General features: G+C 43.3%; 1 protein-coding gene, 2 long non-coding RNA genes and 1 pseudogene across 5 annotated transcripts; 2 read left to right on the plus strand and 2 right to left on the minus strand.

Moving 5' to 3' along the window:
- The first annotated feature begins 10,895 nt into the window (after window positions 1-10,895).
- On the plus strand, window positions 10,896-11,298 carry LOC100502139 (uncharacterized). The gene has a single exon (NR_157379.1). It is a non-coding gene; the product is annotated as an uncharacterized lncRNA (long non-coding RNA).
- Window positions 11,299-15,839: 4,541 nt separating this feature from the next.
- Window positions 15,840-16,928, minus strand: LOC103635770 (uncharacterized). The gene is made up of 3 exons (XR_002264203.1): window positions 16,891-16,928; window positions 16,601-16,714; window positions 15,840-16,379 (listed from the first exon to the last, which is right to left on the minus strand). It is a non-coding gene; the product is annotated as an uncharacterized lncRNA (long non-coding RNA).
- A 301-nt stretch (window positions 16,929-17,229) lies between these two features.
- Window positions 17,230-18,818, minus strand: LOC109941553 (gamma-glutamylcyclotransferase pseudogene; annotated as a pseudogene). The gene is made up of 7 exons (NR_160912.1): window positions 18,779-18,818; window positions 18,617-18,695; window positions 18,185-18,217; window positions 18,048-18,104; window positions 17,777-17,980; window positions 17,603-17,682; window positions 17,230-17,421 (listed from the first exon to the last, which is right to left on the minus strand). The product of NR_160912.1 is annotated as a gamma-glutamylcyclotransferase pseudogene (transcript).
- A 3,404-nt stretch (window positions 18,819-22,222) lies between these two features.
- On the plus strand, window positions 22,223-30,178 carry LOC103635772 (uncharacterized). Of its 2 annotated transcripts, none has more exons than XM_008658152.3 (4): window positions 22,223-22,541; window positions 22,664-23,108; window positions 23,211-25,343; window positions 26,805-30,178. In XM_008658152.3, exons 2-4 carry the CDS (start codon window positions 22,703-22,705, stop codon window positions 29,834-29,836), a joined length of 5,571 nt encoding a protein of 1,856 aa, XP_008656374.1. In that variant the 5' UTR covers window positions 22,223-22,541; window positions 22,664-22,702; the 3' UTR covers window positions 29,837-30,178. The 2 variants fall into 2 exon arrangements, with proteins under 2 accessions (XP_008656374.1, XP_008656373.1); XM_008658151.4 differs by having other exon boundaries at window positions 22,233-22,541; window positions 22,655-23,108.
- The last annotated feature ends 41,911 nt before the right edge of the window (window positions 30,179-72,089 follow it).

Consider the following 72,089-nt stretch of genomic DNA (forward strand, 5'->3'; position numbering starts at 1 on the left):
CCACACAAAGCTTTAGTGACTAGAGAGAGTGATTTGTAGTGTTCATTTGAGCTCTTGCGCTTGGATCGCATTCTTTTCTTTCGCATTCTTTCTTGTGATCAAACACTCACTTGTAATTGAGGCAAGAGACACCAATTGTGTGGTGGTCCTTGCGGGAAGTTTGATTCCCAAGTGATTTGAGAAGAGAAGCTCACTCGGTCCGAGGGACCGTTTGAGAGAGGGAAAGGGTTGAAAAAGACCCGGCCTTTGTGGCCTCCTCAACGGGGAGTAGGTTTGCAAGAACCGAACCTCGGTAAAACAAATCTGTGTGTCTCACTTCTTATTTGCTTGAGATTTGTTTTGCACCCTCTCTCGCGGACTCGGTTTTATTTCTAACACTAACCCAGCTTGTAGTTGTGTTTATATTTGTAAATTTCAGTTTCGCCCTATTCACCCCCCCTCTAGGCGACTATCAATTGGTATCAGAGCCCAGTGCTTCATTAGAGCCTAACCGCTCGAAGTGATGTCGGGAGATCATGCCAAGAAGGAGATGGAGACCGGCGAAAAGCCCACTACAAGCCACGGGAGCACTTCATCGGAAGAGTCCCGCACCAAGAGGAAGGAGAAGAAAGACTCCTCCAAAGGGAAGGAGAAGAAGAAGGACTCCTCCAAAGGGAAGGAGAAGAAATCTTCTTCACACAAAGAGAAGAAGGAAAAATCCTCTTCTCACAAGCCTCGTCGGAGTGGGGACAAGAAAAAGAAGATGAGGAAAGTGGTCTACTACGAGACCGACTCTTCATCAACATCCACCTCCGGCTCCGACGCGGCGTCCGTCACTTCTAAGCGCCAAGAGCGCAAGAAGTATAGTAAGATTCCCCTACGCTACCCTCGCATTTCTAAACATACACCTCTACTTTCCGTCCCATTAGGCAAACCACCAACATTTGATGGTGAAGATTATGCTAGGTGGAGTGATTTAATGCGATTTCATCTAACCTCACTCCACAAAAGTATATGGGATGTCGTTGAGTTTGGTGCACAGGTACCATCCGTAGGGGATGAAGACTATGATAAGGATGAGGTGGCCCAAATCGAGCACTTCAACTCTCAAGCAACAACAATACTCCTCGCCTCTCTAAGTAGAGAGGAGTATAACAAAGTACAAGGGTTGAAGAGCGCCAAGGAGGTTTGGGATGTGCTCAAAACCGCACACGAAGGAGATGAGCTCACAAAGATCACCAAGCGGGAGACGATCGAGGGGGAGCTCGGTCGGTTCCGGCTTCACAAAGGGGAGGAGCCACAAAACATGTACAACCGGCTCAAGACCTTGGTGAATCAAGTGCGCAACCTCGGGAGCAAGAAATGGGATGACCACGAAATGGTTAAGATTATTCTAAGATCTCTTATTTTTCTTAACCCTACTCAAGTACAATTAATTCGTGGCAACCCAAGATATACACTAATGACCCCCGAGGAAGTAATCAGGAATTTTGTGAGTTTTGAGTGCATGATCGAAGGCTCGAGGAAGATCAACGAGCTTGATGATCCCTCCACATCCGAAGCTCAACCCGTCGCATTCAAGGCGACGAAGGAAAAGAAGGAGGAGTCTACACCAAGTAGACAACCAATCGACGCCTCCAAGCTCGACAATGAGGAAATGGCGCTCGTCATCAAGAGCTTCCGTCAAATCCTCAAACAAAGGAGGGGGAAAGACTACAAGTCCCGCTCCAAGAAGGTTTGCTACAAGTGTGGTAAGCCCGGTCACTTTATAGCTAAATGTCCATTATCAAGTGATAGTGATAGGGGCGACGACAAGAAGGGGAGAAGAAAGGAGAAGAAGAGGTACTACAAGAAGAAGGGCGGCGATGCCCATGTTTGTCGGGAGTGGGACTCCGACGAAAGCTCTAGCGACTCCTCCGACGACGAGGACGCCGCCAACATCGCCGTCACCAAGGGACTTCTCTTCCCAAACGTCGGCCACAAGTGCCTCATGGCAAAGGACGGCAAGAGAAAGAAGGTTAAATCAAAATCCTCCACTAAATATGAATCTTCTAGTGATGATAATGCTAGTGATGAGGAAGATAATTTGCGTACCCTTTTTGCCAACCTTAACATGAAACAAAAAGAAAAATTAAATGAATTAATTAGTGCTATTCATGAAAAGGATGACCTTTTGGATTCCCAAGCGGACTTTCTAATTAAGGAAAATAAGAAACATGTTAAGGTTAAGAATGCTTATGCTCTAGAGGTAGAAAAATGTGAAAAATTATCTAGTGAGCTAAGCACATGCCATGACACTATTGCCAACCTTAGAAATGAAAATGCCAAATTAATTGCTAAGGTTGATTCTCATGTTTGTAATGTCTCAACTTCCAATTCTAGAGATGATGATGTTGATTTACTTGCTAGAATTGATGAGTTGAATGTTTCTCTTGCTAGCCTTAGAAATGAAAATGAAAAATTGCATGCTAAGGCTAAAGATTTTGATGTTTGCAATGTTACTATTTCTAACCTTAGTAGTGAAAACGATATATTACATGCTAAGGTTGTAGAATTAAAATCTTGCAAACCCTCTACATCTATCATTGAGCATGTATCTATTTGTACTAGATGTAGAGATGTTGATATTAATGCTATTCATGATCACATGTCCTTAATTAAACAACAAAATGATCATATAGCAAAATTAGATGCTAAAATTGCCGAGCATAACCTAGAAAATGAAAATTTTAAATTTGCTCGTAGTATGCTTTATAATGGGAGACGCCCTGGCATCAAGGATGGCATTGGCTTCCGAAGGGGAGACAATGTCAAACTTAATGCCCCTCCTAAAAGGTTGTCCAACTTTGTTAAGGGCAAGGCTCCCATGCCTCGGGATAACGAGGGTTACATTTTATACCCTGCCGGTTATCCCGAGGACAAAATTAGGAGAATTCATTCTAGGAAGTCTCACTCTGGCCCCAACCATGCTTTTATGTATAAGGGTGAGACATCTAGCTCTAGGCAACCAACCCGTGCTAAGTTGCCTAAGAAGAAAACTCCTAGTGCATCAAATGAACATAGTCTTTCATTTAAAACTTTTGATGCATCTTATGTTTTGACTAATAAATCCGGCAAGGTAGTTGCCAAATATGTTGGGGGCAAGCACAAGGGGTCAAAGACTTGTGTTTGGGTACCCAAAGTTCTTGTGTCTAATGCCAAAGGACCCAAAACCATTTGGGTACCTAAAGTCAAGAACTAAACTTGTTTTGTAGGTTTATGCATCCGGGGGCTCAAGTTGGATCATCGACAACGGGTGCACAAACCACATGACAGGGGAGAAGAAAATGTTCTCCTCCTATGAGAAAAATCAAGATCCCCAACGAGCCATCACATTCGGGGATGGAAATCAAGGTTTGGTCAAAGGATTGTGTAAAATTGTTATATCTCCTGACCATTCTATTTCCAATGTTTTTCTTGTAGATTCATTAGATTACAATTTGCTTTATGTATCTCAATTATGCAAAATGGGCTACAACTGTTTATTCACTGATGTAGGTGTCACTGTCTTTAGAAGAAGTGATGATTCAATAGCATTTAAGGGTGTGTTAGAGGGTCAGCTATACTTAGTAGATTTTGATAGAGCTGAACTCGACACATGCTTAATTGCTAAGACTAACATGGGTTGGCTCTGGCACCGCCGACTAGCCCATGTTGGGATGAAGAATCTTCACAAGCTTCTAAAGGGAGAACACATTTTAGGACTAACAAATGTTCATTTTGAGAAAGACAGGATTTGTAGCGCATGCCAAGCAGGAAAGCAAGTTGGTGCACATCATCCACACAAGAACATCATGACGACCGACAGGCCGCTTGAGCTACTCCACATGGATCTATTCGGCCCGATAGCTTACATAAGCATCGGCGGGAGTAAGTATTGTCTTATAATTGTGGATGATTATTCTCGCTTCACTTGGGTATTCTTTTTGCAGGAAAAATCTCAAACCCAAGAGACCTTAAAAGGATTCTTGAGACAGGCTCAAAATGAGTTCGGCTTAAGGATCAAGAAAATTAGAAGCGACAACGGGACGGAGTTCAAGAACTCTCAAATCGAAGGCTTCCTTGAGGAGGAGGGCATCAAGCATGAGTTCTCTTCTCCCTACACGCCACACCAAAATGGTGTAGTGGAGAGGAAGAATCGAACTCTATTGGACATGGCAAGGACCATGCTTGATGAGTACAAGACTTCGGATCGGTTTTGGGCCGAGGCGGTCAACACCGCTTGCTACGCCATCAACCGGTTATATCTTCACTGAATCCTCAAGAAGACATCATATGAACTCCTAACCGGTAAAAAGCCCAATATTTCATATTTTAGAGTCTTTGGTAGCAAATGTTTTATTCTTGTTAAAAGAGGTAGAAAATCTAAATTTGCTCCTAAGACTGTAGAAGGCTTTTTACTAGGATATGATTCAAACACAAGGGCATATAGAGTCTTTAACAAGTCCTCTGGACAAGTTGAAGTTTCTTGTGACGTTGTGTTTGATGAGACTAACGGCTCTCAAGTAGAGCAAGTTGATCTTGATGAGATAGGTATTGAAGAGGCCCCGTGCATCGCGCTAAGGAACATGTCCATTGGGGATGTGTGTCCTAAGGAATCCGAAGAGCCTACAAATGCACAAGATCAACCATCCTCCTCCACGCAAGCATCTCCACCGACTCAAAATGAGGATGAAGCTCAAGTTGATGAAGTAGAAGATCAAGAAAATGAGCCACCTCAAGATGACGGCAATGATCAAGGGGGAGATACAAATGATCAAGACAAGGAGGATGAAGAGCAAAGGCCGCCACACCCAAGAGTCCACCAAGCAATCCAACGAGATCACCCCGTCGACACCATCCTCGGCGACATTCATAAGGGGGTAACTACTAGATCTCGTGTTGCACATTTTTGTGAGCATTACTCTTTTGTTTCCTCTATTGAGCCACACAGGGTAGAGGAAGCACTACAAGATTCGGATTGGGTGGTGGCGATGCAAGAGGAGCTCAACAATTTCACTAGGAATGAGGTATGGCATTTAGTTCCACGTCCTAACCAAAATGTTGTAGGAACCAAATGGGTCTTCCGCAACAAGCAAGATGAGCATGGTGTGGTGACAAGGAACAAAGCTCGACTTGTGGCCAAGGGATACTCCCAAGTCGAAGGTTTGGATTTCGGTGAAACCTATGCACCCGTAGCTAGGCTTGAGTCAATTCGCATATTATTGGCCTATGCTACTTACCATGGCTTTAAGCTTTATCAAATGGACGTGAAAAGTGCCTTCCTCAATGGACCAATCAAGGAAGAGGTCTATGTTGAGCAACCTCCCGGCTTTGAAGATAGTGAGTACCCTAACCATGTTTATAAGCTCTCTAAGGCGCTTTATGGGCTCAAGCAAGCCCCAAGAGCATGGTATGAATGCCTTAGAGATTTCCTTATCGCTAATGGCTTCAAAGTCGGAAAGGCCGATCCTACTCTATTCACTAATACTCTTGAAAATGACTTGTTTGTATGCCAAATTTATGTTGATGATATTATATTTGGGTCTACTAACGAGTCTACATGTGAAGAGTTTAGTAGGATCATGACACAGAAATTCGAGATGTCTATGATGGGGGAGTTGAAGTACTTCTTGGGATTTCAAGTGAAGCAACTCCATGAGGGCACCTTCATTAGCCAAACGAAGTATACTCAAGACATTCTAAATAAGTTTGGGATGAAGGATGCCAAGCCCATCAAGACACCCATGGGAACTAATGGGCATCTCGACCTCGACATGGGAGGTAAGTCCGTGGATCAAAAGGTATACTGGTCGATGATAGGTTCTTTACTCTATTTATGTGCATCTCGACCGGATATTATGCTTTCTGTATGCATGTGTGCAAGATTCCAAGCCGACCCTAAGGAAGCTCACCTTACGGCCGTAAAATGAATCTTGAGATATTTGGCTTATACTCCTAAGTTTGGGCTTTGGTATCCTAGGGGATCCACATTTGATTTGATTGGTTATTCGGATGCCGATTGGGCGGGGTGTAAAATCAATAGGAAGAGCACATCGGGGACTTGCCAGTTCTTGGGAAGATCCTTGGTGTCTTGGGCTTCAAAGAAGCAAAATTCGGTTGCTCTTTCCACCGTCGAAGCCGAGTATATTGCCGCAGGCCATTGTTGCGCGCAATTGCTTTGGATGAGGCAAACCCTGCGGGACTACGATTACAAATTAACCAAAGTCCCTTTGCTATGTGATAATGAGAGTGCAATCAAGATGGTGGATAATCCCGTCGAGCATAGCCGCACTAAGCACATAGCCATTCGGTATCATTTTCTTAGGGATCACCAACAAAAGGGAGATATCGAGATTTCATATATTAACACTAAAGATCAATTAGCCGATATCTTTACCAAGCCTCTTGATGAACAAACTTTTAACAAACTTAGGCATGAGCTAAATATTCTTGATTCTAGGAACTTCTTTTGTTAAAATTGCACACATAGCTCATTTATATACCTTTGATCATGTCTCTTTCATATGCTATGACTAATGTGTCTTCAAGTCTATTTCAAACCAAGTCATAGGTGTATTGAAAGGGAATTGGAGTCTTCGGCGAAGACAAAGGCTTCCACTCCGTAATTCTTCTTTCGCCGTCACTTCAAGCAACTCTCCATTCTAGGGGGAGAAAGCATGAGCACCAAGCAAAAGGACTTCATCTTTGGTATAATCTTCACTCATTTATTTATGACCAAAGGGGAAGAAAGTAATGAAAGGGCTCTAATGATTCCGTTTTTGGCGATTCATGCCAAAGGGGGAGAGAGTATGAGCCCAAAGCAAAAGGACCGCACCACCACCAATTTCAAAAACTTAGTTTTTCAAAGAGTATTTTCAATTGGTATCCTATTGTGTTCAAAAGGGGGAGAAAGTAGTATTTCAAAAATGATATATCAAAACCCTCTTGAACACTAAGAGGAGGATCTCATTTAGGGGGAGTTTTGTTTAGTCAAAGGAAAAGCATTTGAAACAGGGGGAGAAAATTTCAAATCTTGAAAATGCTTCGAAAAATCTTATTCATTTACCTTTGACTATTTGCACAAAGAACTTTGAAAAGGATTTACAAAATAGTTTGCAAAAACAAAACATGTGGTGCAAGCGTGGTCCAAAATGTTAAAAATAAAGAAACAATCCATGCATATCTTGTAAGTATTAATATTGGCTCAATTCCAAGCAACCTTTGCACTTACATTATGCAAACTAGTTCAATTATGCATTTCTATCCTTGCTTTGGTTTGTGTTGGCATCAATCACCAAAAAGGGGGAGATTGAAAGGGAATTAGGCTTACACCTAGTTCCTAAATAATTTTGGTGGTTGAATTGCCCAACACAAATAATTGGACTAACTAGTTTGCTCTAGTGTACAAATTATACAAGTGCCAAAGGTTCACACTTAGCCAATAAAAAGATCAAGTTTTGGATTCAACAAAGGAGCAAAGGGGCAACCGAAGGCACCTCTGGTCTGGGGGCACCGGACTGTCCGATGTACACCGGACAGTGTCCGGTGCACCAGAGGACTCCAACTCGAACTCGTCACCTTCGGGAATCTCCAGAGGCACTCGCGCTATAATTCACCGGACTGTCCGGTGTACACCGGATAGTGTCCGGTGCTCCAAGGAAGAGCCGCCTCAGGAACTCGCCAGCCTCGGGAAATCGCAACGGCTGCTCCGCTATAATTCACCGGACTGTCCGGTGTACACCGGACTGTCCGGTGAACCAGCAGAGCAACGGCTACTTCGCGCCAACGGTCACCTGCAGGCGCATTCAATGCGCGCCAGAAGCGCGCAGAAGTCAGGCACGCCCATACTGGCGCACCGGACATTGAACAATACATGTCTGGTGTGCACCGGACATCCAGGCGGGCCCAGAAGACAGAGCTCCAACGGTCGAATCCCAACGGCATTTGGTGACGTGGCTGGCGCACCGGACTGTCCGGTGTGCACCGGACTGTCCGGTGCACCATACGACAGACAGCCTCCACCAACGGTCATGTTTGGTGGTTGGGGCTATAAATACCCCAACCACCCCACCATTCATTGCATCCAAGTTTTCCAGCTTCCAACCACTATACAAGAGCTAGCATTCATTGCAAAGCACACCAAAAGAGATCAAATCCTCTCCCAACTCCACACAAAGCTTTAGTGACTAGAGAGAGTGATTTGTAGTGTTCATTTGAGCTCTTGCGCTTGGATCGCATTCTTTCTTGTGATCAAACACTCACTTGTAATTGAGGCAAGAGACACCAATTGTGTGGTGGTCCTTGCGGGAAGTTTGATTCCCAAGTGATTTGAGAAGAGAAGCTCACTCGGTCCGAGGGACCGTTTGAGAGAGGGAAAGGGTTGAAAAAGACCCGGCCTTTGTGGCCTCCTCAACGAGGAGTAGGTTTGCAAGAACCGAACCTCGGTAAAACAAATCCGTGTGTCTCACTTCTTATTTGCTTGAGATTTGTTTTGCACCCTCTCTCGCGGACTCGGTTTTATTTCTAACACTAACCCAGCTTGTAGTTGTGTTTATATTTGTAAATTTCAGTTTCGCCCTATTCACCCCCCCTCTAGGCGACTATCAACAAGATAACATCCATTAACTACAAGCCAGCAAAAAGCAAGAAAAAAGAGAATCAGGGACAAACTTGAAAGTAACCAACTATAAAGTCTAGCAATAGTGTAAGTAATTCTGCATTTGTTATCAGCAACTGCTCATGGTCCCATGACTACCGAATGTGAGAACAGAGGGGGCTTCCAGAGCACTAACTAGAATCTTGACATGACAGGTATCTACCATCTTTAAATTATCTGGTATGTATTTTTGTATACCTCTATCAAATGATAGCATGCAATCTAAGGTGCTCAGGTCTTGCAAATTTTGCTGATTTAACAAACTATGACAACTGGATATTTTCAGCATTCTTCATAAGCAAGTAACTATGTGTTAGGGTCAAGAAATACTTTCTGTATGTAGATATGGATCTAATTCTCTAACCTCCTAACAAACCTGCTACTTCTCTTATCCAAAATCTTGTAAATAGAATTAGTGTAAGCAATTCAACATTTTTATAAGCTTCTTCTCATGGTCCCATGACTACCCAATGTGAGAACAAAGGGGGCATCGGCCCTGAAAACCACGCAGACAATTGACTTCTTTTTTTATTCATCATTTTTTGCTCGTAAGGCTTGTTCTACAAGTGTTTATTATACTATACTATACTCATTCAGATCTAAACTTTTGCAGTTGCGAAGGGAATCTCAAATAAAAAATTGTCAATCTTAAGTTTCTTCATCAACCAGGTATTTTCTTAACAATTTCATTTGAAACTCAGTTATGCCTGACTACATTGATCATAGAGTGTTTACTGAAATTGGGTATGGGGGTTTCATTGTAGTAGTTTGTTGCTAAAACTTCATGATAAATGGAGAACCTTCATAAATAAACTCAGATCTAAATTTATACAACTCATATCATTTTGCACCAACCACTCTAGGTACTTACTTTCCTCTCTAATACTATTATCCAGAAACCTCTGCTCCTTTTCCTGAACAAAAAAAAAGGTTCAGAGATATGGAACATCGCAACCTACATGTTATAGTCATAAATCATAAGCTCCCTATTCTTGTAAAATTAAATGGTTGTCAGAGCCCGATATCCACGGAGAACCTTTTATATAATTATAATTGACAGCATTCATCAAACAACCGACATGCTCTAGGAAGGTGGTGCACTGCTCCTACCACCGCTTCATGTCCAGCAGTTTCATGTTCAGCTCCCATGCCAGGGCCTCCACAAAAAAAGCAACACAAAACCAAGCAACGGGCAGAAACATTCATCTGAGGTTTGCAACTTTCTTTCCCTCTAACGGTTGGTCTATATGTCTTTTTGCACTTTGTTTCCTGTAGTTTAGTCACCTTAGGAGGTGTTATCGATAATTCTTAGATCTTGTATGTACATGATCCCTCATTCACTACTAGCTTCCTTAGCAACTCACATTTGTATTATGGTTCAGAAATGCCTCCACAATAACCAATGACTTGTCTCTGGTATGATGTCCACTAGCGTGAATCCACCATAAGGATGTTTAGAAATTCATTGCATTTGCTATAACTGAGATTTTGGATCCACTGGCATCATTGTGGCTTGCATGTCAGTACTTTGTACAGTAGAGATCATGCGAGTATTCTAACCAGTGACACCGTCAGTGATCCTATGCTTGGCAGTGCCTCTAATAAGGATCTTATTAGGTCCATCAGCCCTTTCTGTTCTGAAAAAGGTGAAGTAGGCATCATTTGCGTGCCCAATGTCATCATCAATATTGCGATAAATTTATGTTTTGTTTACCTACTGCAGCCTAAGACTGTGACTCCTTTTCAACGAATCAAGGTGGACAACGTCAGATTTGCAGACGAGAGGCTTCATGATAACTCATATTGGGCTAAGGTGCTTTGCTGCTTTGTTGATCATACATGCACATGTTGATGGATTTTTAGCATTTATCAAGCTAAATCTTTTTCTTTGCTACAACTTATGCGACATTAACGTTGTTACTTGATTCCTTTTGAAATGATTGTCTTGGAGCTGATAATCTAGCTATGCACGAGGCGTGAGCTGGTGTCGTTACTTCTGCACCAAGCATTGGAACTAATGTTGGAAAGCCTGGAAGTGTAGTGATAGCTAGGCCGGCCGGAAGGTGTCGTCGTGTCGTATTCATGAGCGTACGTATTGTGGGTGTCTGATGGTTGTCGTAGTCGTTTCCTAACAGTAACCTGTGTTAGGGTTTGCAGCTGCAAAAAGAAAAAAAGCTTCCGAACAGGCCGTTGGGCTCGGGGGCTGCAATTGCTCCTGCTCCTTAGCGCAAAACAAACTAAAGTAGTGTTTGTCTCTCTATTTTATTGCAAAAAATTGAACTAGAAGCCCCACAAACATGACAAACACGCCATACATGGATTTCCTTCATATGCTCATCGAATATTTTGTATGTCGTTTCAACGCACGGACACCTAACTAGTCCTTTAATTAAGTTAAAATGGTCTTTAACCGAGCGATGAGCCAATGGTTGACTTGGCTGAGTGCTTGGGCCTAGCTGAGCAACTTGCCTGTTGTGCTTGAGGTCGGTGGACGCGTGACTGGTGAGGTAGCCCATGGATCGTGAAAACATTAAGGGCCTATTTGGATCTAGGAGCTAAAGCAAAATGTCTAAAGTTTAGCTCCTCCTAAGAAGCTAAAAGTGTCTAATACATTTTTACTATTTTAGTCACTTTTATTTCTTTTTGTTTGGATCTTTACATATTTTTACTATTTTAGACACTATTAATTCTTTATGTTTGGATTTTAGCCACTTTTATTTTAACTCCTCGGATTCAAACAGGCTCAAAGCCATACTAGTACTCGACTACTCTATAGTGCAGTGTAGACGAGCCTTTTCGTGCATGTTAATAGGCCTTTTCACACTTGCATAAATGATACGGGCTCATGTCCACCCGTGGCCATAGCCTCAACCCAAGCATAGCCGAATGCATAGGCTAGAGCCGGCTCAGCCCAAAATAATTTTGTATTGCATCATGTTTAGACTATGTTTTTTTCAAGCTTCATGCACTCATGCTAACCCGTCGGACCTGACCCTATATGTATTTAGGGTAACATCACATAAGCAAATTATAGAACTAAGGTCTGATTTGGTTTAAGGAACTAAAGATTAGTCTCTCAACTATAGCCTTATTTAGTCCCTAAATTACTAAGCGGTAGAACTAAAACAAGAATTAAATTATTTTAGTCTGTAGTCCCTAAGAGTGACTAAAAAAAGACTAAACCATATAAATTCAATTTTCCCCTTCTTTATTTGAATTACACAAATGACGTGAGAATGCTTAAGGATATTTTAGTTCACTTATAATTCATTTAATGTATTTCGAATACTTTTAGTATCTAGAAACAAACGTAGTAGTCTCATAGCTAAACTTGAGTCCCTGAAAACTAAACTTGAGTCCCTGAACTAAAAGTAACCAAACGGGCCCTAAGCAAATCATGGAACTAATTGGGTTTAATATGTTCATCTTATCGTTTGATAGTTTCTAAACCTAAACCAAACGACGTCAGCTACCTTTTTATATATAAAACCATACTTTGAAAGTTAACAATTTGTGTGTTCAGAAATCCACAATGATGTTCGCCCGTTGAATCATTTGTGGTTGTTCGCCCGTTCAATCATTTATTTTGTTCGAAGGCAGCATTGTTTGTGGTACTGCAAATCAGCAGATGACTGCAAAATCGCCTGCACGATCGGCACGACCCTTGTCACAAAAAAAAAAAAAAAAAATCGACAGCACGATCACTAATTCCGCAGGCAAAGTTCGGCGGCCATGCTCGCCAATCCACTTTGCAGGGCTACAGAGCGAAGCCGCTTCTATCGACAGCTTCAAACGCAACGAAACGGGTGGCGGCGTGCATCGGCACGATGTGCGGTGCCAGACGGGAAGCAATAATCAAACCGACAGGAAGAGCGCCGGAAGATTGCTCGGTGCAAATCTGTGTGCGCCGCAGGGCTGAGGAACCTATCGCCGATGACACGGCAGCCAGATCCTTAAGCTGAGCACCCGCGGCGCGAAGTTCGTTCTACGCCCCCAGAACAAGGCCGCCAAGAGTGGATTGTTCTCTTGAAGCCGAAAGAAGAGGCGACAGAAGGGAAAAAACAAAAACAAATCGAAACAAGCATAACGAAACGAACTTCTACACGAACTGAGAGGTCGACGAAGGGTCCATCTCCATCGTCTACGGCGGTGGATGTGATGAGCGAGAGAGAGAGCTAGGGTTACAGAAGCGATGGACGGCGTGGCCCGTTTTATAAAGAGAACCAGATTGTTCTAGAAGCCCTAATCTCTGATGAGTGTATATGGGCCGGCCCAAATGGACAACTACGGGAAATAAGTGCTCATTGGCTTTTTCTTTTTTAACCGCCAATATCCCACTCAGTTAATTTTATTTAAGGGTCTCACTCAGTTTGTGGACCAATGAAGAAGGGTGTACTCAGCCTAAGAGCAAGTTTAATAATGCAATTGACCGTTGACTGTAATGATCTTTGTAACCTACTATTTAGTATTATTTATATGTATAATAGTTAGCTCTTCACTATTAGTATAGAGCTCCGCTTGCATCCCTTACAAAGCTTATAGTCTGCTTCTCCTTACCTTTACACCTCAGCATTTGTTCAACTTATAGCCTCTTACTAGGTGAGTGCCCGTGCGTTGCGACGGGAGTAAAAAATTATATAAAATCTAAGGACCACTACTTTTACATGTAAATTATGTATAAATGCATATCAAAAGTAACCAGCAGTATGTGAGCGTGCGTGCGGATCAGACAGCAAGTCGCCAAGAAGGAAGGCTAGGCAGCAAATTACCAACAGTAATTCAGACACCAGTATATTTTTGTTTCTTATTGAACAAATATGCTATTGTTTTTATTTATGGATCAAGCAAGGCATGAGAGATTGGACTTTTAGTATCAACAGCGTGCATAAGTGGGACTTCAGTGATCACTTATACATTGCGGGCCCAACGTTATTAGGAATCAAACCGCAGCCTTCAAAACCATCGTTTCAGGGAGCGATTCATTCACCTGGGTAAGAGCACATGACAAAATGATTGATGTATAATTGAAGTGCCACCATGATATGATGCTACTTAATGTATAGTGAACAATGGTGCCTTGCATGATAGGTGGCCTCGCATGGCCCAATGCATCAGAGTAGCATGCAACTTGCAAAAAAAAGAGGTACCAGCATCTGGAATTTCTCTGTATGATTCAGACGACTCAAAGTCCTAGACCAGATCATGAATTAGAAGAGATATATATTCACAGCTCCCTTTTACCAACTATATCAACACAACTATCTGCCCAAGGGAAATTCTTCAACCTCTACAAATAGTAGCTTCCTCACCAGGTGTAACTCGAATTTCACCCCTGCTCACACAGCTCCTGGAACCGGGCCAAGCTACAAGAACAAACTAAAGGCATGATTCATATGAACAGATGATAAAATAACATGTCTGTCTGTCCAAGCGAGAAATTAAGATTCAGTTTCAAGCAAACATGAGTTATAATCTACCACAATTTTGTTAGCTACCATGTCTGCCTGGCAGTTGATATGCCAAAAATTCTAATTCAGTCTTTAGGTTGACAATGCCATTGAGTTGATATGCTAGAATTTCCAGTTCAATCATTTAAGTTGACAATGCCATGGAGTTGAGGCAAATGCAGGAACAAGAAAATGATTTTACTGAAGTACCAGACAACATACAAAACCCATGGTCATACGACTGACCTTCTAAGAAGAGGCTTGGGGTTGTAAGGGAACAAATCCTTCTTTTGCAGATCTTCCAACGTTCTCTTTAATAAATAAAGACATTTTTTAGCATCGAGGAAAAGCTTCCGTGAATCCTCGACTTCTTTATCACAACCAGAACCATTCTTATACTGGTTACTTGAACTGGCTCTATTGCTATCTTTATCCCCAGAAATCCTCTGCCTTTTACAGTTAAGCTTTTCTATTTTTGTTGAGTAAACTGAATCATCAACAAAAGCATGCCAAGACTGGGAAACCAAGCGTAAACACATGTGCAAGTGTGTAAGAGAGGTCAAAGGTCACAATTCAAAAGACACTTTGTTCCATCTGAAGACGTCAGCAAAAATAGTTAAAAAAATGTAAGATAGGTACCAACCTTAATAGATATTGAGCACAAAGCACACCAACATCCCTAGATATGAGATAATCAACGAGTACCATGTGATCATAGTGCAGCTGCAGAATAGTTTCAATGAATGAAAAAATATTATGCTCAAAACAGGCATTATGGAGTGAAAGGGGAAAATTTTGAAAGATTAATAGAAGAAAGTACTATGTGTGAACAAAATTATGAGTCCTAAAGTACTGAATTTTGCATAGCATGTCCAATTACAAATGGTAATCTTGACCAGGTTCTCAATGATGGTTGCAGCACTGAATAATTAACCCATACAATAAAGTCAATCACTTGTACCACAACATAAACAAGAACTAAATGTCAAGATGCTACCTTACAAGAAAATATTGTGCCTCCAGCAGACCTGAAAAATAACGAGAACATTTTGATCGACTCACCAGATATTCAGTGCATGAAAGCAATATTGGGCAAGCAATATAAAGGCAACATGCTATCAGTTAAATATGGGTGTACTCTGCACAAGATAAAAATAAAAGAGAAACAAACTTGATGGAAGCAGGATGAATTACCTGCAAATATATCATGGAATATGGATTCTTCGCCAAAGAAATCATCAGTAAACATGTATCTGCAGTTTATTTATATATGTCACACTGGTACTTTATCTTCATGAATAAAAACCGAACTATATTCAGCGGGAAGCAGTGGCGGGGCCAAAAATTATACATAGGGAGGCAGCCAAAAGATTCAAAACATAGGCAAGAATAGTGTTACCAGGACGCAGGTGTGGGAACCAGAATCCGATACAGATGCAGGTGTTTAGCTAGGCAGGCTCAGAAAAATAGGATTCAGGAATTCTTCTAATACATTTTTAAAAATAGAACAACATTTTAGCTCTTCAAATATTAAGTACAATATTAATTCCTCTTCTTAGTAAAATGACATGAAACTCTCCTATGTCGTTAAAAAAATCTAAGATTAATCCTATTTACTATAATCCATTGTGTGCTTTACCAAAGGAAAAGGCCTGGGATTACAACAAAAGCTCCAAAATAGCTACAGTTTGTGCATAGAACAACAGTCAAAACCAGCATTTAAAGTGATTCCCTCTCTACGTCTACACACCTATCATTGTCTTAACCATCATTTAAAGTGATTCCCTCTCTACGGCTACACACCTATCATTGTCTTCTGCCATTTTTTCCCTCTCATGGATAACACACATGAGCTTCCTCTTGCCCTCTGCAGCAAGATTCTTTCTCAATGTATCAGATATGAGCCAGGCCATGTCAGGTGTCAATGGGCAATTCATTGTGTCAAGTTGTCATGGCAGCAATAAAAAATGGACATAGGTATCCCGCAACACTGCAGAAAATTTGAGTAAAGGCGGTAAAACTGGAAAAAAAAGTAAGGTAAGTGGTAGCATACTCTATTGGTTTATGCAAAAAGAGTTGCAGTTCAGACAGCAATTCAGTATTTGGCTTATGATGAATATCAGAAAAGGTGCTTTGTATTATGCTTCTATTAGTGACAAGTTTATCTCTTAAATCAGATGCTTCCGTCATGCTGATCATTCCAGAAATGACCATTGTATCTATCCGCAGGAGTAACTCACTGAAACTTGATGACTGTGCTGCTTCTAGGGGAATTCCTAAAAGGAGTCCCATGAGAAAATGGAATATGTAGAAGTATAGCGAAAGGTATATGAAAAAAATATTTGATGCATGTAGTTTACCTCTATAGTTAAGAATGAGAAATGGAAAGTAAAACAATCATATTAACAATCAGCATAGGATTGCTGAAGATTGAGAAATTTCACATTACCATCCATATAGTTCCTAAGCCTGAAAATGTTGGCAACCGAGACCGCACCTTGCATTTCTGTTTCTAGTCCTTGTATTTCCTCGAGAAGCAAATTATTTTCATCCTACAGTTTCTTCATCTCCTCCATGGCAATAAGTCGTTGCTTGTTAATGTACAGGATATCTGTAACAGACAAATGTTAAGACCTGTTTATCAGCAAGGAAGGAAGCGATATGAAAGACAGGTTGAAATGGAAAAAGTGCTACATTATGATGAAAAATAATAGTTGTGGTACTAAGTTGTGGTCTGATACAGATACAAAGCATTAACATTATGTGAAGCAAGGGAAGAGTAATTACTCCGTTGAGCCAGGTTGAAGAGCTCTGTAACATCACCCTCACATTGCTCGTCAGCCAAACTTGGTACCTGGAAACAACAATTACCCTCATAAGCCTCTTAAACGTAAACCAGGAAAGTAAATAAAAAACAGAAAATAAGTGGAATTGTCTGTGGTGATGTTATCCATGCCTGATCGCTATCTGCTTCGACGTCCAACCTACAAAATTCCCAGCACCCCGACATATAGAAACACACCTGAGAACACTGTCGTCCTTGACTTTACTCGCCATAGTCCACCTACTCACCCTTGAGGTAGTAGAAGAGTTCACGCGTCTGCATCGCCAGGAACAATAAACTCTCAGCGATCTATATTCAGGGGAACATAATCTTTCTTGTTCACAGACACGGAGAAGATACCAAATCATAATAAAAAACATAATGGGCATGTGATTTCAGGGAAGCATTGGCTCCAGTGATCTTGGTCTTCTTTGTTCTGTTGAGCACCTTCCTCACCTCGTTTGCAAGCTCTATGATCGAATCATCTTCGTGGCCTGAAGAGGGGCAGCATAATCACGATTTGATGTTTGAGTCTAGGATGTAAATACTGACTTTGCAGAAAGGACATACATGAACTACTCCCAGGTAATACCGTATTTTATGTAACACATGGGGTATAAATAACAGATATTCAGATTGTTAACCACTTAAAAATGTAAAAATAGGTTCTCTTACTAATGCTGGCTAATGCCTTCTCCATTGAGAACAGGTAATCCCTATTATAGCCAGTAGGGCCATTGGCTGTAGCAATTTGCCTGCCATTGCAAACAAGATTGTAGAACAAGTCACAATTTGATGCTTGCTCAGGTAAAATGCCCAAAAGATCAATAGAGGGGTGCAATGTCTCACCTTGCCATATCCTGCAAAGGAGCAGGGCCAAGATAGTACTTGTTGCCAATTGGATCTGGAGTGGAAACGAACTTGCATGAACACCAAGTTATGAGTTCCACAGAGCAACATCAGCAAATAGCATGGAATTGGTATTTTTGGTTTTGGAACTTCAGATCCTTAAACTAAGACGCCCGTCATAGCTGGTTTCAAGGGATCTCCTTCCTGAACATGCATCAAGGAAACATGAGAGTTCTGAAAGAAAAAGCAGTTCAAAGCTAACTGTTCATACATTGTAGAAATCAATGGATATCTTCTGGTCGTACTCACACTCTCTTCTCTCCAAGTACTGAAATGAAGGTGAAATTTCAGCGTAATTCTAGTTTTTTTGGAGCTGCAGAACATGGGAGAGAAAAAAAATTAGTGCACCTGCATTGCTTTTAACTCTTTTTCTGGACCACCCTTGACACAATATGCAATTCCCCAGTGAAAAAAAAGTTAACTGTAAATAAGACCAACATAACAAAATTATGGGAATCTTAAATGTGAGTAGCATCTGATGAAAAGATCTTTAAATGAGCATATCATCATTCATCAAAAACAAAATCAGAACTAAAAAAATGCGCATCAAGAATTTTATACAAAAGAGTAATGAATGGAGTAGAAGACAAAAAGGCCAATCATGCTCTCTAAATAGATAAGAGATCTTGAAAAGATGAATGTAAAAACGAAATATTATGAATGGTTACCAGTTACCAGGTTACACTCTGGAAAGTAAAGTTTCATTGTGTGACTTAGTTGTGGTCACTCCAAGTATTCACAAACAAGTGCAGTCAGTAACCTACCTGCAATTTAACAGACATCCTCTCAGGTGGTCTCTGGTTGAGAACCATCCCGCCTTGTGGGTTCTGAACCTGCTGCCCTTGAAGCAGTTTCTTCGCTGAAATGAGGATGTAATAGTGACAGTGGGTAAACGATTGAGCAGCAGCACACTGTCTGTGTGTTTAAATGCTAGTTATTCACCAATCTCATAGAACACGTCGTTCACATTGGTAGCTGTTTTGGCAGAAGTTTCCATGAAGAAGAGACCATTTTCTTGAGCGTACGCCTTTGCTTCCTGCAGCATAGGATAATGTTACCTAATGTATTTTGTTTTGGTTCAGTAGACACCATCACGATCAAACGAGAGGAAGACAAAAAAACATTGCTGCTATCATGCACCAACATTTTCATGCTCCCAGGTCCCAGCTTACACGAGACATCAAACTGGAAGTAATCACTAAAAAGACATTCTGTGTTCCCTACCACTCTGCTTAGCTCAGATGTTGTTGCCAGATTACGACAGTGATGACTGATCGATGACATGATCAATAAATAGCTAAGCTAACCTGTTCTGCAGTGTCCATCCCTTTTGCCATGAGCACGTCGACGACTGCTTCCTCGAGTAGACAGGCCACATGGAGTGAGGTCTCCGGGGAAACAGAAGTTTAGGCTCCATTAGGCGGCAAAACATGTGCGAGCGGACCTGTGCCACTATCGTAGTCGGGGCCGAGGACTGGCAAGGCGCCGCTGCGAAGTACAAATATATAGCATAGTTAGCCCTCTAAAATACTTTAGAACCAAAATCTCACAAAATGAAAACACTGGCCTAACCGAGGCACAGGTTACAACAGACATCTGAAGATATTTCCAGGCCCTAAACGCAGATGGCATGGCATCCTGCTTTGAGAAACACGAATTTTGTTCCGCGGTGCCATTACCGTTGGCGCTCGCTGCCGGCAGCGGCATGCCTAGCCCCAGCCCCGCGGCGGCGAGCTTGGCATGGATGCGGGGGCGAGCTTGACATGGATGCGGCGACGAGCTTGGCATATAAGTAGTTCATCTACAACAGTACAAAAACATCAATACCAAGTGTCAAAAGAATTGTACAACAATGGTTGAGGAAAGAATAAAAGCAACAGAATTGTTGCGGGGCCTCTCATGTATTTGTGTGTGCCCAGCAACCCTAGAAGGATAACGCATAATTAAAGTTCATACACACACATGTATATACAAACCGTCATTGGTTTATCTAGGTTCGCATCAATAGAAATTCAGCACAGTGGTCCTAAGCAAGGCCTATATGTAGCACTCTTAAATCTTAATGGTACATCTGTGCAGATCACCCACACAAAAATGTACTCCCAGCTTCTAGATTCTAATGTATCATGATTACTACTGTGCTTTCTATAGACTGGCAGTCCCAGTGCAAGTAAACTGGGAGTAAATTACATTTTATATAAGAGAAGACATAGTTTGATGATGAAAAGCTTTCTGCTGTCCACCATGCACTATAGGTACAACAAAATCGACTAAAAAGTTGCAGTAGCAACGCAAACAAGTGAATCAAGTATTAAGTATACTACAGGTTCCCAAGTCTCAATCAATACACTAAAGTGCTAATCAGCATGGAGTAACCAATAAATGCATTCGTTGGGACAAAAACAAGAAGACATAAGCACGCTTACCCTCGTGGAAACCCTGAGCAGCAGAGCTAGGACAGGTCTGCACACAAGAGAAAATGTTACCAGTAGGATTAGTCAGCATTCACATTCCTCTGGACGCAAGCAAAATCTAACCTAATGCTGTGGAGTCGCACATCAGTGTCCAGCTACTTGTGAGAGCGCAATCCACCTCAAGGAGCATCGCGGGATTCACATTCCACAGTAGAAGCCTGACAACGGGAGCAAGGGGGCCAGGGGGTGTAACAACTGACCTTCTCGCGGTCGATTGGTTCGGGGCGGAGGCGCGCCATCGGGGGCGGACCACGGTGCTGCATGCGAGACTTACCGAACCCCAAAAAACAGGGTGCTCGATGACGACATCAATCTGGGGTGACCTGAAGGAGCCCGAGAAGCCGTCGCAGGGTATTCCTGTTCCTACCGGCAGCAGGGGAGGAGAAATCCGTGGGCGCGCGGTTGGAGCTCTCGGGCATCGCGCAATCGCCAACTCGTTGTACCCGAAGGCGTCGACGACGCAGTCGAAGTCGGTGGCTGGCGCGAGCGACGTCGCCAGGTGGGTGTTTTCGTTTACCTATCCCACCCAGATCTGGTAGGAGTAGCGAGGTTTGGGAGGAGGACATACCAGGGTCGAGGCGTAGAGGTGGCGCTCCAGCGGTGACCATGGCGAGGGGGAGGGTGCGCCCTGCGGCGGAGGTGGAGGCGATGGGAGGTCATGGCGGCGCGGTCGTCGTTGTCGGGGGCCGTGAGGCATCTATCGCGGCAGGGGCAGGGCCGCAGGGGACGAGCAGCGCGGTAGAGAGAGGAACGTGCGGGGAAGGTTAGGGATTGGGGTGCGGTCGTGCGGTGGAGGGGAATGGAGCGTGAGAGACGCAGATGCACGATAGGATACGGACGGTCCAGATTGATGGACGACAGAACGAGGGGAGGCAAACTACTATTGCTTACTTAATAAGTAGTAGAGATTATACTTGCTCTATAGCAAACTTAGTATATCTCAGTCCCTTTCTTGTTTGAGTGAATCTATACAAACTTGTGTTAGGAAAAACTTTTGTTCGTTGTGGTTTTAAAGTTATATATATATATATATATATATATATATATATATGCTATTTTAGTAGTGAGATATATGGTCTAGACATCTTGGTGAGACGTTCAAGGAAACCCTTTTTTAGTGTTTATATTTATACTATATCTATATGTGAGACAATTCTTTTATTTGTTGTATTTGTAAGTTATATGTGCTACTAACACAATGTTTGTGCGTTGCGATCGCTATATATTACATAGTTAGATTTTATTTAACTTGATCAGAGGATGACCTAACTCGTTGTCCATTGAGCCCGTTGTTCATTCTATTTATCCCATAGTTGTATTTTGTTTAACCTCGTCTGAGCACGATCTGGCCTACCGTTGTCAATTAAGTTCATTGTCCATTGGTTTCTCTTGGAGAGGTTTGGATAGGGTTAGGATAGGGAAAGGGAAATAGGATAGGATAGTTTGCACCAAAAATTGCACCTTCCTTGCATATATACATTTTATATATTAAGAGTTTTGTTGGGTCTTTAATAACTTAAAACCTATCAATCGTCATCCACCGCCAGTCTCACCCATCTCTTCCAGGCATCACCTCTTCGTCCTCTTCAGTCTCATAGTTTTTTTTTGCTTTATTGCTCACGTACATTGGTTGGTAAAAGCAAACTTCACTCCCTTGATGCAGATTCTTCTCTTGTTTAGCTAGCTATCCAGAAGATATAACTTATGCAATCAATTATATTGGTGTAAATGTGTAATTAAGCAATCTCGTGCATTCAATCGTAATATAACAGTGATTGCTATTTTATATTTAACCATTTCCACCTAAAACCTACCAGAATGGTACTAGCTTTTAGATAGATAAAAAGGGTCAATCAGAATCCCATTTTACATTTCTAGATGAACCTACCAGAATGTTTAATGTGATTCTGGCGTGACATGCACAGAGAAGCATTAGGAAAATACGACGGTGACGACTCACGACACGAGCATCAAAACAATCTCTACCCTCCCCGTGATGAGAGAACACAGAACAGTCTGTACCCGCTTGAGCTCGGGCCAAGAGCGCCGATACACGATACGGCAGCCGAGCACACTCTTCCCCTTCCTGACCTCCACTTCCTAGCTCGGCCCCGGCTCCGCATCTATCTATCTCTCGCCCTGCCGTCTCCGGAGACCGGAGCTGCTCTCACATCCCCACGCGCGCGCCCTCGACCCCGACCACGTCCCCCGCCCGCTCGGCGCTCGCACAGGTAAATTCCGTGCTCCCCCGCACTGATCCGCTCATAGGGTTTCGGCGCCCCGCCGGATCGATGAGAAACTCCGAGCTCCCCCTCTCGCTGACTTCCTGCCACCGCTGTTCAAGTCCTTCCAGATTCCCTCGTCCGGGGAGCGGCGCTGAGGTCTCGCACCGATGAGCTCGGGGGCCATCGGGGCCTCGGATCCTGGGGGTGGCGAGACGAAGCCGGTGGCGGGCGGTGACGTCACGACGTCGGAAGCTGCGGGCGAGGTGCCTGCTTTCGCCGCCGATGTGAAAGTGGAGGGGAAAGCTACGTTGGCGACGGATGTGGATCGTGAAGGGGGAGATACGGCGGTGAGCGACCCGCTCTACGCGAACGAGTCAGCTGGTATGGTTGGTGCCGAAGGCCACGGAGATGAGCCCGCGGAGGGCCTGGAGGCGGTGAATGGTGAGGAGGAGATGCTAGAAGCAGGAGCTCGTGATCTGCTCACTGAGACGGAGAAGAATCCGGTTCTTGTGGTACATGTGCCTGCTGCTGCTGCTGGTGGTGGTTCTGCCATTCCTGAACATGCTGAAGCCGGTAAGGAGACTGCTCAGAGCCCTGTGCTTGTAGGCGTGCTGCATATTGATGGCACCGTTTTTACTCATCAACATCTTTAATTATATCCCTATTCCATTTCAGAATCTAACAAAGTTGAAGATCATGTAAACGTGGAGCCTGGGACAAAGAATAATGAAAGTGATAATGGCATAGCTCATTTTGATAAGGAAATACAGAACAATGTGCCTGATGACATAGAGGAAAGCTCCAAGGAACATGAAGGTGATGGAGCACCTGTAGTTGACCAGACAAATAATGCATCTGAAATGCTCCCACAAACCGGAGAGCAGTTTCCTGATGTTGAAAATAGCACGGACAGCAACCTAGAGGCTGCTAGTCTGGGTAGTGTGGATCAGGGTGCTAGATACTGCCTGCCTCCTCATGATAAAGGCGGGTTTCAAGTTGCTGATCTTGTCTGGGGTAAAGTGAAAAGTCATCCTTGGTGGCCTGGTGAAATTTTTGATCCATCAGATGCATCTGAATTGGCTCTGAAACATCAGAAAAAGGGCAGCCACTTGGTAGCTTATTTTGGTGACAACACTTTTGCGTGGTGCGATGAATCCCAGTTGAAGCCTTTTGTGACAAATTATTCACAAATGGAGAAACAGAGCAGTTCAGATGCCTTTGTTGGGTCAGTTAATAATGCACTTGAAGAACTGTCAAGGCGGATACTGTCAGGTATGAGCTGCTCTTGTTTGCCAGAAGAGCTTGCTGATAATGGCATGTCCTATACAGTTGATAATGCTGGGCTCAAGGATGGAGTTACTTGCTCTGCAGTTAATCGGCCTGAAATCTTAAACTGTTTCAGTCCAGAAAACCTTCTTCATTATATTAAGGAGTTAGCTCTATTTCCTGGCCAAGGAGGTGATCTGTTGGAGTTAGTTATAGCATGTTCTCAACTTACTTCTTTCTATCGATCTAAGGGATGTCCTGAACTTGCATCATTTCAAACTGGCGATGCGTGGGTTGAGGATGGTCTGGATTGTACAGACACTTTGTCCACCCAGAATGTAATGGTTGAGGAACCTGTGATTAATGAAGTGCATCCTACTCAAGATAAGCCCAAAAGGGGCAGGGGGAGACCTCGGAAACAAAAACCTGGTGGTGACCAGGTGGTGATGGAGAAAAGGAGCATATCTAATCAGGTCAATGATACTAGCTACAATGAGAAACAAGTGGGTATGGACTTTGATAACTATGGCAACCTACAGAACAAGAACAAAAGAAACTTTGAATCATTTGAAGATTCAGAGAAGTCATCAGCTCCAACTGGTGGTAGTTCTTTCAAGATTGGTGAGTGTATTCGGCGAGCTGCAAGCCAGCTGACAGGATCTCCGTCCATTATGAAGGCTCAGAATGCTGCTGAAGGAGAGAATGGGGAATTTGATATCTTTAGTGATGATGCTGGTGATGAACTTACTGTAGAGAAACGAGCAAAAAGGAGAAGTCTGCACAGGAATCACACTGCAGATCCCAAGGAATTACTATCACAGCTATGCTTGGTTGCAACAGAGCCAATGAATGGATATAATTTCTCAGTAATGATAATCAGTTACTTCAGTGATTACAGAAACTATATTGTTTCTACTACTACTGAAGCAAACATCGTTGATAAAGGTACATCTAGGAGAGGGAGGAAGAGAAAAGAAGTTTTACCTTCTCCTGATGTAGAGACAACAGATCATATGCAGGACTCGTATTGGTCCGGATTGAGCTTGCATAATCACCCAATCCATGACCTCAGAAAAGAGAGTCCCACTACAAGGCCAAGACGTAGGCGGAGATCCTCAAGTCATGCATATGTACCTTTGTCAGAACTTGGGGAGCCAGTACCTAAAAAACAGATACAAGTGATGGAAAGATCTATCATCCATGTTGACGAGAAGATGATTGATGAGTTGAAGCCCACTGCACTTGTTTTGAGCTTTGCCAGGTCAGCTTCTATTCCTTCAGAATTGGATCTTGTTAAGATGTTCAGTCGCTTTGGTCCACTGAAAGAAAGGGAGGCAGAAGTACACAGGGAAACAAATACTGTTAAAGTTGTCTTCAAGAAACGTGCCGATGCTGAAAGGGCTTTTAGCGCTGCTGGCAAGTATGGCACTTTTGGACCTTCGCTTCGAAGTTACCGTCTTGTCAGTATGCCATTTTCTCTAGAGACACAGTCAGCAAACAATCCTGTGAAACATCCTGAAAATCATGGCATGGAGATTCCAGGTAAACATTCTTACAATTTATGTGTCCATGCATAGTACTTCGGTTTAAATTTTTTCGAAATATGGGGCGTGTTAGTTAATTAGGATTTAGAAGTATCTTCATAAATTTTGACCAACATTACTCTAATTATATTCATGATTAGGACATGGTATCAAATTATCAATGGATTCACATTCCACATATAGTTCAACGCAAGTTGGTTAATTGATAGTCAAAAAATATTCTACATACCTTTTTTTTTTTAATTTTGAGTCCTAATACACCTTAGGTTTTTTTTTTGGAAAGCGCAGGAGAGCTGCGTTTCATTGATCAATGAGAGAAAGAAGGCCCCCATACAACCCCAAAGCTCTCATAACGGGGGCCATGTATGAGAGAAGGGAACACACACCTCTAGGACAACAGAAAGAAAAAACACACCTGAACCGACCCTAACCAGGAACTAATTAGTTCCACAAATGCCTAAGGCTTGGAGATTTTTGGCTCCAGCCAGGCACCACAAGCTGTGCTCATCCCTAAAATTAAACAAAATCAGACTAATAGAGGGAGGTTCAGCCTTAAAAAATACAATCATTTATATGCTTCCATAAATCCATATACTCCAGGCTCCTAAGATGATCAGGGAGTTTAGTCCTTTTCTTTTCTCCTTACTGATCAGCGGTAGAGCCTACCGTCTGTAACCGGAAGGTCCCGGGTTCGAGCCCCAGCCTCTGCATATTATGCGGGTAAGGCTTGGCGCTTAAAGATACCCTTCCCCAGACCCTGCACAGTGCGGAAAGCCTACGGCACTGGGTACGCCCCTTTTTACTGTTTTTTCTCGAAACATCTCTCCACCATTCAGCAAAATTATTATCTTGTTGTCTGGGGACCAAGGTTGAGAGGTTCAGAGTAGAGAACAGAGAACCAGACTTGTCTGGCAACCACACAAGAAGTTGACAGATGTTGGATGGTCTCATCCTCTTGATCACAGAGGGCACATCTGTCTGGATGAGGTAGGCCTCTTCTAGCAAGCCGATCAGAAGTCCAACATCTATTTCTGACAGCCAGCCACATAAACATCTTGCATTTGTTTGGCGCCCATGTTTTCCAGATTCTCTTCCGTGGTTCAAAGGTAGTAGAACCCTCAAAGAAGGCCCTGTAAGCTGATTTTGAGGAGTATGCCCCATCTGATTCCAGCTTCCATATGTGTCTATCTTCCTGTTCAGTTAAGGTCACATCCTGAATATGATCCCAGAGTCTGAAAAATTCTGCCAGGAAATCCCACCTTGAATGTCATTGACCCAATCATTATTAACCAGGGACTCAACAACATATTTTCTTCTTCTGGTTCTAACTAGGACATTAGCAAAAAGCTGTAGAGTACCTTAGAAAAATAAACGGAGAGAGTATTTAATAAAGCTACTCTACAGCTTCCACAAAAGTAAATGCTTATTTTATTGCCATTTGATCATGCCTTTTCTCTAGGTTCAAATCAGTCCGAAGCTCCTAAGGATTCCATGGAAGTTGACCTGGTACAGAAAACAGATGAAGTAGAAGTTGCAGGAGAACCGTCGTCTGAAGAAGTTGAGACTGTGAGGCAAATATCTCAAGTGCAAGCTGCAGACAGTACATTTGTCAGTCAAGACAGGTTTGATGAAGCTGGAAATATTGACGCTGAGCTAATTGACCATGTTAATCAAATTGGGAAAGCTGCACAAGCTGCATCTGTATCTGAAGAGTCACGAGATGTTGAGCAAGTTTACACTCAAAAGGAAGTGTCAGCCAATGATCTACCCACAGAGACAGAAATCTTAAATTCTGATGCTATAACAAAAGAGTTGCCTCAGAATGCTCCAGATAATGTGGAAACTGATATAGTCGAAGATCCAAAACAGAGTCACAATTCAAGAGATAATGCCGTATTTGAAGCAGTCATTGAAGCACCGAGTACTGCACAAGATCATACAGAGGAGGATACTGGGAATGCAGTTCCAGAAGAGCCCATGGTATCTCCTGAGTTACAAAGTCAAACCCCTGGTGATCTACCCACAGAGACAGAAACCTTACATTCTGATGCTATATTAAAAAAGTTGCCTCAGAATGCTCCAGATAATATGCAAACTGATATAGCCGAGGATCCAAAACAGAGTCACAATTCAGGAGATAATGCCGTATTTGAAGCAGTCACTGAAGCACCGAGTACTGCACAAGATCATACTGAGGATGATACTGGGAATGAAGTTCCAGAAGAGCACATGGTATCTCTTGAGTTACAAAGTCAAACCCCTGGTGATCTACCCACAGAGACAGAAACCTTACATTCTGATGCTATAGTAAAAGAGTTGCCTCATAATGCTCCAGATAATATGCAAACTGATATAGCCGAAGATCCAAAACAGAGTCACAATCCAGGAGGTAATGCCGTATTTGATGCAGTCACTGAAGCAAGAAGTACTACACAAGATCATACTGAGGATGATACTGGGAATGAAGTTCCAGAAGAGGACATGGTATCTCTTGAGTTACAAAGTCAAACCCCTGGTGATCTACCCACAGAGACAGAAACCTTATATTCTGATGCTATAGTAAAAGAGTTGCCTCATAATGCTCCAGATAATCTGCAAACTGATATAGCCAGAGATCCAAAACAGAGTCACAATCTAGGAGATAATGCTGTATTTGAAGCAGTCACTGAAGCACCAAGTACTGCACAAGATCATACTGAGGATGATACTGGGAATGAAGTTCCAGAAGAGCACATGGTATCTCCTGAGTTACAAAGTCAAACCCCTGGTGATCTACCCACAGAGACAGAAACCTTACATTCTGATGCTATGATAAAAGAGTTGCCTCAGAATGCTCCAAATAGTATGCAAACTGACATAGCTGAAGATCCAAAACAGAGTCACAATCCAGGAGATAATGCCGTATTTGAAGCAGTCACTGAAGCACCAAGTACTGCACAAGATCATACTGAGGATGATACTGGTAATAAAGTTCCAGAAGAGCACATGGTATCTCTTGAGTTACAAAGTCAAACCCCTGGTGATCCACCCACAGAGACAGAAACCTTACATTCTGATGCTATAGTAAAAGAGTTGCCTCATAATGCTCCAGATAATATGCAAACTGATATAGCGGAAGATCCAAAACAGAGTCACAATCCAGGAGATGCTGTATTTGAAGCAGTCACTGAAGCACCAAGTACTGCACAAGATCATACTGAGGATGATACTGGGAATGAAGTTCCAGAAGAGCACATGGTATCTCCTGAGTTACAAAGTCAAACCCCTGGTGATCTACCCACAGAGACAGAAACCTTACATTCTGATGCTATAATGAAAGAGTTGCCTCAGATTGCTCCAGATAATATGCAAGTTGATATAGCTGAACATCCAAATCAGAGTCACAATTCAGGAGATAATGCCGTATTTGAAGCAGTCGCTGAAGCACCAAGTACTGCACACGATCATACTGAGGATGATACTGGGAATGAAGTTCCAGAAGAGGACATGGTATCTTCTGAGTTACAAGGTCAAACCCCTGGTGAGAAACTAGTGGGGCAATCTGCAACTGAACAGATGGTGGGATCTGAAGATCCAAAGCCGCAAGCCGAAAATTTTGTTGCTGAACCTGTTGTGCTGGGTGCAGTCGGGCAAGTAGAAATTGAACTGGAATCCAAAACTACTGTTGAAGTGTCAGGCGAACAAGGCTATAGTATTGAGCAGACTGTTCAAGTGGAAGCTCTAATTGAAGCGTCAGGTGGACAACTTGAGGTGGGAAGGCAAATTCCAGAAGATGAATCTATTGCTTGTGCAACTACTGAGCACTCTATGGTTGTCGATGAAACTGTGGAGGCAAAAGTGGTACTACTCGATGAGAGTATAGAGAATAATGCTGCTGTCATAGGAGTAGTCGAGGAGACTGCTGAAGGTGAAACTAAGGAGGAAGCATCAGACGAGAAGGGAAAAATAGAAAATAATGAAGATGCTGACAAATTAGCACCAGCCGGGAAGGGGAAAATAGAAAATAATGAAATTATAATTGACGCACCAGATGAGAAAACAGAAAATAAAGCAGATGCTGACACACCAGCTGGGGAGACCAAAGAAGGTGAAATTACAGTAGAGGAAACAGATGAGAAAATAGAATCTAAAGTTACTGCTGAACCTGTAATCGGGGAGACAACTGAAGGTCAAACTGCAGCTGGAGAACCAGTTGAAGAAGCTAGAACAGCTGAGGACATGGTAGAAGATGTTAAGGTGCTAGATGATAAATCTACAGCAGCTGAGAAACCTGTAGAGAATGCCACAGTTGTGGCACATGAGAATTCGACTACAGTTGAGAATACTCTGAAGGATGCGATTGTCGCGCCACCAGATGCAAATACCACCAACGCCGAAAAAACTGCTATTGGTGCCACAATTGAAACACAAAATGAGGACGCTCCAGCGGAGAGGACTATAGAGGATACCTCGGTTGAGGCACCAGATGTACAAGCAGGTGCAAGTGAGTAAACCAGCTTAGCGATCCTTTGCATTCCTGTCAGTTTCTGTTGATATCGACGTAGTTTGCTCAACTGATTCTCTTGTCTAGATGATGTGTTCTGTATAGAAAACCTGGAACCACTTTAGCATCATAAGGCTGTTAGGTTTTAAATAACTTGGGCATCTATATTTTGCCCCTTATTTTTCCTATATAAACTTCATCTAGTTGTATTCGATGCGCACGTGTGAGTTTGTCATAAACACAATTTTCTCCTATATGTCAGTTCAGTGCTCAGGCGATCAGTGACTGAGTGGAAGTCTTTGGGCTATCTACTTGGATCAAATGATTCTGGTACCATTTGTCGTCTGTAACCAACTGTGTTCTCGAATCCTTCTACCATATTACCTAGATTATTTTAGGGCTAGTTTGGAAATTTAAATCCCCTTCAGGATTCTCGGGGATTGAGGAGAAAATTAAGCTATTTCCCCCTTAATCTCTGGGATCCCATAGGGGATTTAAGTTTCCAAACTAGTCCTCTATCTCATTGATCTTCGAAGCTTAGTAACCATTTAGCAATTTATTTCGCGGTGTATGCGTGTTTCACTCTTTCATGCTTTGTGGCAGTGAATTTTTTTAATTCTTGTAAACAAGTTTATCTTCAAGAGATAAAGTCTTTGTGAACATAGTAACGTCTTTGTTGAAGGAAGACAGAAGCAGGTCATCATCCGAGTGAAAGATGTGAAGTCGAGGATAAACTCGTTTACAAAGGCCTATCCAATAAGCGAGAAAGCAACACGTTACGCAAACAATATCAAACAATCTCAGTAGAAGATTTCACTCTTGTTATCGAAACACAGAGTTTCTGGTTCCCCAAATTGCCCAGCAAATAGCTGCCAGCCCCATGACATACACCTGTTTTCTTTGAGGCAAACTATTACTAATCCAAATCCAATATCGGTCAAAATATTCTAGTCTGCAGTTAGACCCAAAAGCATACGCCATTGGACTCCTTATATATTTGGCAGCCTCAGAAGATATGGTGCACACCTTTCTCTATATAAAAGGCACATGAATCATTGCCTTTCTACTTGTGCTTACTTAAATTATCTTAAGGCTATGGCCAACAGATTGACCGTGCAAAACACTATTTCGCATTGTAAACCGCACCATTTACATAGTAGAGTGTAAAACACTATTTTGCATTATATACTGTACCATTTACAGAGTAGTGTAAAACACTATTTTATATTATAGACTGTACCATTTATATAGTAGAGTTTAAAATAAAAGATAAAGATGAGTAAGCTGTTGGAGATAGCGTTTTGAGAAACCAACCATATAAAAACTTTAACCTTCAAGGAGATTTTATCTTCCTAAAACTATGCCCATACTCATGCTTACAGAGTTGTTTATAAGTCAACTTCACAGAGAAAGAAATAGACTTCTCCCACTCTCAACTGACCCATCCTTGTTATTGATATAATTAAATCTATGAACGGTATATTGTAGCCTTCTCAATTGGTTTTGCAAGTCCTCATGCAACCACTTCCTGAAAAGAGGCACCATTTTTTCGTTTCATGCTTGCAACTGTAGTCCTGCTCTTCACTAATCACATACAATTGAGGAAATTTGTCTACTAATTAGACTTGCCAAAAACTGGTGGCCTGTCCATTACCTACCACTATCATTATACCCTTAACTATATATGTCTACTCTTCAACAAGTCATTGCACACAGGGGAATTCTTGTTCTTCTTAAGGGCATGTTTGGTTGGAAAGGGATTGAAGGAGATCAGATGAGATTAAATTCCTTCCTAGTCAAAATTGAATAAAAAAGGATATAAATCCACCTCAATCCCCTCCAATCCCCGTGCAACCGAACAAGGCCTAAGATGTGATATACTCCTACAAGTATTTCTTCTGAATAGTTTCCTACAAAAGTTGAGTACCATTGTCATCTTTCGACGACCATTTGCAAAGCAGGGCAACATTGATCCTTTGATCCCTAAAACCCCCTTTTCATTGGGGTTAGTGATATTGGCCCACTTAAGTAAATGATGCTTCTTCATACTTCCCTCCTGCTAGCAAAACCTTTTTCTAGTTGTATCCATCTTCTTTATCATTTACAAAGGCAACAAATACAAAAAAACATAACATACATGAAATCCCTCCCGATCTTTCTATCAGTGGAATCGAGTGGAAAGCTCTGCTTCCTCACTCTCATTAGGAAAACCTATGGCACTAAAAAGTCTGAACATTGAGAGTGAATGGAGTGAGAGTGAATGGAAGGCTTTGAATTGTTAGTGTATAGATATTGTTTCCTTCTTCTAGTGTATTTTCTCTGGAACCTAAGGTTCTTTCTGTAAATGTTGCCACATGTACTTTTGCCCTTTGGGCCCTATGGAATACACAAGTTGCCATTTTTCACATTGAAAGGATCACGATGCCCAAGAGAGGGGGGGGGGGGGGTAAATTGGGCTTCTCTAAAATTCCAACTCAAGTTAAACCCTAAGCCCGAGCCCAACTTCACCTAAACTACTAGCAATAACTAAATACTACGAGATAGACAACAATCCTAAGTCATTACTACACATACTAACTAAGCAATTACACAAAGTAAAAAGCTCAAACTAAATGTGGAATATAACGTAAGGGCAAGAAGACTCCTCCACCCGAGGTATCGAAGAGTCGGCACTCTTCGCTAGTTTTCGTTGGAGCACCCGCGCAAGGGTATCGCTCCCCTTGGTCCTCGCAAGAACCAATTGCTCACTATGAGACGACCCTTTGCCTCTCCGGTAAGGTGGATCCCTCACGACTGCGTATAATCTCTGAGTCGGGTCACCAACAAGTCCTCCGGGGTGATCACCAAACTCCAATCGCCACCAAGCCGTCTAGGTGATGCAACAAGCTATAGACTTTCACTTAACCAAGAGAACCCTAATGCATATGGTGTGTGCTCTAGGTGGCTCTCATGCGCACTAATGAGGTCCTAACATGGGATTATGATTGTGCTAATCACCTCACTATGCTTTGTGGGCTTGCAATGCCCTATCAATGAATACAAGTGTATATGGGCAACAAGACACTAAATGTGGCTTATAGAGGGGGTATAAATACCCCCACCATCCAAAACTAGTCGTTATTGTAGCTACTGTGCAAGGGCACACCAGACAGTCCTTTGCGCCACCGGTGCAACAACGACTAGTTCTGACAGCTAGTCGTTGCTCTGACAGCGCACCGAACAGTGAACAGTGACTGTCCGGTGTGCACCGGATAGTCCGGTGCCTGGCTAAAATTCAATCTAGCAAACAACGCGCTCTCGAGTTTCTCGGGGGCAGAGGGTTGCCCCCGGGCATTCCTGGGCCCACTGTCAGGGGTCGCACCGGATAGTCCGGTGCCCCTAAGACAACAAGACTAAGTTCTTTTCCTTAGGTTTTCTAACCCGTTTTCGTTCTAACTTGTGAGTGTGTTATAGAGTGACACCTAGCACTAGTTATGAGTGTGAACATGCACCAACACTACACTAGATTTCTCTTGGTCAAACTACTCATCCACAACCCCTCGTCATAGTACGACAAAAATAAAAATAGAAGACCTAATTCTATACCAAGTGTCCACAACTCCTTCGACACTTAGAATATGAAGAACTTCATCTTTTGATTCGCCTTTTCAGCCGTCGCTTCAAGTTCTCATCTGTGGGATTGTTTTCACTATTGCAGCGCAACTTCCTGTAATGCGACCTAACTTACCATTTGCTCTGCAAAACACATGTTAGTCACATATAATATTATGTTGTCACTAATCACTAAAACCAACCAGGGGCCTAGATGCTTTTAATCTCCCCCTTTTTGGCGATTGATGACAACCCTACAAGAGCGTGAGAGTGATTTGTTTGTTTTCTATCAATACTAAAGATAGTGATACTCAATAAGTTCGACAGAGAAAAGTCATGTAAGAGTATAGGAAGTATAAGCGCATACATAACATAAGTATCTTGTTCACAAAAGTGTGAGATAAAGACCATGAACAAGAACTGCATGACTGGTGACAACAACATAGGTGAAAACATAAACACACATAGTCATTAAAATACCCTGAGAGCATGTCATAGAGTTTGTGAGGTAAAAGCATACAAAAGCGAAGAGTCAATACAAAGAGTATCATGCATATATATTACATCAAAAGATCATGAGCTCTCAACTAACCCCCTAGCTCACACAACTCACATATCTCCCCCTTTGGCGTCAAACACCAAAAGGGTTACCCTAACCGAGAGCCCAGAGGAAGAAGGAAGAGGAGAAGATGCATCAGTTCGAGGTCGAGGAAGCAGTGCAAACGCGAGCAAGGTGTCAAAGTCAGTCTCGGATCCAGTATCTGCGGTAGAGGTTGGAGCTAGTGCTGACCCGGACGGTGGTTACGATGCTGGATCTGCTGGAGCTGGAGCTGGCATAGAGACAACCACGACCGAAGTGGCGACAACAAACGCTGGAGGCACTAGTGGCTGAGCACTGACTGGTCCGACGACGTAGGTAGAGAAATCCAGGGTGACCGACCTGAGTGGAGAGATGGCTAGACCAAAGGAGTGTAGCTGGGTCCTGATTGAATGGCTAGCACAACTGCAGCCTGAAGAGCAGGAGATGGAGCAGACTATACTTGAGGAATAGGAACACCAGTGTGTTGAAGGATATGAGTCATGAACGCCCGGTGCTCTGCCCTGACTGTCAAGGGCTACTGCTGGAGGGTGTCCTAGCGGTTCTAAATAGTCTAGAACATAGACAACATCCGCTCGGACATCTGTTGCTGGATGGCTGCCTGACGAGCCTGCTCTACTGCCAGATGAGCGTGCTGCTGAGCGAGAGACTGAAGTATGGCGGCCAAAGTAGGGTCAATCGCTGGAGGAGCAGCACTGGAGCCACCAGCCTCATGATCATGGGAACGAGGTGGCACAGGAGGTGGTGGCAGAATCCCCAGATCCTCATCATCTGAAGAGGTGTCAGTAGTGGCACCCTGATCCTCAAACTGACGGATGGCCTCATCGTCATCTCTGAAGTCTGGTGCCAATGGATCTACTAAAGCCGGAACTGTGTCCTCAGGGGCTGGGTGGTAGAATCTGAACTGAAGTCTGGAGGCATCAAGGGTGACCTAGAACTAAGAGGGACTGATCAGCTGCGCGAATATGTGACAGAGGTAGTGCGCATAGGGCAGCTGACACCGAGTTCGCAGTCCATCCAACACTGTGTCCTCAATATCACAGATCAAGAAGTCGACAACATAGAACACAGAGTGGGAAACCAGTGCATCGAGGAGCCATGGCTGAATATGAGTGGTGGCCTCTCTGTATCCCATCGTCGGTAGCAGGGTGCGCCTCATTAGCTCATAAAGAAACTTCGCCTCTTGGGTGAAGTCTGTAGGAGAGCGTCGAGAGCCATATGTGAGCAGAGGCCGGAAGAGAGCAGCAACATGAGTGATGCCGGGAGCTACTCCGCCGTGAGGACGACGACGAGAGTCTGAGGTACCATAGCACAAGATGTGAAGCCACGTCGTCGACTCACGGAATCCAAATAACTCTCGGATCTGAGCTGTATACAGAGTGATATCCTCACGCTCGAACCAGAACCGCATCCACTAATGGTTAAGGTCAATCCATATTGTATCATAGAAGAGTCGAACCCACTCCTCAACATACCCGCCACCAAACGTCAGCATGGAGTAGAGACCTAGAAGATATGTAATGTGACTCTCAGACTTTGCACCGGCTATTGTACGAAAAGCTGAAAGATGCAGATGTCGGTGAGCCCACAGAGCTATCTAAGATGAAAAATGTGCCCTGTAGAAGGACTCCTAGGTCCTGGTGCTGAAGAGAGGCATAGCTGTCGGATCCCACTGAGCAGTCAACCAAGAATCCATTGGTACGTGTGGGAACCGACGCACCTTGGCAGCTGTGGCTCTCCGCAGCAAGGGTGAAAGGGAATTAGGCTTACACCTAGTTCCTAATTGATTTTGGTGGTTGAATTGCCCAACACAAATAATTGGACTAACTAGTTTGCTCTAGTCTATAAGTTATACAGGTGCCAAAGGTTCACACTAAGCCAATAAAAAGAACAAGAAAAGGGTTCAACAAAGAGAGCAAATGGATAACCGAAGGCTGCCCTGGTCTGGCGCACCAGACTGTCCGGTGTGCCACCGGACAGTGTCCGGTGCACCAGGGGACTCCAAGCCAAACTCTTCACCTTCGGGAATTCTCAGAGGCGCTTCACTATAATTCACCGGACTGTCCGGTGCACCACCGGACAGTGTCCGGTGCTCCAGAGGAGAACGACTCTAAACTCGCCAGCTTCGGGAATCCGCTCCGCTATAATTCACCGGACATGTCCGGTGCACACCGGACTGTCCGGTGAGCCAGCGGAGTAACGGCTACTTCGTGCCAACGGTCGACTGCAACGCATTAAATGCGCGCTAGCGCGCAGAGGAGCAGAGCACGCGCGGGTGGCACACCGAACAGTCTACAGGACTTGTCTGGTGCACCACCGGACAGCCAGGCGGGCCCACATGTCAGAGCTCCAACTGTCGGAACCCAACGACCTGGTGACGTGGCTGACGCACCGGACACTGTCCGGTGGCGCACCGGACTGTCCGGTGCGCCATGCGACAGCAGCCTTCACCAAACGGCTAGTTTGGTGGTTGGGGCTATAAATACCCCCAACCACCCCACATTCAAGCCATCCAAGTTTTCCCACTTCAACTACTTACAAGAGCTCTAGCATTCAATTCTAGACACACACAAGTGATCAAATCCTCTCCCAATTCCACACAACACTTTAGTGATTAGTGAGAGAGATTTGCTTGTGTTCTTTCGAGCTCTTGCGCTTGGATGGCTTCTTTCTTTCGATCTTTCTTGCGATCAACTCAATTGTAACCGAGGCAAGAGACACCAATTGTGTGGTGGTCCTTGCGGGGAAGTTTGTTCCCGTTTGATTGAGAAGAAGAAGCTCACTCGGTCCGAGGGACCGTTTGAGAGAGGGAAAGGGTTGAAAGAGACCCGGTCTTTGTGACCACCTCAACGGGGAGTAGGTTTGCGAGAACCGAACCTCGGTAAAACAAATCCGCGTGTCACACTCTTTATTCGCTTGCAATTTGTTTTGCACCCTCTCTCGCGGACTCAATTATATTTCTAATGCTAACCCGGCTTGTAGTTGTGATTAAGTTTGTAAATTTTAGATTCGCCCTATTCAACCCCCCTCTAGGCGACTTTCAATTGGTATCAGAACCCTGTGCTTCATTAGAGCCTAACCGCTCGAAGTGATGTCGGGAGATCTCGCCAAGAAGGAGATGGAGACCGGCGACAAGCCCACTACAAGCCACGGGAAGGCTTCATCGAAAGAGTCCCGTAACAAAGGGAAGGGGAAGGAGAAGAAACCATCTTCCCACAAGTCGCATCGGAGTGGGGACAAGAAAAAGATGAGGAAGGTGGTCTACTACGAGACCGACACCTCATCGCCATCTACCTCCGGCTCCGACGCGCCGTCCGTCACTTTTAAGCGCCATGAGCGCAAGAAGTTTAGTAAGATCCTCCTACGTTATCCTCGCATTCCTAAACATACGCCTTTACTTTCCGTCCCATTAGGCAAACCACCAACATTTGATGGTGAAGACTATGCTAGGTGGAGTGATTTAATGCGATTTCATCTAACCTCACTCCACAAAAGTATATGGGATGTCGTTGAGTTTGGTGTACAAGTACCATCCGTAGGGGATGAAGATTATGATGAGGACGAAGTGGCCCAAATCGAGCACTTCAACTCCCAAGCCACAACCATACTCCTCGCCTCTCTAAGTAGAGATGAGTACAACAAGGTGCAAGGATTAAAGAGCGCCAAGGAAGTTTGGGACGTGCTCAAGACCGCACACGAGGGAGATGAGCTAACCAAGATCACCAAGCGGGAGACGATCGAGGGGGAGCTCGGTCGCTTCCGTCTTCGCCAAGGGGAAGAGCCACAAGACATGTACAACCGGCTCAAAACCTTGGTGAATCAAGTGCGCAACCTCGGGAGCAAAAAATGGGATGACCACGAAATGGTTAAGGTTATTCTAAGATCACTTATTTTTCTTAACCCTACTCAAGTCCAATTAATTCGTGGCAATTCTAGATATACACTAATGACTCCCGAGGAAGTAATCGGGAATTTTGTGAGCTTTGAGTTTATGATCAAAGGCTCAAAGAAGATCAACGAGCTTGATGGTCCCTCCACGTCCGAAGCACAACCGGTCGCATTTAAGGCGACAGAGGAGAAGAAGGAGGAGTCTACATCGAGTAGAACACCCATCGACGCCTCCAAGCTCGACAACGAGGAAATGGCGCTCATCATCAAGAGCTTCCGCCAAATCCTCAAGCAAAGGAGGGGGAAAGATTACAAGCCCCGCTCCAAGAAGGTTTGCTACAAGTGTGGTAAGCCCGGTCACTTTATAGCAAAATGTCCTATTTCTAGTGACAGTGACAGGGGCGACGACAAGAAGGGGAGAAGAAAGGAGAAGAAGAAGTACTACAAGAAGAAGGGCGACGATGCCCATGTTTGCCGGGAGTGGGACTCCGACGAGAGCTCCACCGACTCCTCCTCCGACGAGGACGCCGCAAACATCGCCGTCACCAAGGTACTTCTCTTCCCCAACGTCGGCCACAAGTGCCTCATGGCCAAGGACGGCAAAAAGAAGAAGGTTAAATCCAAATCCTCCACTAGATATGAGTCCTCTAGCGATGATAATGCTAGTGATGAGGAAGATAATTTGCGTACTCTTTTTGCCAACCTAAACATGCAACAAAAAGAAAAATTAAATGAATTGATTAGTGCCATTCATGAGAAGGATGATCTCTTGGACACTCAAGAGGACTTCCTTATTAAAGAAAACAAAAAGCATGTTAAGGTGAAAAATGCTTATGCTCTAGAAGTAGAAAAGTGCGAAAAATTATCTAGTGAGCTAAGCACTTGCCATGAGACCATTGACAACCTTAGAAATGAAAATGCTAGTTTAAGTGCTAAGGTTGATTCAAATGTTTGTGATGTTTCAATTCCCAATCTTAGAAATGATAATGATGATTTGCTTGCTAAGATTGAAAAATTAAACATTTTTCTTGCTAGCCTTAGAAATGAAAATGAAAGATTGCTTTCTAAGGCTAAAGAATTAGATGTTTGCAATGTTACAATTTCCGATCTTAGAGATAAAAATGATATATTGCGTGCTAAGATTGTTGAACTTAATTCTTGCAAACCCTCTACATCTACCACTGAGCATGTCACTATTTGCACTAGATGTAGAGATGTTGATGTTAATGCTATTCATGATCACATGGCTTTAATTAAACAACAAAATGATCATATAACTAAATTAGATGCTAAAATTCCTGAGCATGACTTAGAAAATGAAAAATTTAAATTTGCTAGAAACATGCTCTATAGAGGGAGACGCCCTGGCATTAAAGATGGCATTGGCTTCCAACAGGGAGGCAATGTCAAACTTAATGCCCCTCCTAAGAAATTGTCCAACTTTGTTAAGGGCAAGGCTCCCATGCCTCAGGATAACGAGGGTTACATTTTGTACCCTGCCGGTTATCCCGAGAGCAAAATTAGGAGAATTCACTCTAGGAAGTCTCACTCTGGCCCTAATCATGCTTTTATGTATAAGGGTGAGACATCTAGTTCTAGGCAATCAACCCATGCAAAATTGCCTAAGAAGAAAACTCCTAGTGCATCAAATGAACATAACATTTCATTCAAAACTTTTGATGCATCTTATGTTTTAACTAACAAATCTGGCAAGGTAGTTGTCAAGTATGTTGGGGGCAAACACAAGGGATCAAAGACTTGTGTTTGGGTACCCAAAGTTCTTGTATCTAATGCCAAAGGACCCAAAACCATTTGGGTACCTAAAGTGAAGAACTAAACTTGTTTTGTAGGTTTATGCATCCGGGGGCTCAAGTTGGGTAATATGCATCCGGGGGCTCAAGTTGGGTAATCGACAGCGGGTGCACAAACCACATGACAGGGGAGAAGAAAATGTTCTCCTCCTACGAGAAAAACCATGATCCCCAATGAGCTATCACATTCGGGATGGAAATCAAGGTTTGGTCAAAGGATTGGGTAAAATTGCTATATCCCCTGACCATTCTATTTCCAATGTTTTTCTTGTAGATTCATTAGATTACAATTTGCTTTCCGTTTCTCAATTATGCAAAATGGGCTACAACTGTCTATTTACTGATGTAGGTGTCACTGTCTTTAGTGAAGGATTACGGGCAGGCTACGCTAGCGCAAAACAAAATTTTCAACCCCATAAAACCAAGAACTACTGCGGTTATAGGTCATGGAATTACCACTAGACGCGCAGAGCAGCGGAAGATGTCTCGATGTAGACGAACGCGTCGAGCAGTGCCGTGCAGTCGTTGGCGTCCTTCACGTCCTAGCACGGTTCGTCCTAGTGCTCCAGATGCAACACCTCCGAGGTATCCACACGTACAGGGAGGAAGCGCCGCGTACCGAACTGCTAGGTTCGCGACGGCGGCTTGGCGAGGGCGAGAGGCGAGCGGCTACTCGTTTGCTGGTGGCGAATTAGGGTTAGCCTAACTGCGCCCCTGCCCCTCATTATATAGGCGTTATTGTGGGCTTCTGACACCGAGGCCCATCAGTAACCCTAAAGCCCAGTCTAATTTCGGATCTAATCCGAGTTAGGCTTCCTTCCCCTTAAGTGTGTGACCCTATAGGTTCACGTACAAATAGACATAGCCCGAGTACTCTTACTTGGCCCAATAATTGACAGCGGCCTCTAGCAAGACATGTCAACTCCTATGCGCACGTAAAGATCATATCAGACGAACCATTGCAACATTACGTACATGCTGTTCCCTTTGTCTCACGATATTTGGTCTGGCTCTAAGCTGACCTCTCTTTCTCGATACTGTGAATTGGAATCCTTTCAATGGTTAACTCTTAACCCTAGCACGACCATGCATTTCTTGATCCAATCACTCGAGGGGCCCAGAGATATCTCTCTCACAAAGAGAGGGACAAATTCCATCTTGACTGACCATGCCTCACAGCATGCTTCCTGACAAACCCAAAACTACCTTTATAACTACCCAGTTACGGAATAGCGTTTGATAGTCCCTAAGTAAGTCAATTCACATCTTGAGAACATGCGACAATCTCAGGTCTAAGGATACAATATTCATGTTGCAAAAAGAGAACTATATTACAATATCTCACGTTGGGTCGGTCCAGCCTCATGTCATACATGCGCCCACATTATTAGTTTAACATCTCCATGTTCATGACTTGTGAAATGTAGTCATCAACTAATACATGTGCTAGTCATCGACTCTGACTAGGGACATCATTTAGAATAACCATATAAGTAAAGAATCTCACAAACAATTCACATAATTGCTAATCAATACAAGGTGCCTTCCATGGATATTCAATTAAGCAATATATATCATGGATACAAAGAAATATGCTCATCTCTATGATTATCTCTAGGGCATATTTCTAACAGTCTCCCACTTGCACTAGAGTTAATCTAGAAGATATCTAATACCCATAGATCTCATGTGTGCCTCATGCTTACGTTGTGGAAGAGGTTTTGTCAAAGGATCAGCAACATTCAAATTTGTATGTATTTTGCATATCTTTATCTCACCCCGCCTAACGAATTCCCGTATGAGGTGAAACTTCCGCAGTACGTGTTTGTTTTTCTGGTGGTTCCTTGGCTCCTTAGCTTGCGCAATAGCCCCATTGTTGTCATAGTAGAGGTTCAATGGACTAGATGCATTAGGAAACACACCAAGCTCGATGAGGAACTTTCTTATCCAAACACCTTCAGATTCAGAAGCTGCAATGTACTCGGCTTCTGTTGTAGAATCAGTCACAGTCTCCTGTTTGGAACTCTTCCAACTAACAGCACCACCATTTATTGTGAACACATAACCTGATTGCGATTTTAACTCGTCTGGGTCAGTTTGGAAGCTAGCATCGGTGTAACCAGTTACAACGAGCTCCTCCTTACCCCCATATACCAGGAACATATCTTTAGTCCTTCTTAAGTACTTAAGAATGCCTTTTACCACTGTCCAGTGACCCTCACCTGGATCAGCCTGGTACCTACTCGTAGCACTTATAGCGTATGAAACATCTGGGCGTGTACTTATCATGGCATACATGATTGATCCAATTGCTGAGGCGTATGGTACCTTACTCATGCGCTCCCGCTCATTAGCCGTCGCAGGACATTGCATCTGGCTAAGGTGTATACCATGTGACATAGGTAAGAACCCTTTCTTGGACTGTTCCGTGTTGAACCGTTTCAAAACCTTGTCAATGTACGTATCTTGACTTAATCCTATAAGCCTCTTCGACCTATCTCTATAGATCCTTATGCCCAAAATATATGCTGCTTCCCCTAAGTCCTTCATAGAAAAACTCTTTTTCAGTGAAGCCTTGACGGACTCCAGCATAGGAATGTCATTCCCAATCAATAATATGTCATCCACATACAAGATCAGAAATACAACAGCGCTCCCACTTTCCTTCTTGTAAACACAAGCTTCTTCTTCATTCTGATGAAAACCAAGCCCTTTGACCACTTCATCAAAACGAATGTTCCAACTCCAAGATGCTTGCTTCAACCCATAAATGGATTTCTGAAGTTTGCATATCTTTCCAGCATTGATCGGATCGACAAAACCCTCGGGCTGTATCATATACATGTCCTCATCTAGGTTTCCATTAAGGAAAGCTGTTTTGACATCCATCTGCCAAATCTCATAATCGAAATATGCGACAATAGCTAGAATGATCCGAATAGATTTAAGCATCGCTACTGGCGAGAATGTCTCGTCATAGTCAACTCCTTGAACTTGTCGAAAACCCTTTGCAACAAGTCGAGCCTTATAGATGTGAACATTTCCATCCATGTCTTTCTTCTTCTTATAGATCCATTTGCATTCTATGGGTCTAACACCATGAGGCGGGTCAACCAAGTTCCAAACTTGATTTTCTCCCATGGAATCTATCTCGGATCTCATGACGACTTGCCATTTCTCGGAATCTGGGTCCATCATCGCTTCTGCATATGTTGCAGGTTCGTCGTTGTCTAACAACAACACTTCCCCATTTCCCAACAATAGCACTTCTCCTCGTGCCTCGTGAAGCCTTGCTGACCTTCGTGGTTGTGGTGGTGATTCTCTTGCCATAGACGTCTCAACTTGTTCTGCTACATTAGCATCACTTGTTGAATCTTGTTCCACTGGCTCATCCTGAACTTCTTCAAGATACACCTTTTGTTTACTTTTCTCTCTTTTGAGAAACTCTTTCTCTAAGAACACACCGTTCCGGGCGACAAACACTTTGCCCTCTGACCGGTGGTAAAAGTAATATCCTAAAGTTTCCTTTGGATATCCCACGAACATGCACTTGTCCGATTTTGGAGTGAGTTTATCCGACTGGAGTCGCTTGACGTAAACCTCACAACCCCAAATCTTCAGAAAAGACAAACTGGGAGTCTTCCCAGTCCACATCTCATATGGTGTCTTAACTACGGACTTAGACGGTACCCTATTTAGTGTGAAAGCTGCTGTTTCTAGAGCGTATCCCCAAAACGACAAAGGTAGGTCCGACTGGCTCATCATTGATCGAACCATATCCAATAAAGTCCGATTACGTCGCTCAGACACGCCATTCCTCTGAGGCGTTCCAGGCGGCGTAAGCTGTGGAACAATTCCACAACTCCTTAGATGATTGCTAAACTCATGACTCAAATATTCACCTCCACGATCCGATCGCAGTGCTTTAATTTTCTTGCCACGCTGATTTTCTACTTCATTCTGAAACTCTTTGAACTTTTCTAAGGATTCGGACTTGTGTTTAATTAAGTAGACATACCCATATCTACTAAAATCATCAGTGAAGGTTATGAAGTATTGGAATCCTCCCCTAGCTGTCGTACTCATTGGTCCGCACACATCAGTACGTATGAGTTCCAATAAATCCAATGTCCTCTCCGGTAAACCCATGAAGGGCGCCTTGGTCATCTTACCAAGTAAGCAAGCTTCACATGTCTCGTATGATTCAAAATCAAACAAAGTTAAAAGCCCATCAGAATGAAGCTTCTTCATGCGATTCTCACTTATATGACCCAAACGACAGTGCCACATGTAGGTAGGACTTAAATCATTAGGTCGAGGCCTTTTAGCACTAATATTACAGATAGGTGCATCATCAAGATTTAAAATGAATAACCCATTCATAATGGATGCAAAAGCCACAAACATGCCATTCTTAGAGATCACACAACCATTGTTTTCACTCGCAAATGAATAACCATCCTTCATCAAACATGAAGGAGACATAATGTTTCGACTCATACTAGGAACTAGATAACAATTATTTAACTCCAAAATAAATCCTGATGGGAGGTGGAGTTGCATCGTCCCGACGGTCAACGCAGCAACTCTTGCATTATTGCCTACCCGGAAATCAACTTCTCCTCTTTTCACGCTTCTACTTCTTATCATTCCCTGCATCGAATTGCAAATATGGGCAACCAATCCGGTATCAAATACCCTAGAATTAATATAAGAATCAGCAAGAAAAGTTTTTGTAATGTGAATAGCAAGTGTACCTGCTGCGGCTGTACCCTTACCGCCGCGATCCTTAATAGAGGCCAAGTACTGCTTGCAATTCCTTTTCCAGTGACCAAGTTCTTTGCAATAAAAGCACTCTGCATCTGCAGCTGGTCCAGCCTTGGGCTTTTGATTTGGCTTGGATACTGTATCCTTTGCCTTGCCCTTCTTCTTTTGAGATTTACCCTTCTTCTTAAAGTTGGGTTTGTTTTGGACCGCCATCACATGGCCGCTGCTGCCAGCGCTTTTCTTTATGTCCCCCTCTGCTGTTTTCAGCATGCCACATAGTTCATTGAGGCCCCTCTCCGCCCCATGCATATGGTAGTTCGTAATGAAGTTTCCATAGCTGGGCGGAAGAGATGCCAAAATGAAGTCAGTGGCCAACTCTTGGCTTATTGGGAAGCCTAGCTTCTCCAACCTCTGACTGTAACCAACCATTTTGATTACGTGTGGCCCAACTGCTGCGCCTTCTGCTAGCTTGCATTCCAGAAAGGCTTTGGACACATTGAACCTTTCAGTCCTAGCCTGAGTCTGGAACATATCCTTGAGCGCCACGATCATATCGTGCGCCTCATGGTTTGTCTCAAACTGCATCTGTAGCTCAGGCTCCATGCAAGCAAGCATTAGGCAACTCACTTCAAGATTAGCATCCATTGCTTTCTTGTAAGCGGTTTTAGCTGCAGCAGTTGCATTTTCACCAGGATCCTCTAACAGTGGGGTGTCTAGAACGTCTTTCTTTTTTTAGCCCTGAGAACAATTCTCAGGTTACAGACCCAATCCATATAGTTTGTTCCATTTAACTTATCCTTTTCAAGAATTGATCGCAAAGTAAATGTTGGTGTGCTAGGTGCCATTTATCTACAACAAAATAATGCAAAATACTAAGACAAAAATATCCATGACAGAGTAAATCATATTAAACATTTAATAGTCTACTCCCACTAAAATCAATATCCCTCGATTGATACTTAGTGATTCAGAACCCACAACTAACAAGTCTACTAGTGAGCTTTAGCATCACCGCTAGAAGACAAGGTAGATCGGTAAGTAACTCCTTGCTAATCATATCATATATATGACTTCTGTTGTTGGGTGACATCTCTATGTCTCGGCTCCCAACCTTATGCCCCAAATTCCTTAACCATTAAGCTGACTTTGTTTAAGTTAACCAACCCTTTCTGCAGTTCGTATCTGATACAAACCTATCTAGTCAAGGAAAACTGGTGGCACCCTAATTTCATAGACCCACCACCAATTGTACAAGACTTATGATAGTGCAAGGTTTGGAGAGGCATTTAAGCTTAAACATTTATGAGGGATCGTCCTACTTATATCATCGCACGCAAGGACATATATGCAATATGAACAAGTAGAACATTAAGAATGGCATTCACACAACAGTTGTGATTCGGTATGGCTTGCTGTCACATGGTGATCCCCATCTCCAATAATCTGTCCATCACGATGATCTCCATCTCCATGATATAGGTATGCCATCCTTCAGGTGATGAGTCCTTCAAGACCTATCTAACGTATGCTGGTAAACAAATTACATATACGCTTTGGATCATCACATGTTGACACACAGGTCATTACATTAAATTTGGACAATACATGTGGCTCCAGCCGTATTGCCCTGGTCACGACACGCAAGTCATGAATAATTTATTAATATGCATCATATACACACAATAGCCATATCGATCACAAGATGTCCTGCAAAAACAGGTTAGACAAACACGTTTCTATATGTTCGCCACTACAACAGATAGCCACGACGGTCCTAGTGCTCCAGATGCAGCACCTCCGAGGTATCCACACGTACAGGGAGGAAGCGCCGCGTACCGAACTGCTAGGTTCGCGACGGTGGCTTGGCGAGGGCGAGAGGCGAGCGGCTACTCGTTTGCTGGTGGCGAATTAGGGTTAGCCTAACCGCGCCCCTGCCCCTCATTATATAGGCGTTATGGTGGGCTTCTGACACCGAGGCCCATCAGTAACCCTAAAGCCCAGTCTAATTTCAGATCTAATCCGAGTTAGGCTTCCTTCCCCTTAAGTGTGTGACCCTATAGGTTCACGTACAAATAGACATAGCCCGAGTACTCTTACTTGGCCCAATAATTGACAGCGGCCTCTAGCAAGACATGTCAACTCCTATGCGCACGTAAAGATCATATCAGACGAACCATTGCAACATTACGTACATGCTGTTCCCTTTGTCTCACGATATTTGGTCTGGCTCTAAGCTGACCTCTCTTTCTCGATACTGTGAATTGGAATCCTTTCAATGGTTAACTCTTAACCCTAGCACGACCATGCATTTCTTGATCCAATCACTCGAGGGGCCCAGAGATATCTCTCTCACAAAGAGAGGGACAAATTCCATCTTGACTGACCATGCCTCACAACATGCTTCCTGACAAACCCAAAACTACCTTTATAACTACCCAGTTACGAAATAGCGTTTGATAGTCCCTAAGTAAGTCAATTCACATCTTGAGAACATGCGACAATCTCACGTCTAAGGATACATTATTCATGTTGCAAAAAGAGAACTATATTACAATATCTCACGTTGGGTCGGTCCAGCCTCATGTCATACATGCGCCCACATTATTAGTTTAACATCTCCATGTTCATGACTTGTGAAATGTAGTCATCAACTAATACATGTGCTAGTCATCGACTCTGACTAGGGACATCATTTAGAATAACCATATAAGTAAAGAATCTCACAAACAATTCACATAATTGCTAATCAATACAAGGTGCCTTCCATGGATATTCAATTAAGCAATATATATATCATGGATACAAAGAAATATGCTCATCTCTATGATTATCTCTAGGGCATATTTCTAACATTTAGAAGAAGTGATGATTCAATAGCATTTAAGGGAGTGTTAGAGGGTCAGCTATACTTAGTAAATTTTGATAGAGCTGAACTCGACACTTGCTTAATTGCTAAGACTAACATGGGCTGGCTCTGGCATCACCGACTAGCACATGTTGGGATGAAGAATCTTCATAAGCTTCTAAAGGGAGAGCACATTTTAGGATTAACAAATGTTCATTTTGAGAAATACAGGATTTGTAGCGCATGCCAAGCAGGGAAGCAAGTTGGTGCTCATCATCCACATAAGAACATCATGACGACTGACAGGCCACTGGAACTCCTACACATGGATCTATTCGGCCCGATAGCTTACATTAGCATCGGCGGGAATAAGTACTGTCTAGTTATTGTGGATGATTATTCTCGCTTCACTTGGGTGTTCTTTTTGCAGGAAAAATCTCATACCCAAGATACTTTAAAGGGATTCTTGAGACGAGCTCAAAACGAGTTCGGCTTAAGGATCAAGAAAATTAGAAGCGACAACGAGACGGAGTTCAAGAACTCACAAATCGAAGGCTTCCTTGAGGAGGAGGGCATCAAGCATGAGTTCTCTTCTCCCTACACGCCACAACAAAATGGTGTAGTGGAGAGGAAGAATCGAACTCTATTGGACATGGCAAGGACCATGCTTGATGAGTACAAGACTTCGGATCGGTTTTGGGCCGAGGCGGTCAACACCGCCTGCTACGCCATCAACCGGTTATATCTACACCGAATCCTCAAGAAGACATCATACGAACTCCTAACCGGTAAAAAGCCCAATATTTCATATTTTAGAGTATTTGGTAGCAAATGCTTTATACTTGTTAAAAGAGGAAGAAAATCTAAATTTGCTCCTAAGACTGTAGAAGGCTTTTTACTAGGATATGATTCAAACACAAGGGCATATAGAGTCTTTAACAAGTCCTCTGGGCAAGTTGAAGTTTCTTGTGACGTTGTGTTTGATGAGACTAACGGCTCTCAAGTAGAGCAAGTTGATCTTGATGAGATAGGTGATGAAGAGGCTCCGTGCATCGCGCTAAGGAACATGTCCATTGGTGATGTGTGTCCTAAGGAATCCAAAGAGCCTCCAAATGCACAAGATCAACCATCCTCCTCCACGCAAGCATCTCCACCAACTCAAAATGAGGATGAGGCTCAAGTTGATGAAGGACAAGATCAACAAAATGAGCCACCTCAAGATAACGACAATGATCAAGGGGGAGATGCAAATGATCAAGACAAGGAGGATGAAGAACCAAGGCCGCCATACCCAAGAGTCCATCAAGCAATCCAACAAGATCACCCCGTCGACACCATCCTCGGCGACATTCATAAGGGGGTAACCACTAGATCTCGTGTTGCACATTTTTGTGAGCATTACTCTTTTGTTTCCTCTATTGAGCCACACAGGGTAGAGGAAGCACTTCAAGATTCGGATTGGGTGGTGGCGATGCAAGAGGAGCTCAACAACTTCACTAGGAACGAGGTATGGCATTTGGTTCCACGTCCTAATCAAAATGTTGTAGGAACCAAGTGGGTGTTCCGCAACAAGCAAGATGAGCAAGGTGTGGTGACAAGGAACAAAGCTCGACTTGTGGCCAAGGGATACTCCCAAGTCGAAGGTTTGGATTTTGGTGAAACCTATGCACCCGTAGCTAGGCTTGAGTCAATTCGTATATTATTGGCCTATGCTACTTGCCATGGCTTCAAGCTTTATCAAATGGACGTGAAGAGTGCCTTCCTCAATGTACCGATCAAGGAAGAGGTCTATGTTGAGCAACCTCCCGGCTTTGAAGATAGTGAGTACCCTAACCATGTGTATAAACTCTCTAAGGCGCTTTATGGGCTCAAGCAAGCCCCCAAGAGCATGGTATGAATGCCTTAGAGATTTCCTTATCACTAATGGATTCAAAGTCGGAAAGGCCGATCCTACACTCTTTACCAAAACACTTGAAAATGATTTGTTTGTATGCCAAATTTATGTTGATGATATTATATTTGGGTCTACTAACGAATCTACATGTGAAGAGTTTAGTAGGATCATGACACAGAAATTCGAGATGTCAATGATGGGGGAGTTGAAGTACTTCTTAGGATTTCAAGTAAAGCAACTCCAAGAGGGCACCTTCATTAGCCAAACGAAGTATACTCAAGACATTCTAAGCAAGTTTGGGATGAAGGATGCCAAGCCCATCAAGACACCCATGGGAAACAATGGGCATCTTGACCTCGACACGGAAGGTAAATCCGTCGATCAAAAGGTATACCGGTCGATGATAGGCTCTTTGCTCTATTTATGTGCATCTCGACCGGATATTATGCTTTCCGTATGCATGTGTGCAAGATTCCAAGCCGATCCTAAGGAAGCTCACCTTACGGCCGTAAAACGAATCTTGAGATATTTAGTTTATACTCCTAAGTTTGGGCTTTGGTATCCTAGGGGATCCACCTTTGATTTAATTGGTTATTCGGATGCCGATTGGGCGGGGTGTAAAATCAATAGAAAGAGCACATCAGGGACTTGCCAGTTCTTGGGAAGATCCTTGGTGTCTTGGGCTTCAAAGAAGCAAAATTCCGTAGCTCTTTCTACCGCCGAAGCCGAGTATATTGCCGTAGGCCATTGTTGTGCGCAACTACTTTGGATGAGGCAAACCCTTAGAGACTACGATTACAAATTAACCAAAGTCCCTCTTCTATGTGATAATGAGAGTGCAATCCGCATGGCGGATAATCCCGTTGAGCATAGCCGCACTAAACACATAGCCATTCGGTATCATTTTCTAAGGGATCACCAACAAAAGGGAGATATCGAGATTGCATACATTAACACTAAAGATCAATTAGCCGATATCTTTACCAAGCCACTTGATGAACAAACCTTTAACAAACTTAGGCATGAGCTAAATATTCTTGATTCTAGGAATTTCGATGTCTTGCACATATAGCTCATAAATGTACCTTTGATCATATCTCTTTTATATATGCTATGACTAATGTGTTTTCAAGTGAATTTCAAACCAAGTCATAAGTGTATTGAAAGGGAATTGGAGTCTTCGGCGAAGACAAAGGCTTCCACTCCATAACTCATCCTTCACCGTCGCTCCGAGCATCTCTCCGGCTTTGGTATAATCTTCGCTCATATTTTATTTGCCAAAGGGGAGAAAGTAGTTTGAAAGGGCTCTAATGACTCCGTTTTTGGCGATTTATGCCAAAGGGGGAGAGAGCATGAGCCCAAAGCAAAAGGACCGCACACCACCACCTAATTTTAACAATGATTTTCAATTGGAAATTTCAAATTGGTATCTTATTGTGTTCAAAAGGGGAGAAAGTAGTATTTTCAAAATCGATATCTTAAAACCCTCTTGAACACTAAGAGGAGGATTTCATTAAGGGGGGGTTTTGTTTAGTCAAAGGAAAAGCATTTGAAACAGGGGGAGAAAATTTCAAATCTTGTAAATGCTTCGCAAAATTCTATTCATTTACCTTTGACTATTTGCAAAAGGACTTTGAAAAGGATTTACAAAAGAATTTGCAAAAACAAAACAAGTGGTGCAAGCATGGTCTAAAATGTCAAAAATTAAAGAAACAATCCATGCGTATCTTATAAGTATTTATATTGGCTCAATTCCAAGTAACCTTTGCACTTACATTATGCAAACTAGTTCAAATATGCACTTCCATACTTGCTTTGGTTTGTGTTGGCATCAATCACCAAAAAGGGGGAGATTGAAAGAGAATTAGGCTTACACCTAGTTCCTAATTGATTTTGGTGGTTGAATTGCCCAACACAAATAATTGGACTAACTAGTTTGCTCTAGTCTATAAGTTATACAGGTGCCAAAGGTTCACACTAAGCCAATAAAAAGAACAAGAAAAGGGTTCAACAAAGAGAGCAAAGGGATAACCGAAGGCTGCCCTGGTCTGGCGCACCGGACTGTCCGGTGTGCCACCGGACAGTGTCCGGTGCACCAGGGGACTCCAAGCCAAACTCTTCACCTTCGGGAATTCTCAGAGGCGCTTCACTATAATTCACCGGACTGTCCAGTGCACCACCGGACAGTGTCCGGTGCTCTAGAGGAGAACGACTCTGAACTCGCCAGCTTCGGGAATCCGCTCCGCTATAATTCACCGGACATGTCCGGTGCACACCGGACTGTCCGGTGAGCCAGCGGAGTAACGACTATTTCGCGCCAACGGTCGACTGCAACGCATTAAATGCGCGCCAGCGCGCGCAGAGGAGCAGAGCACACGCGGGTGGCACACCGGATAGTCTACAGGACTTGTCCGGTGCACCACCGGACAGCCAGGCGGGCCCACATGTCAGAGCTCCAACTGTCGGAACCCAACGGCCTGGTGGCGTGGCTGGCGCACCGGACACTGTCCGGTGGCGCACCGGACTGTCCGGTGCGCCATGCGACAGCAGCCTTCACCAAACGGCTAGTTTGGTGGTTGGGGCTATAAATACCCCCAACCACCCCACATTCAAGCCATCCAAGTTTTCCCACTTCAACTACTTACAAGAGCTCTAGCATTCAATTCTAGACACACCCAAGTGATCAAATCCTCTCCCAATTCCACACAACACTTTAGTGATTAGTGAGAGAGATTTGCTTGTGTTTTTTCGAGCTCTTGCGCTTGGATTGCTTCTTTCTTTCGATCTTTCTTGCGATCAACTCAATTGTAACCGAGGCAAGAGACACCAATTGTGTGGTGGTCCTTGCGGGGAAGTTTGTTCCCGTTTGATTGAGAAGAAGAAGCTCACTCGGTCCGAGGGACAGTTTGAGAGAGGGAAAGGGTTGAAAGAGACCCGGTCTTTGTGACCACCTCAACGGGGAGTAGGTTTGCGAGAACCGAACCTCGGTAAAATAAATCCGCGTGTCACACTCTTTATTCGCTTGCGATTTGTTTTGCACCCTCTCTCGCGGACTCAATTATATTTCTAACGCTAACCCGGCTTGTAGTTGTGATTAAGTTTGTAAATTTCAGATTCGCCCTATTCACCCCCCCCTCTAGGCGACTTTCAAAGGGAACACACTCAGTCTCGTCACGCTTCTGGAAGCGAGGTGGAGGAATAGGTGGACTGGAAGCGGGAGCAGGAGCAGTGGAAGCTGGTGTGGTGGAGGTAGTGGGCACAACAGGTGTGGTGGAAGGCTCAAGAGTGGCAGGAGCTAGCGTAGTGGAAGAAGGTGGAGTGGTGACTGGGTCTGCAGGGTCGAACCGAGCAGGAGTGGAGCGAGCCCGAGATGAGAGTCGACGAACTCGGAAGGCTATCTGATCAGAGGCGATCCTCAACTGACCACCCTGCTCCACCTAATCTACTACGGCAACTGCTGCACGAGTGGCTCTATTCATCCGTCTCTTTTTCTTGCCTCCCTACTGCTCAAGATAGACTTTCTTGCCCTTGTCCTGTCTTAAAGGGCGAGAAGGGTCCTGATCATCTCCTCCCCCTAACGGTGTGACATTCTTCATCCTCACCATCCTACACTGACCACTGATGGGTACGTCTCGAGAGAGAAGAACCATGCATGAGAGGAGTCGCGCAAGCGGGCAAGCAGGCACACTAAAATGACAGAAGATGTGAGCATGTATTAGTCACAGTCATAAGCATATGAAATGCGAGTAAATATATACACAGAGAGTTATGAATTGAAATCTGAGAGATTTGGAAAGACAGAGGTCAAACGGTGCGAAAGCGACGTTTGAACGATGAATTGTCCCATAAAGAGTTTGAAATTGGAAATGGGGCATGAATTGGCAGAAAAATGAACGATACTTCACTAACAGGTAAATATGTATGAGAGTTAGTGAAGGGAGTGCTTGGTTTGAAGTTTGGTTGAGAAAAAATAATTTTGACACTCGACTCGAAAGAGATCATCAAAAAGATGAATATGTTGTGTAACAGGTGCCTGGAGTATTGGATAGGTGTGAAATTTGGCATGAGAGGTACTGATAGTAGCTAGAGTGTGCTAGAAAAATTGGGGTCAATTTGAGCTTGTTTAGCTAGTTTGGGCATTTCACCGAGCACTTGGTGCGTGGGGTTTTGGTGAAACGGTGAAATGACTGTTTTAGGGTCTAAAACCTCCCAAGGGGAGTACGACACCTGCAAGGGAGACACACTAGTGTACCAGAGACACTCAAAGCACACACGGATTTCACAGAGATGCATTGGATTCACTAGAATTGAAGATTTGGTGTAAGGGTGTGAGGTGTGCTTCACTGGATAACGAGAGAGAGAGAGAGATAGAGGGAGGAGAGGGTGAAGCTCACCAGAGGGAAGAGGAGCGTGGGCACAGAAGTTGGAGCAGCTCGTCGGAGATGGGCTGACGACAGTGGCCACCAGCGAGGAAAGGTGGCGGCGGTTTGAGGGAGAGAGCTGCTCGGGATGGCACTGAAAATGAAAAGTCTGGGCTCTGGCTCGGGCGAGGAAAAGTTTTTTAGAAACCAGTTATGGGCACACCAGACAATGAACAGTGGTTGTTCGGTGCACACCGGACAGGGCCGCATAGTGGCAGATCCACGCAAGGCCTAGCTGGTGCACCGGACTGTCCGGTGAGCCCAGACAGAGGGCAAATTAAGAATTTTCTAGGAATGTTTGAAACAAACCAAATCCCAACTTATAAGCACACAAAAGAACACCTGCTGGGACAAGTATTGGCACCCTCACATATTCTCTCACAATTTTCACAATATTGTGCCATAGGCTATGTAGTTTTTAGGAAAATAAGCAAATGGTGAGATTTTGCATTTGGGAGTTGCACTAGGGATTTCAAATGTGAATTGAGTTGTGAATACTCCCCCTAAGTGCAGTACCACATGCACATCTCAAAAACCAATAATTGCATAGAAAATGAAATTTAAGTAACAAAAGCTTAAAAGCTAGAACTTGTCAAGTTTGAGCCCGAGTTAAGCTTTTTCACTCGCTTTGTTGGCGGTTATCTCAACTAGGTTAGAAAAGTCCTAGATGCAATACAAGAAATTAAATATGCAATGCAAGCTTGACACCACCATTTTTAGGATTAAGTGAAATTTCTAAGATCAAGAATATTTAGCTCATTCCTCAACATGCAAAAGCGGGTTTTGTCTAAGAGCTTTGTGAAAATATCCGCTAGTTGATCTTCCGATCTCACTCCTTCTAATACAATATCTCCTTTAGCAACATGATCTCTAAGTAAGTGATGACGAATGTCAATGTGCTTGGTGCGAGAGTGTTGTACACGATTATTAGCAATTTTGGCAGCACTCTCATTATCACACAATAAAGGTACCTTTTCTAGAACTACATCATAGTCTAGAAGAGTTAGTTTCATATAAAGAATTTGTGTGCAACAAGCACCCGCGACAATGTATTCCGCTTCGGTGGTTGACAATGCAACACTGCTTTGCTTTTTAGAGGTCCATGAAACTAATGATCTCCCAAGCAAATGGCATCCTCCGGATGTACTTTTGCTATCAATTTTGCAACCGGCGTTATCCGAATCGGAATAGCCAATTAATTCAAAAATAGCTCCTTTGGGATACCAAAGGCCAATGCTCGGGGGTGTGCTTAAGGTACCTATGAATTCTTCTAACAACGCTAAGATGAACTTTCTTAGGATTTGCTTGAAAGCGAGCACACATGCAGACACTAAACATGATATCGGGCCTAGATGTTGTAAGATACAATAAACTACCAATCATAGAATGATAGAGAGTTTGATCAACTAGGTTACCTCCCTCATCTTGGTCGAGATGTCCATTAGTAGGCATAGGTGTCTTGATTGGTTTGCACTTCTCCATTTTGAATCTTTTCAACAAGTCTTTGGTGTATTTCTATTGTGAGAGGAAGTTGCCATTTTTCATTTGCTTGACTTGGAAACCGAGGAAGAAGGTGAGCTGTGAGCTCACCAATCATTGACATGTCGAACTCCTTCGACATCAACTCACCAAATTTCTTGTAATGGCAATCATTTGTCGATACAAAGATTATATCATCAACATAAACTTGACAAATGAAAATATCACCATTATGTTTCTTTGAGAATAGAGTGGTGTCGACGGTCCCGATCTTGAAGCCCTTCTCAATGAGGAAGTCGAGAAGACATTCATACCAAGCCCTTGGAGCTTGCTTTAGACTATATAGCGCATTGGACAACCTGTAAGCATGATTAGGATATCTAGGGTCTTCAAACCCGGGTGGTTGCTCAACATACACAAGTTAATTTATGAAGCCATTTAGGAATGCACTTTTAGATCCATTTGATATAGTTTTATGTCATAGCAGGATGCATATGCAAGAAGATACGTATGATTTTAAGTCGAGCAACAGGTGCAAATGTCTCTCCAAAATCTAAACCTTCAACTTGATAGAACCCCTTTGCAACTAGTCTTGCCTTATTCCACACAATTACACCTTGATCATCTTGTTTATTTCAGAACATCCACTTTGTTCCAATGACTCTTGCATCTTGTGGAGGCTTCTCCAGGGCCCAAACTTGATTCCGGGTGAAGTTGTTTAATTCTTCATGCATGGCATTCACCCAGTCCGGATCTTATAGCGCCTCATCTGCTCAACACAAGAAACAAAGGAGTGATGTTCAATAAATGAAGCATATCTTTGTGAACGAGTAATAACCCCTTTTGAAGGATTCCCAATGATGACATCTTGTGGATGTGATTGTAGTAGTGATGAGTTCCTCTTATCAACCACTTGGGAAGAAGATCTTAGAGCATCAACATCTTTGGCTTTTACCGTTGCTTGTTCATGAGAGACAAATGTACCTTCATTTGCATGTATCTCATCTTTTTCATCATCTTGTGGTACATTTGATGAAGAAGACTTGTTGATATCTTGCACGTCTTCTTCATCTTCTTTTGGTTTGGTAGCTCCAATTGGCATATTCTTCATAGCTTCCCTAAGTGGTTCATCACCTACATCATCAAGATTTTCAAGTGCTCCTTGGGAGCCATTAGTCTCATCAAATTCCACATCATATGTTTCTTCCACCACGCCTGTTGGGGGCCTTTGTCTTTCGAAGGTCCTAAAAACATAGCTAACCATTTGTTATCAGCATATTGCTAAGTATTATAGGAGCTTCGGAACCAGAATAGCTTCGACGCAGAACGGTGGAAGCGTAAGGAAGGTAGCTTCGTTATAACAACACAGGAAGATGATACAAGGAGAAGGTGTTATTGTAAAGACCAAATTTTGTATCAGAGAAAAAAATTATGTAGTGTTTTGGGATTATGGAACCTCTGGAAATTATTCGATTTTTTTATTTCTTTGTACATATTCAATTAATGGAAATATATTGATCAAATAACAAATAAATACTGAAATATGCATTTCAAGCTAAGGTTCTTGTATCTTCGCATTTGTATTCAAATTTATGAGACAAGTTTAAGTTTGAAAATAGAGTTTAAAAATGGTAAAACTATTTATATTGAAGAAAGATGCATAATAAATACTAAATTTTTTGAGCCATTAAAACGAATATTGAACAATGTGTGTCCATTCTGAATATTTTCCTAAATAAATAAAATGTGCTTTTCATATATGTTGGCATTCTCCTTGTGTGTTGCACTCATATTTAAATTTCAAAAATCAAAACCATACATGAATTTGAAAGTATAAAATATCAAGGGAAAACATAAATTCGGATAGGAATAAAACTAAGGAAAAGGAGCAACCTTGGGCCATTTTCCTCCGACCACGGCCCAATTCTCTTCCGCGCCAGCCCACTTTCTCCCTCCCCTTCTATTTATCCACCGTGACGCTGGCGTGGGCCCCTATTGTCGGTCTCCACTTTCTTGTGCGCGGGCTTGGGCTAGGGGAAAGATCTCGCTGACTGGTGGGCCCACTGGGGCAGCTCGATCTTCTTCCTCAACAGAGCGTGATCTCTACTCCTCGCATGTCGCGTCTTGTTCCGCTCGGATCGCCGATTTGGGGTATATAACGCGACCCCGTGGCACCCCTTCGACTACCGCGCTCATCTGCGTTCAAGGCCCGGTGGGGGGAATTGGAGCTCAGTGACGTGGTTGTGCTCCCTTGGTCTCCATTGCCGCGCTCGGGGGGAGAGAAATCCGAGTGCCGCTACTTGCTCGTGAAGCCGCTTGGCCTTGGCTGGTAGCTCGGAGGAAACTCACCGGCGTGCGCTGGCATATGGACATCAGTTCAGGAGACAGGGGTGACCGGCGTCGCGGATTTCGAATCTCGCCAGGATGGAGTCGCTGGGCGTTGGCGCTGGGTGGCTGTGCGGCATGGATGAAGGTAAGGGGACCGTTGCATTCTCCTAGGTGTCCTCTACGTGTAGAGCGTTTGGGATCCAAGTAATGCGTACGGGGTTTGAATTTGGGGTGTCCGGCGATGCTCCGCCATGGAGGCCAAGCGGCGCCGTCGGAAGTCCGCACACAGGAGGAAGAACGGTTTCTGACCATCAGATCCAAACCAACGGTGGAGATTAGATCAGAAGATACCTATTCGTTTTGGATAAAAGGTAGTCGTTAGATCGTAATCCTACGGTTCAAAATGAATCATGCCTTTATGTGATCTTAGGCGTCGGATCGAGATCTGAGGGCAGCTGTAGCTTACCGGTTCGCAATCTGATCATGACCGCTGATCAAGCGATCCACGACCCACAGTTGTCGATACCCTTTCGGCTTGGCGACTTTGCATAAGAGCCTTCCTAAAATTAGCAAACCAACCCGCCGTCCACCCAAGTACTAAAGAATCACAGATTAGTCCCTAGAATTTATAATTTAGACCTTGTGCTTTCTGGAAATTGTGTCCGCAGCCCAAGTGTTGAATAAAAGGGATAAAATATTCAGAAAAGGATTTTTTAGTACAAAAATAAATCTAGAAACTTCTTTAATTCATATTAAATCCATTTTAACTCCAATTTGACCCATTTCAGTTGCAATAATTTTGTATTACAATTGTGTATCAACTAGTAACACTGTTTAACCATGAAACTTGAATTAAAATTGTTCATTTGAATTAATCTATTCTAGGTGCTTAAAACTTTAGAAATCCATAACTTCTTTGTTCAAATTCTGATTTGGTCCGTTCAAGTTGCGTTGGCTTTGTAATAAAATTGTCTACACAGTAGCAACATTAATTATGCGTTATCACGTACTTCTATAATTAAGTAACTAATTGGATTAATCTATGTTTATTGGATTAGCTATTCTAATATTAATATAGTATTCTGGTCCTATAGTTATAATTTGACTAAAAGATAATCTTTAATCAAGTTATAATCTAGATTAAAGTTGAGTTAGTCATTTATATAATATTTTCTCATATGATGTATACTAACCAATTTATAACATAGTTTAATGTTTAAACCACATAGATCTTCAGTAAATCATAACCCCGTAATCGTAATTCCGATTTTAGTGGTTCTTGTTCCCACGATCTTGTAGCAACGCGTATAATATTCTTATACAGTTTGTTCTTATGTTTCGTTTGATATTAATTTTGCCTATCTCATGTTTGTTTGTATTGCTACAACTAGCGCGAGGTTACGAGTCAACTAAGGAGCAAGTTGGTACCTGGAATCTCAAGTGCTAGGCAAGTTGTGCCCTTGATCACTTCTTTTTACCCAGTCATGTTCTTATTAATCATAATGATCTGCATAGGTTAATTTTGATGGGACCCAATAGGTTACCCTAGTTTGGCTATCTTTATACCATGTTTTACCACTGAATTTTTGGGTAGTACCTGCTATTGCTTTATGTGGTTCTAGGTATAAATATACACATTATTCATGATTATACTTTTATTGTCAGTTGTTATTTTGTGTTCATGTTAAGATCATTATGTTAATTGGAACATGGAGCGACCACCCGGGAAAACAGTGCTACCACAAGGGTGGTATGGGACGCCCTTGGCTGACTAATTAGGAAAGCTAGTGGAGGACTACCTTACCCGAAAGGGCAAGGGCAGTAGGGGAGTGGTCAGTGTAGGGAGGTCCTTGGGTTGATTTTGCTGCAATGGCGGTCAGGCGAGGGATCCCTGCATTGGAGCTTCCTATAAACTGTAGTGGATTTTCTGAAGCTAGTGGAACTTTGTAAAGGCCTCGTAGTGTTACCCTGCCTCGCCTCCTAGGTAGAGGTGTATGGGAGTCGGTATCCCTTGGCAGATGGGTAACATGACTTGTGGGTAAAGATACGCAACCTCTGCAGAGTGTAAAACTGGTATACTAGCCGTGCTCATGGTCATGAGCAGCTCGGACCCTCACATGATTAATTTATGGAACTAAATTCAATTTGTCATATGCATTGCATCGCAGGTGTTGTTATAACTTTTGTTCCACTACTTAATTGGGCTGGTATTTACTTATACTTAGTAATTGCTAATAAAATTTTACCAACTTTAAAAGCAATACTCAACTCTAATCATCCTCTTTGGTAAGCCTTACACTTCACATGAGCTCCCACCTTTGGCGAGTTCATGCACATTATTCCCCACAACTTGTTGAGCAATGAACATATGTGAGCTCACAATATCCATTGCATGTTCATTTATTCACTTAACACCTACCTTCGTAGCTGAAGGAGTTACCCTGAAGGGATAACTCCTTCATGACGAAGGTTATCTATCTCTTTAAAACTGTGTTGCCTTGTTTTTGATTGTGTATAGTGATCGAAAACAAGTGACCAACATTGGTGCCCACAATGGGCTCAAACTCTCGATATGCTTTGGATTTTGATGAATAACCAAGTAAGAAACCAATGTCACAACATCTTTGAAACTTCCCTAGGTGATGGTGTTTCTTGTAGATGTAGCATTTGCATCCAAACACCCGGAAGAAGGAGACATCTGGCTTTTTCCATTTAGCAGTTCATAGGGAGTCTTCTCAAGTAACTGGTGAGGAAATAGCATGTTTGATGCATAGCATGGAGTGTTGACAGCTTCAGCCCAAAACCTCTCCGGTGTGTTATACTCGTCAATCATTGTCCTTGCAAGAGTGATCAAGGTTCTATTCCTTTTTTCTATAACTCCATTTTGTTGAGGTGTATATGTTGTAGATACTTCATGGTTGATCCCAATTTCATCACAATATTCATAAATGTTGGTGTTGTCAAATTTCTTTCCATTGCCACTTCTGATTTTCTTGATTTTATAGTCAAATTCATTTTGAGCTTTCTTGACAAACTTCTTGAATATTGATGCAACCTCAGACTTGTCATGAAGAAAGAACAATCAAGTGTATCTTGAAAAATCATCAACAATAACCAGACAATAGAGGTTGGCACCAGCACTAGCATAAGTTGTTGGTCCAAATAGGTCCATGTGAAGTAGCTCTAGTGGCCTTGATGTTGACATAAAAGCTTTTGTAGGATGAGTGTTAGCAATTTGCTTTCCAGCTTGACATGCACAACAAAGCTTGTCCTTTTCAAATACAACATCCTTCAATCCTCTAACCATGTCTTTCTTTAGAATTTTCTTGAGTCTGCTCATTCCAACATGTGCCAGCCTTCTATGCCATAGCCATCCAAGAGATGCTTTGGTAAAGAGGCAAGTCATTAGGTTGACATCTTCATAAAAGAAATACACTAAGTATAGGTTGTTATATCTAAATCCTTTGAATATTACTAACACATCATCCATTTTAGACACAACAAGCTCTGTAGGAGTGAATAAGCACTGAAGGCCAAAATCACATAGTTGACCCACTGATAGCAAGTTGAAGCTTAATGGTGCAACCAAGAGAAAGTTTGAAATTGAAAGATCATTTGAAATTGCCATCTTGCCAAGCCCTTGAACTTTTCCTTTTGAATTATCCCCAAAAGTGATTTTATCTTGTTCATCAACATCTTCATCTAGTGAGGTGAACATCCGTGGGTTGCCAGTCATATGTTGAGTGCATCCACTGTCAATTACCCAAGTGCTCCCACCGGTCTGTAGTTCACTTACATGCACAAATAAATCAAGCTTCAATCTTGGGGACCCTATTTTGCATAGGGCATGTAACTTTCTCAATCAAGGACTTTGCAATCGAAAATTGTCTAGGTCTACTCTTGCTTGGTGGACCTAAGAATGTTACTTTGACATTACCATTTGCAATTTTTCTTAGTACATAGTGAGCATTGAATGCAAAAGGTCTTGAGTTCTTTGGCAAGGGAGTTGGTGGTGTGGATTTGCAATTGTGGGTAAAGTGTCCTTCTTTTCCACACTCATAGCACTTGATTAGCTTAGGAGTTTGTTTTGACTTGTATTGATTTGTTGCTTTCTTTTGCCCAAAATAATTGTATCCAATACCACTCATGTTATTTTTCATGATTGTGTTCGCGAGGAGCTCATTTTGAAAGTATTGGCCTTTGTTGAACTTTTGCACACTAGTGGCTAGGTGTTCTTTCTCAAGCTTGAGTTTCTTGATTTCTTCTCTAAGGCTTTCAATATCCAATGCCAACTTATTATTAACATCATTGCTTTCTATGGCAATTTTTCCTTTGGTGGTTGCATTAGCCAAGTACTTCTTTAATTTCTGGTTCTCTAGTGTCATGACTTCAACTTTTTCAATCAATTCATCATGGAGACTAGATTGATCAATGTTGCTTAAATCATCACATGAGGTTGCTACATCAAGCTTAACAATAGGGTTAATAGCCTCATGTGTATCACAAGATAAAAGCTCATTTGCAATAAGAAGATTGTCATGATCAACTTTAATTTTTGTGTAATCTTATTTTATCTTGACAAGCCTATCTTTTAGCTCCCTATTTGCTTCATTTAATCTTTCACATTTTTGTTTAGCATCTTTAAGGGAGATTTTGAGCTCATTTTTGGTGGACGACATAGTTTTTCATTTCCTCACTAGCTTTAACAACTATGTCATACTTAGCAGTTAAGAACTCATTTTCATTTTTTAGCTCGTCACATTTAGCTTTGGACTTTCTATTGATTTGAGTATATTCTTTAAGCAAGTATGTTAATTCATCATAAGTAGGAGAAGCATATCCATCATCACTATCACAATCTTAAATAATGACATTTTCATTTTGTACCTTTCGTTCACCTTTAGCCATGTGGCATAGGTGTGAAGTAGATGAAGGTGATGATGGTGGTGAAGAGAAATCCCCGGCGATGGCGGCGACCTTTCATCTTCTTCTTCACTTGAAGAAGAGTCGCTTGAGGATTCAATGTCGGTGAGCCAATCACCAACAATATATGCTTTCCCATTCTTCTTGTTGTGAAACCTCCTGTGCTTGCCTTCTTTCTTTTTGAAGAACTTCTTTCCTTTCTTCTCATCATCACTTTTATCATCTTTCTTGTCCTTGAATTTGTTTTTCTTGGGCTTGTTGCATTGATGAGCAAGATGGCCAAGTTCTCCACAATTGTAGCAATCCATCTCGGGGATGGGCTTTCTCTTGCTAGAGAAAAATTTCTTCTTTATTGAATCAAATTGATGCCTTCCCAATTGAGTTTCTTCAACATCTTTGTTGTCTTCCTCACCATCAAGGCAATATTTGTATCAAGATCATCATCACTTGAGATCTTCAACTTGGATTTTGGTCTTGCCTTTCTTTTCTTTTCTTGACTAGCTTTGAGAGCCAAGTCTTTCTTCTTGGAGGAAGGCCCATCCTTTTCATTGATGTGTATATACATTTCATGAGCATTGATCTTTCCTAATAATTGAGTTGTAGTGATGGAAATATCCATTTGGTGTAGCACGGTGACAATGTGACCATACTTCTCAATTGGCAAAACACTAATAATTTTCCTCACAACATCCTGTTGTGAAATTTGAGTGAGTCCCAAGCCATTGACTTCCTCTACAAGAATATTAAGCTGTGAGTACATATCATTTGCATTCTCATTGGCAAGCATTTCAAAAGAGTATAATTTTCTCATGGCAATATGATATCTCGCCTCACTCTCACTTTTAGTTCCTTCATGTAGAGCACAAATATCTAACCACAAATCATGAGCATTTTTGTAATTTCTAACTCTATTGAATACATCTTTGCAAAGACCCCCTAAAAAGAGTGTTTTTGGCCTTTGCATTCCCTCATCACCCATAAGATTTGTGGCGTCTATTGGTTTGGGGAACCCTTGGTGACTTTGTAGACTCTAATGTCTATAGCCTCTAAATAAGCTGCCATACGAATTTTCCAATAAGGAAAATCGTCACCATCAAAAAAGGTAGGAGGTCCATCCCCGCCGGACATCGTTACTCTAGCGGCTAAGCTAAACTTAGAGCAACAAGCCTTTGATACCAATTGAAAGGATCACGATACCCAATAGTGGGGTCAATTGGGCTTCTCTAAAATTCCAACTAAAGTTAAACCCTAAGCATGACCCCAACTTCACCCAAATTACTAGCAATAAGTAAATACTACAAGATAGACAACAACCCTAAGTCATTACTACACATACTAACTAAGCAATTACACAAAGTAAAAAGCTCAAAGTAAAAGCGGAATATAAAGTAAGAGAAAGAAGACTCCTTCAAATTTTTCCCGAGGTACCAAAGAGTCGGAACTCTTCCCTAGTCCTCGTTGGAGCACCCGTGCAAGGGTATCGTTCCCCCTTGGTCTTCGCAAGAACCAAGTTCTCACTATGAGATGATCCTTTGCCTCTCTGGTGTGGTGGATCCCTCACGACCGCGTACAATCTCCGAGTTGGGTCACCAACAAGTCCTTCGGGGTGATCATCGAACTCCAATCGCCACCAAGTCGTCTAGGTGATGCAGATCACCAAGAGTAACAAGCTATAGACTTTCACTTGACCAAGAGAAGCCTAATACATGTGGTGTGTGCTCTAGGTTGCTCTCATGCACACTAATGAGGTCCTAACATGGGATTATGATTTTGCTAATCACCTCATTATGCTTTGTTGGCTTGCAATGCACTAGCAATGAATATAAGTGTATATGGGCAGTAAGACACTAAATGTGGTTGGTAGAGGGGGTATAAATACCCCCACCAACCAAAATTAGCCATTACTGTGGCTTATGCGCATGGGCGCACCGGACAGTCCGGTGCGCCATCGGTACGCCAACGGTGGTTCTGACTGCTAGCCATTGCTCTGATAGCGCACCAAACAGACAGTCTGGTTCATGACTAAAATTCAGTCCAGCGAATAGCACGCTCTCGGGTTTCTCGGGGGCAGAGGGTTGCCCCCGGGCATTCCTGGGCCCACTGTCAGGGGTCGCACCAGATAGTCCAGTGCACACCGGACAGTCCGGTGCCCCTAAGACAGCAAGACTAAGTTCTTTTCCATAGATTTTTCTAACCCATTTTCGTTCTAACTTGTGAGTGTGTTATAGAGTGACACCTAGCACAAGTTGTGAGTGTGAACATGCACCAACACTACACTAGATTTCTCTTGGTCAAACTACTCAACCACAACCCCTCTTTATAGTACGACTAAAATAAAAATAGAAGACCTAATTCTATACCAAGTGTCCCCAACTCCTTCGACACTTAGAATATGAAGACCTTCATCTTTTGATTCCCTCTTTTCATCTATCACTTCAAGTTCGCATATGAGGGATTGTTTTCACCGTTGCAGCGCAACTTCCTATAATACGACCTAACTTACCATTTGCTATGCAAAACACACATTAGTCACATATAATCTTATGTTGTCATTAATCACTAAAACAAATTAGGGGCCTATATGCATTGAAAGAGAAATGTGCCCTTGGGCTATTTCTATATTGTTTTGGTGATTAGATGCACAACACACTAGGTGAGAACTAACAAATGTTAAGCAAAGGTATATCTAGATGGATCAAGAATAAAGGTAATTCTAGACACTTAGTCAATTGTTTTATGTGCTAAACATACTTGTCTAAGTGCTAGGGACTCAGCTAAGTGAAGTCCAAAAGAATCAAAGGAAGACAAAGGAAGGAACGTAGAAAAGGTGCTAGACTGCGCAGCACCGGACGGTCCGGTGCACGGTCCACCCAACTCTCTGCTTTCGGGATTTCCTAGTTACGTCGGATATAATTCATCGGATAGTCCGCGTGAGGCGCCAGACAGTCTGGTGTACCAGCCGTCCAACGACTACCTGCCACGTCGACCAAGGGCCAACAGTCATATGGCGCACCAGACCGTCCGATGCCCCACAGAAAAGGAAACCATCCAATCAAGCGATTCTCTGTCGCGTCCTGTGCATGTACTGTTCACTGTTCGATGGTGCACCAGACTGTCCGGTGCACCAACAGATAGAAGGCAAGAATTGCCTACCAAATGGAGCTCCAACGGCTCCTAGCTGCCTTGGGGCTATAAAAGAGACCCCTAGGCGCATGGAGCAGTACACCAAGCCTCCTTTGAACATCTTAAGATGCCTAGACTCCGCAAGCACCCATCTGGATCATTGTGATTGAGATTGAGCACTTGTCGAGTTGTGAACTCGTTGCACTGTGTTTGTGTGCTCGTTTCTTGACTTGTGTGCGTGTCGTTGCTGCGACTCTAGCTTTTGCTTGTGTTTCTTTCCCTCCCTTACTCTCGTGGTTTTCATTGTGATCAATATTGTAAGGGTGAGAGACTCCAACTTGTGGAGATTCCTCATAAAGGGAAACATCTGTTAAGGAAGAAAATTGTGGTATTCAAGTGGATCATTGGATCGCTTGAAAGGGGTTGAGTGCAACCCTTGTCCATTGGGACGCCACAACGTGGAAGTAGGCAAGTGTTCTACTTGGCCAAACCATGGGATAAAATCGTTGTGTCATCTGTTGTTATTCGTGTGCGATTCTCTCTCTGCTTCTACTCACTTGATAATTGCTCTAAGTTTAATACTCACCTTGTGAAGAGCAATTAAGTGAAGAAATCATCTCTTTCTCCCTAGACATAGCACCTTGGTTTTGATTCAACTAACATTTCATAAACCAAGTTTGTGCCATTTAGTGTTGATTTTTTAGGATCAACTATTCACCTCCCTCTAGGTGCTCTTACTTTCACACATTCTTACATGGTATCTCAGAGCTTGGGTTTTGCAGCTGTAGTCGTCACCATTGGACGGCCGCCATCGGCCGCCCTAGCCACCGAATGGCCCTCGCGTGCTCACTGGCCGGCTCACGTGCCCGCACCCGACCACACTCGCCCTGTCCCGTGCCGTCGTGGCCGTGCTACGCGTCGGGCCTAAGCCACCACAGTCGGCCACCATTGGCCGCCCCAGCCACCGCACGGCCCGCGTGCCCCCTAGCGCTCGCCAAGTCCCATGCCGCCTCGGCCGTGCTCTGCCTCCATGCTCGTCACCGCTGCCACGTCCGCCTACCTCGTAGGCTCGCTCGACCTCGTCGTCGCATTGCTACTGGGCATTTACTTTGACCGCGGTTTCCATGCCTGTCACCATCGCGCTCGCAGTGCTGGTCGACTGCCGCGCTATGTCGCTCTACTTCTAGACCGCTCTCGCCCTCTCCCGCGCGTAGGTATCCTGCTCGCTGCCACCCACGATGGCTGTTCTCATGCTCTGTGCCTGAGCACGCGCCACAACGCTCCACTTCTGTTGCTCCACTTCTACTGTTGTGCCCTCCATTTTCTCTACCCAGTAGCTAAACCCTACTTCTCACTCCATTCAACATGGCGGCTCCTCCAAGATCCACCCCTCTTGTGCAACATCTTCCCTTCGTCACCTTCGATGGCACCAATTTTTTAGAGTGGTCCACTATGCTTCGTGCATGTGTCAACAGCCACCGCATATGGGGTCACCTTACCGGCCTGTCTCCTTCTCCTGTTCCGGCACATCCTAAGGAGCTCACAACAGGGCCCGATGGAGTCCCTCCTTCTGCTGAGGTCATGGACGCTTATGCCTAGGCCGTTGAGCACTACATGACTGACTTAGCCGATTCTGATGCCTGGCTTGCTGACGAGGCTTGGGCGACTCATATTTTTCTTGACGATATGAAGGTGGCATTTGCTATGGATCTTCTTGCTTTGCCCTCCACTCAGGCGATGTGGGAGCGGGCACAAGCTCTTTACCAGCCGAACAACATCGCTCTCCACATCTCCAGCCTAGAGCTTGCTAGCTCTATTCGTTAGTAGGACTCCTATATCGATGCCTTCTACCACAAGCTGACTGATGTGTGGCGTCAGCTCAACTCATTGGAGCCACCGTACTGTCGGACTTATCCCCATTGTGTCCTCCGGTAGGGGCACACCAGTGTTCTTCGCATCCATGAGTTTCTTCGATGTCTTTGTTTGGAGTTTGAACAGCTTCGAGCTCAACTCCTTTCTCGTTCTCCTCTCCCATCCTGGTTGAGGCGGTCACCTTAGCCCGGGCTGAGGAGATCTGTCTTTGTGCTGTGTTGTCGTCTTCCTCGACGGTTCTTGCTGCTCCGACTGCGTCGCCTACCCTAGCTCCTACTACTTCAGCTCCAGCAGCGGTCCCTCTTGCTCTAGGGGCGCTGTTATAGCTATCTTCTGCCGCTACTGCAAGGCGACAACACATACCATTGAGAAGTGCAGGCATCGTCCTCCACGTCGCCGTGGAGGTGCCCCCACTCCTGCTGCCACTGTCTCGCCTCAGTCTCCTCCTAACTAGGCCCTCAACCTGACTCCGCGCATGGAGATCATGGAGCGCCTTTGTGCTAGTTCGCCAGCCTCCTCTGTGGTCTCCTCAGTTGCTACTTGTGTGCCCCTGCTAGGGCCACCATTAGGTGCCTCGTAGTCAGGCATAGTTGTGCCCTAGATTCTTGACTCAGGAGCTTCTTTTCATATGACTCATGATTCTACCTCTCTTTGTTCCTTAAGTCCATCATCTGCTTCCTTGCTTGTTACCATTGCAGATGGCACTTCCCACCCTGTTCTTAGCCATGTCACTCTTCACACTTTGCATTTTCAGGTCCCTTCTGTTTCTCATGTTCCTAATCTTAATTTGCAGTTGTTGTCTGTTGGTCAGATCACTGATCATGATTGTCGTACCATTCTTGAGTCCGACTCTTGGCTTGTTCAGGATCATCATACAAGGACCTTTATTGGTACTGGTCACCGACTCCTTGATCCTCCTCGTCTTTGGGAGCTTGACTGGCGGCTTACAGACGACTTCTTCTGTAAGCTTCCACTCGCGGCCAGTCCTCCTCCACCAGTGATACCATAGCTTTTGCCGCCACTACTTCTGTCAGCTTCGCTCAGTGTCACCATCGCCTCGGTCACATGTGTGGGTCTCATATGTCATCACTTGTTCATAGTGGTGTCCTAGGGAAGGTTTTTGGTGATACCTCCCTCCCTTGTATGGGCTGTAAGCTTGGCAAACAGCTACAGTTTCCATATTCTAGTAGTCAGACAGTGTCTACTAGACCTTTTGATCTTGTTAATTTGATGTATGAGGCGCTACTCCCTTCGTTTTGAAAGGGGGCATCATTATCATGTGACTTTTAATGATGATTTTTCTCGTTTCACATGGGTGTATCTCTTGGATTCACATTCTCAAGTGCTCATTGTCTATCAGAATTTTGCTGCTATGGTTCATACCCAATTTGATTCACCTATTCCTGTTTTTTGGGCTGACTCTGCTGGCGAGTATTTGTCCCATGCTCTTCGTCTATTCCTCGCTGAGCACGACACCCTTCCTCAGTATTCTTGTACTGGTGCTCACACATAGAATGGTGTTGCTGAGCGTAAGCACCGCCATCTTCTTAAGACTATTCGTGCATTACTTCTGGCATCATCTATTCCTCCTCAGTTCTGGGTTGAAGCTGTGTACCTTGTGAACATTCAATCTTCAGTTGCTCTTCATGGTGTCACTCCTCTTGAGCGTCTTTTTGGGTGGCCACCGCAGTATACTCATCTTCGTGCTTTTGGTTGTGTTGCCTTTGTCCTTCTTTAGCCTCATGAGAGGATGAAGCTCATGATCCAATCTGTGTGTTTTCCTTGGATATGAGTCTAGGCATAAGGGATATCGTTGTTGGGACCCTATCGTTGTTGCATTTGAGTATATCAGGATGTGACCTTTGATGAGTCACGTCCCTTCTTTCCTACTGATTTGTCCTCTTCTTTCCCTTCCTCTGAGTCTGTTGATTTTCTCTGCTTGGTTCCACCTCTTCCTACCACCTTGTCTCCCCTATTTCTATTTCATCACCATCACCTCCACATCCCTCACCTCCACAACTATCGCCTTCTCCACCTCCACCATTGCCTCCACCTCCATCTCCACCATCCCCTCTATCACGTCCTCCTATTCTTTTCCACTACACTCAACGTTCACATCCTCCACCGTCCCTTCAACATCATCTAGCTTGTCTCCTTCTGTGCTTGTTGCGCCTCCTCCGCGATATAACCTTCGCGGTCGCCTTACACTTTGTCGTCCGGCTCGTCTTGGTTTTGTCGCTTTTGCTTCTATTCTATCTAAGACTACTTCCTACCGTGATGTGCTTTCCCATCCTGGTGGCAATTAGGGATGAAAACAAGATGGATACAGCCGTATACAGGGTCATCACGTATCCTACCCTAATGTATTTCTCTCGGATACGAGACCAGATACGTATAGTTAAGATTCGGGACAGATACAAGACGGGACCGGGTAATAATCCGGGCAGGTAAGAAACGGATAACTGATACTACTCAGGTAGGTACTGGATAATTGTCGAGTAGTTCGTCCTGATAATATTAATTGTCCAACCACCCAACAAATAAATAAATTAGGCAATACATAATAATGTATATGATAGATCAAATGTAGGAAAGGAAACTAATAAAATTGACATCATGCAGTTCAAAGTTACTAATTACAAGGACATTGTAGAACCAACACCGCAATATTAAAAATTCATAAAATATTCTAGTTTCACTCAAAAATTGCAAATGAGTTACAAAAAACAAATAAACATTTTATACGAAGATAACTCAAGTCCTCATATGAAAATGATAAAGTAAAGTACTGATTATGTTGAAACTTGGATACTTATAGTGATTTCACATGTAACCCATACAAATAAGTGAACGTGAAATGAAAGAAACAGGGCATCTTATAGATCTTATGATCCAAATATTTTTATGGTTATATATGAACATATGTTGTGCCTCCATAAAATTTCATGATTTTTTGAGGATATTTATATTTTATTAATTTCTTGTTGTATAAAATCATCAAAATACAATTAAATCCATCAAATAACGTAGCATCGACCGAAAATTGCTAATAAGTTACCAATACTAATAAATAGTCTATACAAATATAACCTTAAGTTCCCCACGTGAAGATAACCTTAAGCCCCCCACATAAAACTGATAAAGTATATTAATTTGATATAAATTTGGACATAATTTTAAAGATTTTGGCCTAAATATATGTTTAAACAAAAAATTGTTGTACTACAAAGTTATAGATCTCTTTGAGCTCTACAATTTTCATATAAACTTTATCTTCATCCGATTTCATATGTAAAAGCTATAATTTTATAACTATATTATTATGTAGAAAAAGAAAAATGGGTACCCGAATTCCGGGTACCCGTATCTGAATCGAATATCTAGGTATTTACTGGGTAGTCATCGTTCCGTATCCGACCCGAATCCGAAGCTACAGTATCCGGGTATTACCCGTATCCGTCCCGAATATAAAAATACCTGAATCCGTATCTGAAAAAACGGGTATTTGCACTATCCGCATCCGGTACCTGACGGGTATACCCGACCCGTTTTCACCCCTAGTGGCAATTAGCTATGGCTAAGGAGATTGCTGCTCTTGAGTGCACCGGCACTTGGGATCTTGTCCCACTTCCTTCCTCTGCTTCTCCTATCACGTGTAAGTGGGTCTATAATATTAAGACCCACTCTGATGGCTCCATTGAGTGCTACAAAGCACGACTTGTTGCACGTGGTATACAACAGGAGTATGGGCATGACTATGAGGAGACCTTTGCTCCTGTTTCACATCAGACCATTGTTCATACTCTTGTTGTTGTTGCCTCTGTTCGTCGGTGGGCTATCTCACAACTTGATGTGAAGAATGATTTTCATCATGGTGAGTTGCGTGAGGAAGTCTACATGCACCCTTCCCCTGATTACCTTGTCCCTGATGGTCATGTCTGTCGGTTTCACCATTCTCTCTATGGCCTCAAACATGCCCCTCGTGCCTAGTTTGAGCACTTCACCTCTATTGTCACTGCTGCCGCTCTTGTTGCTAGCCAACATGATCCTGCTCTCTTTGTTCATACTTCACCTCGAGGTCGCACCCTCATTATTCTATATGATGATGATATGTTGATCAATGGTGATGACCTTGATTATATTGCCTCTATCAAGGCACAACTCAGTGCGCAGTTCAATATGTCTAACTTAGGTCCTCTTAGCTTCTTTCTTGGGATTGAGGTCACCTCCATGTCCGATGATTATTACCTCTCTCAGCGCAAATACATTCAGGACATCCTTGATCGTGCTAGACTTATTGATCACCGTTTTGTGTACACTCCCACGGATCTTCACCTTTGTCTTCGTGCCATAGATGGTGTTCCTCTTGTAGATCCCACTCGCTATTGTCACCTTGTTGGCAATCTTGTCTACCTTGGCATCACTTGTCCTGATATCTCCTATGTTGTCCACATTCTAAGCTAGTTTATGTCTGCCCCCACTAGCATACACTATGGTCACCTTCATCGTGTCCTTCGGTACCTTTGTGGTACCATTGACTGTCGATTGTTCTTCTCTAGCACCAGCTCTCTTCACCTCCCTGCCTATTCTGATGCGACTTGGGGTACTGATCCTTCGGATTTTAGGTCCATATCTACCTATTGCGTCTTTCTTGGGTCCTCCTTGGTTTCATGGAAGACCAAGAAGTAGACTGTTGTTTCTTGTTCTAGTGCTGAAGTTGA

Source organism: Zea mays, chromosome 8 (assembly GCF_902167145.1).
Source record: "Zea mays cultivar B73 chromosome 8, Zm-B73-REFERENCE-NAM-5.0, whole genome shotgun sequence".
Classification (NCBI taxonomy): Eukaryota; Viridiplantae; Streptophyta; class Magnoliopsida; order Poales; family Poaceae; genus Zea; species Zea mays.

Coding starts and splice junctions, on each gene's coding strand:
- LOC103635772 (XM_008658152.3), top strand. CDS start 22,703: ATGAGCTCGGGGGCCATCGGGGCCTCGGATCCTGGGGGTGGCGAGACG. Junction 23,109..23,210: donor TCCTGAACATGCTGAAGCCG/GTAAGGAGACTG, acceptor ATTCCATTTCAG/AATCTAACAAAGTTGAAGAT. Junction 25,344..26,804: donor TCATGGCATGGAGATTCCAG/GTAAACATTCTT, acceptor CCTTTTCTCTAG/GTTCAAATCAGTCCGAAGCT.